Raw genomic sequence first — 55,493 nt, forward strand, 5'->3', positions numbered from 1 at the left:
GTCTAGAGTGCAGTGATTGTCCGCAATGACTTTGGAAGTTATGCTCAAACTTCTCCCGATAGGGCTATACTGTAAATGTAGTCCTGCCCTGGAGCGATGTTAGATTTGACCATTGCAGAGATTTATGAACCGTCCCTGAAAACGTATGACAACGAGATTATACCACTCCGACTTTCTCTACTCCATTTAATTTCCCCCGTATCGCTTAATAATTGCCATTCTCAGAACAGGTCTTCGCAAAAGAAATGGTCCTCACTATCTTTCTTAGGAGTTGGGACTAAACCCAGACTTAGACCCAATGTTGCTTTTACCGGAAAAAGACATGTTTAAGAGAGCCACACTACTGTCAGTGGTTGCACTGAACAGGATGGTCTGGGTAAGCCCCATACACTTCTCGTTCGTGGCTCCTTGGTGTTCTCGCCCCAGGGCATCCTAAAGCCCGAGCTTTAGCGGTTGTCCCCCACCCGTTGCGAAGTCCAAAAAACTTGCACCAATGCCACCCCAGCATTAGGGCACAAAAATACGAAAATGATTCAAAGGGTTGTGTAGCGCAACCCTTTCAAGGGATGCCAGCGCAATTTGTAGCTTCTCCAACCCATTTGTCAACTTCACTTCCCGTGACGAATCCTGTTTCATTAACAGCCGATGCTATGGCGACTCCAAGCTCCTAGTGAAACTAAGGGTTGCGTGGTGGGATAGCCTAGAAGGGTAAATATGTTCATACTAAATCGTCCCCGAGATGGTCGGGCTAGTACCTTTATGGTGCTTGTTAACGCAACTGTACCTAAAATCCAGATCCGTAATAAAATCCGCATACCTCTTGCCCGGCAGCCGTTGGGGTAAACACAAAGAGCCGCTCATTACCACTTACAAAGCAACTGACAGGTCGCTTAGATGCTACGCGTCCCCGCTATGGTCGCCAAGCCTAAAGGATACATACTAAAAGAAACTACAGGCCTGTCAAGGGCCGCTCTCAGAACTGCTACGGGTTGTCTCTTTATGTCCCCAGAGTACCATTTGCACAGTAAAGCGAGACTTCTTCCCAGTAGGAAGAGAAATAACCTGCTCAACAAACAGTTTCTAGTGAATACCCAAAAACCTGGGCATCCCTACAGACATCTGTTTGAAGAGGCCCCACCTCTCAGGGTCCTAAGAAGTCATCTCCTATGAGGAAATACGACAATTAGCCATATTCAGGAGAAAAACACAAACAGGTCCTCAGTGATATCCATATAAAGGCGTCGGACCTCTATATCAGGAATTGCACGGCGAGCCCAGCTGTTGTTGTTGTTGTAGCGATAAGAACTTTCCCGGAAGGCCTTGAGGAGTATCATCGATGTTGATGGTCCTTTTCCGGATACAGATCCGGTACGTTCCGGTAACAAGCACCATTAAGGTACTAGCCCGAACATCTCGGGAATGATTTGGTATGACCACATGAATCCTTCTTTGCCCTCCCACCCCTTAGATCCACGAGGAGTTTGGGGTCGCCAGACCCTCTACTGTTAAAGAAACAGAATTCGCCCTTGAATAAATTTGGTATTTTAGTCGCCTCTTACGACAGGAATACCTACCACGGTTATATTCTAAGCCCCCTAACCTGCTGGGTTGCGAACCCCGCTCTTAAAGATAATACCCTGAACTCGCAGAAGAGGAAAGCATTGTCCCTAGGGAGACGCGCGTCCCTCTAGCTCAACTTTGATCTGGATGCTGTAACAAGTTAAACTCTTACCTATCCAGAATCAACCCCGACATACATAACGTATGTCCTGCTTGCAATGTGTCCCCACATGACACCAACCATCTTGGTAATTACAATGTGGAACTAACGCCTCGTAACACCCCTCTCATTCGGGTCTAACTCTGATTAAACAGCAAGTTTCCTTGGACTCCCGTTAGAGGATATTGACAAGTGGTTGCACCTATTAACAACAACAACAACCGGAACTTGCCGTATAATTATTAACTACATAATTCCTTTATCTGTTGTTCGATGGATATAACCTCGACATATATAAGTTGGCCAGCCGGACGAATCTACCCGATCCGTTAAGTGATGCGAGGTTAACGTGGTGAATTCTGACCACTTGCATCTACTCACAAATGGGACGATTTCACAGCATATACGAAGTGCTAATTTGGTGTTCTCCTTATTCCTACTGATGTCCGCCAGGGATATGGCGAGTTCCGCATGATCAACGGCTCACTTTATACTAGCATAGAATACGTAAAATAATATGGTTGGTAGTGCCACTAGAGTCTGGAAAACCAGCTATCAGAGCGTTGTGTCGACCCTAAAACGGTGTTATTCCACTCTGCTAAGGTTTAGGGCAATGGATTTTGTTGATTGGTTTCTGTGATTTTTCAAATGTCCAATTCTGTTGTTGCTATTTATTAATTATATCTGTACCACTATAAAATATTCCAAAATCTTAATGTATGCTGATGATATAAAACTGTTTAGGTCTTATGAGTCTATCGAAGAATGTCCCTTGCGGTGCAACTATTTGGTACTCTTCACATTTAGGTGAGTTTGGTGAAATGGTTCCCCTTTTTAGCCGTGGTGGGATATGCTTTGTGTTTTAACGAAACTTATTTGGTACTTCAGAATTATCTTTTCTGAAAACGGAAATGAACCTAATTTCCTTTTAGGATCGAAAGTAATTTATAATTTAGATTAATTGCGAGTGGCTAAAAACCTTATTCGCCTCATCACTAATGAAATGTAAGTGTGCTGTAGGTTGTTGTTTTGACTTACCTCATCAAATATGTAGCTACGAGCACTCAGCCAGTCAGGAGGCTTATAATATACCCGCGGCAGGTATGCCTGGCGTCAGAGGCGACTAAATTACCCAAATTTGTAGCGCAAACCTTTCAAGGGGTTGCAAGCGCAATTTATAGCTTCTCCAAGCTAACGTACCCGTGGCGAATCCTGTTTCTTTGGCAGCCCCGGATCTGGCGATCCCAAGTTCCTCATGGAAGTAGGGGTTGGGGTACGGGATGGCCCAGGAGGTTCAGTCATATTAAATCTTTGTCGAGATAGTTGGGTTTGTACCTTAATGTGCTTGTTACCAGAACGTACCGGATCTATGCCCGGAAAGGGCCATCAGCAACGATGTGGCCGGTGTGGCAGTGATATTCATTAAGGTGTTAGATGATAATACATTTATCTGGATAAGGACTAGTTCTATGATAAAAAAGACATACGATGACTGCCCCGCCATGATATCAAAATTGAGATAGACGCCTTTAAAGCCAGTGTGTGCATACATATATCTATCTATCTATCTATAAATCTTATAAAATAAAGTCGCTAAATGACATGTATGCACATAACTTCACACAGAATGCTCCGATTTAAAAAAGGTTTTTTGCATTTGAAAGCTTAGCTACGTGAGATGGTATAGTTAATATAATTTGAAGGTAGATATTATAGGAGCGTGCAAATTGCCAAAATGTAGTAAAAAATCATAAAATTTTTGTTTACATAGCTATAACTCATAAACGAAAGGATGGATTTGAAAAATTCTACTTTTCAGTAAAACTTTGAAATATTTACCTTCGTTATGCATCAAAAAAAAAATACTTGATTCCTTTCTTATATCAGCCAAATTGTTTAAACAAAAGTAACATTTTTACCAAAAAATTTGTGTGTGTGATTGTTCGGTGTCAACTGTGAGAGCAAATTAGTTTTGAGTGAGGCATGATGCGACACATACGTATATACACATATCATTCGCTGCGTTATTTAACTTCGGCCGTAGGTTTATAGGTACGGATGTGTTTTCATATCAGTTTGACATACATATGTATGTACATAAACAAATAATAATAAATGGTTAAGAATGCGTACATCTCTCGAAAAATACTCTTTCGTTAAAAATATTGAACATTTCCTTAAAACTCTTAAACAAAAGTTTTATTTTTTGGTATTTTTGTATGTATCACTATCACTACGTATTATAAAACAGAGTCGCTTTTTCTGTCCCTATGTCCGTTTGAATGCTCAAACCTTTAAAACTACGCAGCGGATTTTGATGCGCTTTTTTTTTAGTAGATAGAGTGATTGAAGAGGAAGGTTTGTATGTATAATAACATCCATTAAATAGTGGAGAAATGCTGTTATTTTTGAAGTTTCTAATGTGATGTATATATATAAAAGAAAGTGGTGTTAGTTACACTATTTATAACTCAAGAACGGATGAACAGATTTGGCTGAAAATTAGTGGAGGGGTAGCTTAGAACCAGGAGACAGACATAGGATACTTTTTATTCCGTTCTGGCTAGGCTCTTGAAATCAAAACGTGGACTTGGGTAATCCTGGGATATGTTTGTTCAATATGGGCATCAAATGGAAGCTGTTTATGATTACTTTGATACGGGGTATTTTTCGTACCCGTGGGTAACTTGAGTCTCGAGATATAGGCCAAAACGTGGACGCGGGTACCCCTAGAATGTGTTTATAGAATATGGATAACAAATTTAAGCTGTTGATGAGTGCTTTAGTACAGGGTAGTTTTCATACCTATTGGTGACTAGGGTCTCGAGATTGAGGCCAAAACGTGGACCCGGGTACCCCTAGAAAGTGGTAATACAACATGGATAACAAATGAAAGTTGTTGATGAGTGCTTTAGTACATTATAATTTTCATAGTTATGTATTTGTGACTAGGGTCTCGAGATATAGGCCAAAACGTGGATCAGGCTAACACTAGGGTATCAAATTGAAGCTGTTGATGTGTGCTTTAGTACAGAGTAATCTTTATACCACTGGGGGACTAGGGTCTCGAGATATAGACCAAAACCTGGACCCGGATACCCCTAGAATGTGTCTGTAATATGGATATCAAATGAGAGCTGTTGCTGAGATCTTTAAAGTAATTTTCATTGTGATATTCGATTTAGTCGCATCAACCTGGCAAAACTGATAAATATGCATGCGAAGCCGAAATAAAGACGTGAATTAATAATACCCACATACCTATTTACATACGTCCTATTCGATTTGCCTGAAATTTGATATATACATTTGCCTATATTAATATTTACGATCCTTTTTTTCCGGGAAGTAGACCAGAGACGGGCTGGGACTGGGATTAGGACTACGACTAGAACTGAGACTGGGACTCGGAATGGGACTGGAACAAAATACATACCGCCCTCTGGGACTGGCAATAAGGGATGAAGAAGAATGGGAAAAACTTCAAAGAAGAGAAAAGAGGAAGGAGACTGACAAAGAGATAGAGTAAGACGAAGATAGAGATAGATGAAGCGAAAAAGACGGAGGGAGGAGAGAATAAAAGGATTAAGAAAAAGTGAAGAGGGCGGGAGGGCAGGGCTAGACGGAAAAAGCTTATTACAATGTATGCAGATAGACCAAATTTAGGGCAGAACAACGTCTGACGGGTCTGCTAGTATATATATAAATACACCCCACAATGTAACTGTTGGCAACTCATGTATTTGATATTGACTTTTGAAGATACATGGCAAGCATACATGTGAAGCTATGTTAGTTAACACAGATAATATTCAAGAATGTTCTACATTGCATGACAAAAGCAAATTGCAATATTCATTATAGCAATGTTAAGTTTATATGCTATGTAAAACTTAACATTGAAAGATTGATTCAGTTTTGTAACGCCGGTGTGACAAGTTTTCTGAAAGAATTAAATAAGAAAAGATAAAAGAAATTTAAGTGGAATAAATAAATTTGGTTAAATAGCTAATGTGTTGTGATTTTTATTGTCTCTGTACGATGGTGAACAAAGTGTTCCTTAAAGTTAGATTATTATAAAGGAAATTTTGGTTGCTGTTGTTGTCTCTGTTGCATAAGAATTGCTGGCTGTGGTGGTCTGGTTGCTGTGGAGGATTGGTCTGTTTGGATTGCGGTGTCCTGGTTTGGTGTTATATAATATAAATTTAATAGGTTATGGGCCCAGTCCATGCCTAGGAACTGCAGATAAGTATCAATACAATTTATAAATAGAAATGGAGAAAGGTAAGCGCAATATTAAACCATTTGATGGGGAAAAATATTCCATATGGAAATTTCGTGTTAGAGCACTTTTAAGTGAAAATGACGCGCTCCAAGTTGTTGATAAAGATGGTGAAAAAAAACGGATGAGTGGGAGAAACTAAATAGATGCGCTAAAAGTTTGATTATAGAGTATCTAAGTGATTCCTTTCTTGGTTTTGCTAAAAGCGAAAGCAGTGCTAGAGAAATTTTCAAAAATCTGGATGCAATATATGAAAGGAAAAGCTTAGCTTCACACCTCTCTATACGCAAACAATTATTATCATTAAAACTAAAGGGTGAAACAACATTGCTAAATCATTTTAATACATTTGATGATTTAGTAACAGAATTGCTGGCATCCGGAGCTCAAGTGGATGAAATGGATAAAATATCCCATTTGCTTTTAACCCTACCATCCCCATATGATGGGATTATTACAGCGATTGAAACTTTGTCTGAAAGCAATTTGACTTTAGCCTTCGTGGAGAACAGATTATTAGATCAGGAAATTAAATTAAAGCAATCTTGTAAGGACACTAGTCTTAAAGTTTTGCAAGCGACTAGAAACGAAAATAAACACGCAATAACAAAACACAGAAATCAAAATTTTCAAAAGAACAAATACAAGTTTAATAAAACTAAATTTAATAGTAAACTAAAATGTTTTCATTGCGGCAAAGCAGGACATTTAAAAAGGAATTGCTTTATATATAAAAAAGAAAAAGGTGGAGAAGATAGTCAGGCAAGCCACAAACAAGTGCAAATGGTGTCTATTCAACCAGAGTCAGGCCAGTCAGGCCAGGCAGGCCAGTTAGGCCAGTCTGGCTTTGCATTTATGCTAAAACGTGTGTGTTATGCAAATGACAATATTTCTTTTCTCTTGGACTCCGGAGCGTCAGATCATATAATTAATGACGAAAATCTTTTTACCATTTTTACGTATTTGGATTCACCTATCAAAATCTCTGTGGCAAAATGTGGTGAATTTATATATGCATCAAAGAAAGGAGAAATTGAGCTATGTAGTAGTACTCAAGCTAAAATTTGTTTAAAGGAGGTATTATTCTGCCCTGAGGTTCCTCACAATCTAATATCTGTTAAAAAGATGCAGGATGCTGGTTTGACAGTTATGTTTCATCCAGGAGGTGTAATGATCAATAAAAGTCATACAACTATTATGGAGGGTAAATATAGTAACAATGTTCCTATTGTTAATTTTAATTTACCAAATAGGGCATACGTATCGACTGCAAATAAAAATAATTATAGTTTATGGCATGAGAGGTTGGGTCATATGAGTAAAGGAAAATTTGTAGAAATGAAATCAAAGAAAATGGTTGATAACATTGAGTTAATTGAAAATATACAACCTAATGATGATTTATGTGAGGTATGTATAAAAGGAAGACAGGCTAGGCTAAGTTTTGAAAAATACAAGAATAAAGACCACATAAATAGACCGTTGTTCGTAGTTCATTCGGATGTATGTGGACCGATATCACCTTCAACTATGAATAAAAGAAATTACTATGTAATTTTTGTTGACGAATATACCCATTACTGTGTTACATATTTACTAACTTATAAGTCTGATGTTTTTGCTATATTTAAAGACTTCCTTGCGAAAAGTGAAGCACATTTTAACCTTAAAGTTGTAAATCTATATATTGATAATGGAGGGGAATATTTGTCGAATGAAATGAGGGAGTTCTGTGTTCAAAAAGGCATTAGTTACCATTTAACAGTTCCGCATACCCCGCAATTGAATGGTGTATCCGAAAGGATGATTCGATCTATAACCGAAAAAGCTTGTTCTTTGGTTATAGGAGCGAAATTACCAAAATATTTCTGGGGCGAAGCTGTATTGACAGCTACATATTTAATTAATAGAAGCCCAAGTAATGCATTGAGAGAATGCAATAAAACACCATATGAAATGTGGCATAATAAAAAGCCAAGTCTCAAATATTTAAAAGTTTTTGGTTCAACAGTATACGTTCATAAAAAAATAAGAAAAGGAAAGTTTGATGAAAAATCATGGAAAGGTATACTGGTAGGATATGAACCAAATGGTTATAAGGTGTGGGATGCGGAAACTGGAAAATTTGAGATTGCTAGAGATGTCATTGTAGATGAAGCAAATATGATTAATTCTAGAGCTGTGTTTGACCATAAGAATGCTGAATTAAATAATGAAGAAAGCATGGTTGATATTGGAAACGAGAATACACTCTCAGATATGGGTACTTCCTCAAGTATCTGTGAGAATAAAACTGTAAATAAGAAAAATAATAAACAGTAAGTTGAACAGCCTAGAAATATGGTAACAGATACTATATGTGAAGATATAGGTGAACCAGGTAATAATAAACTGTTGACAAATATAAGAAAAAGTGATAGGTTAAAAGATAAACCACAAATTTCATATAAAGATCTTTTGGAAAATTGTATTATGAATGCTCAGTCTTCTATAGAGAATACCCCTCTTTCTTTTGATGAGGTAAAATATAGAAGTGATAAGAAAAGTTGGGAAGAAGCAATTAGGGATGAGCTAGACTCCCATTTGATTAACGAAACGTGGTCATTGGTTAAGATACCAGATAACAAAAATATAGTAGATTGCAGATGGGTATTTACAATTAAGCAAAATGAAGTTGGCGAACCAATTAAGTATAAAGCAAGGCTTATTGCGCGTGGATTTACGCAAGAATACTTGATTGATTATGATGAAACATTTGCGCCAGTTGCTCGAATTTCGAGTTTTAGGCTTATGATGTCTTTTTTTCAAATCAATATGGATTGAAAGTACATCATATGGATGTAAAAACTGCATTTTTGAATGGTGTTTTAAAAGAAGAAATATACATGACAGTTCCCCAAGGAGTAGATTGTGAAAAAGATCAAGTATGTAAGTTGAATAAAGCTATTTATGGGCTAAAGCAAGCTGCTAGATGTTGGTTCAAGGTATTTGAATAAGCTTTAAAAGAAATTGGTTTCATAAATTCGCCTGTGGATCGATGTATATATATATTAGTAAAAGGGAATATTAAAAAGAATATATATGTTTTATTGCATGTTGATGATTTAGTTATATCAACAGAAAATATTCATACAATGAACAATTTTAAATATTATTTGAAGAATAAATTTCGGATGACTAATCTTTTAGAAATTAAATATTTTGTCGGAATAAAAATTGATAGAGATGATAATCAAATAAGATTGAGTCAATCAGCTTATATTAATAAGGTTTTAAATAAATTTGGAATGGTTGAATGTAATCCAGTAAATTCTCCACTTCCAAGCAAACTAAATCAGGAAGCATTGAATTCTGATAATAAGTATGATGCACCGTGTCGTAGTTTGATAGGATGCTTAATGTATGTTATGATATGTATAAGACCGGACTTAAGTACATCTGTTAACTTGTTAAGTCGATATTGTCAGAAAAATAACCAAGAACTATGGCAATGTTTGAAAAGAGTTTTAAGATATTTAAAAGGAACAATAGATTCAAAATTAGTATATAGAAAGAATATTAACTATGAAAATCTCTTAATTGGATACGTAGACTCAGATTGGGGTGGTAGTGAGAGTGATAGAAAGAGCACAACAGGGTACTTATTCAAAATGTTTGAATCGAATGTGATCTGTTGGAATACACGAAAACAAAATTCTGTAGCTGCTTCATCTACTGAAGCAGAGTATATGGCTTTATTCGAGGCAGTTAGGGAAGCACTGTGGCTTAAATCATTATTAGAAAGTTTGAAAATAGAATTTACAAAATCAATTAAATTGTTTGAAGATAACCAGGGTTGTATAAGTATTGCAAATAACCCCTCTAGTCACAAACGATCTAAACATATAGATATAAAATATCATTTTACTAGAGAACAAATTGAAAATAAACTAATAAAAGTTGTTTATATTTCCACAGAGAAACAGATTGCAGATATATTAACTAAACCACTTCCAGCTCCACGTTTCAATGAACTAAGATGCCAAATGGGTTTAACTGAATAATGAATACTGAAGAAAACTATGAGACTGAACTTGGCATATACAGTATTCAATTAATATTTTATATAATATATGTAATTTTTTTTATTTTGGTCTGATTAGGTTTTTCTGGGTTTTTCCTAATCCTTGCAACAAATGTTGGACTATTATTATTACTCCCAGATAATATCAGGCTTGTCACATCTATATTTTAATTATAAGATTAAAAACAATGAATTTGGACTGATAGTATATGTAATTTAACTCATAGATATATATATTTATCTAAACTTTAATATATCTAAACTTTAATATGATTATTGCAATTTGAGGAGGTGTGTTGGCAACTCATGTATTTGATATTGACTTTTGAAGATACATGGCAAGCATACATGTGAAGCTATGTTAGTTAACACAGATAATATTCAAGAATGTTCTACATTGCATGACAAAAGCAAATTGCAATATTCATTATAGCAATGTTAAGTTTATATGCTATGTAAAACTTAACATTGAAAGATTGATTCAGTTTTGTAACGCCGGTGTGACAAGTTTTCTGAAAGAATTAAATAAGAAAAGATAAAGGAAATTTAAGTGGAATAAATAAATTTGGTTAAATAGCTAATGTGTTGTGATTTTTATTGTCTCTGTACGATGGTGTACAAAGTGTTCCTTAAAGTTAGATTATTATAAAGGAAATCTTGGTTGCTGTTGTTGTCTCTGTTGCATAAGAATTGCTGGCTGTGGTGGTCTGGTTGCTGTGGAGGATTGGTCTGTTTGGATTGCGGTGTCCTGGTTTGGTGTTATATAATATAAATTTAATAGTACCATCTCCAAACGAATTCGCACATTCTTGCGGAATGATGAACGCGACTTTGGAAACACATATTTCCTTACGAAATTGCGGGTGGGAATGAGTTGCAATTTACGACCTAATCATACCAAATCGTTCTCGATAGAGCTAGTACTTTAATACTGTATTTTCCGGAACTTAGCTGATCTATATATATCCGGCAAGGAACTAGCAACATCCATAACAGTGCTCGAAACCTTTGGATTAATTTTATTTCTACCATAACAACGGCATATGCATTTCGGCGCCCAGCAATATCGCAGGCTTTTCAATTATAATGTACATCCAATGCCTCGAATAACAACCTCCTTATGGCCCAACCCATTCGAAAAGGCGGCTTGCTTGGAGTCCACTTGAGAGGATTTCGGAGACAATTTTGAGTTGTCGTGCCATTGTGAAAGTCAATATCTCGCGGGGAAATGGCAACCTACAAAATATATCGAACATCACGTACCTACAAGTCAGAATTTAGGTGACACTGGTACAAAAAGAATAATTTAGGCGTACTCTACCCATGCCACATAATACCGAACAGCACCATTTACCAAGGAGTTTGACCGAATAAAATCACATTTAACGTCAAGGAAGTGACTGGTCGTTATCAGTACGGCGACAGATCTAGTAAGTGCACCACCGACCAGGTTTTCACAATACGCTAAACCGTGCATAAAACTCTCTATAAGGGTTTGAACAAATATCACATCTTCATCCACCCTTAAGCATCTCTCTACAGAGCTAAGAGTAGAAGAATCGAGAGATTTCTTTGACCTGATGTTGGAGGAGATAATCATAGCAGATCCAACCAGCAGTGGTACAACCACTAACAAGAGCGTACAATTGCTGGCCCAGTCACTGGAAGCTGCGAAGGCTTTTGTACGCCCAGGACTTGCATTAACAACGAGAACATGGACACCTCGAATCGAAGATCTTGGAAAAGGTAGTTAATGTCCTGATAATTTTAGGTCTCTGGATACATATAGCAGTGGTACAACCACTAACAAGAGTGTACAATTGCTGGCCCAGTCACTGGAAGCTGCGAAGGCTTTTGTACGCCCAGGACTTGCATTAACAACGAGAACATGGACACCTCGAATCGAAGATATTTATTATTAGATTTAGTAGTATTTGAGAAAAGTTCTTGGTCTGAATTCTTCTTGTAGGGATGATGACATTAACCAAGGTTTCAGAGATGTTATCGATGTTGTTATTGTTGTAGCAGTGCTTCGCCCCATTCAATAGGTGCGACTGATCACAAATTGTCATCAATATCCTCTAGCTGCAGTCCAAGGAAACTTGCTGTTTCAACGGGGGTGGCCCATAATGTGAGGGGTGTTAGAGGCGTTGGTTTCACATTACAATTAAAGAGATGGTTGGTGTTATGTGGGGACACATTCCAAGCAGGGCATACATTTTGTATGTCGGGGTTGATTCGGGATAGGTAAGAGTTTAGCCTGTTACAGTATCCAGATCGAAGTTGACCTAGAGTAACTCGCGTTTCCCTGGGGAGTGTGCATTCCTCTTCCGCAAGTTTTAGGTACTGTTCTTTGAGTACTGGATTCACCGGGCAATTCCTGGCATAAAGGTCCGACGCCTGTTTGTGGAGTTCACTGAGGACCTGCTTGTGTTTTTTTGCTTCATACGGCTGAGTTCTCAGGTGCCGTATTTCCTCATAATGCTTACGGTGATGACTCCTTAAGCCCCTGGGCGGTGTTGGCTCATCAATCAGATGTCTGTTGGGATGCCCAGGTTTCTGGGTATTCAACAGGAACTGTTTGGTTAGCATCTCATTTCTCTCCCTGATGGGGAGTATTCTCGCCTCATTATGTAGAGGTGTTCTGGGGACATAAGAAGACAGCCCGTGTCGGTTCTGAGAGCAGTATTTTGGCAGGCCTGTAGCTTCTTCCAGTGTGTAGTTTTTAAGCTTGGCGACCATATAGGGGACGCGTAGCATGCAATCGGCTGGCCAGTTGCTTCGTAAGTGGTAATGAGCGTTTCTTTGTCTTTTCCCCAAGTACTGCCAGCAAGAGATTTGAGGATTTTATTACGGCTCTGAATTTTCTTTACAATTGCGGCTGCATGCTCACCAAAATGTAGATCCTGATCAAACGTCACACCCAAGATTTTGGGGTGTGGGACAGTCGACAGCGTAGTGCCATCGACGTGGATGTTGAAAATGGTCGACATTTGGGACGTCCATGTTGTGAATAAGGTCGCGGAGGATTTAGTCGGTGATAATGCCAGGTTTCACGAGGCGAAAAAACTGGAGAGATCAGAAAGGTAGCCGTTTATTCTATTACAAAGCTCATCGATCTGTGGGCCTGGGCCTGTGGCCATTATTGTGCAGTCATCGGCGTAGGAAACGATAGTAATTCCTTCTGGTGGCGAAGGTAGCATAGATATGTAGAAATTAAACAAAGGTGTTTAATTCTTCTTGGTTTTGATGTTTCGTTTCTAAATGCCTGCCGACCACCCAGATAATTTGCGGTCCACCTTTTAAGACATGGGGTAAGGGTAGACCCTTCCAGGTCTTACAGTAACGTGCTATGGTTAACCGTATCAAAAGCTTTTGATAAGTCTAGCGCAACGAGTACTGTTCTATGGTGGAGGTTTTTATTTAAACCGCAATTTATCTGGGTGCTAATGACATTTAGCGCGGTGGTGGTGCTATGGAGTTTTCTAAAGCCATGCTGATGACAGGCTAGCTGCAAATTTGCTTTGAAATAGGGGAGAAAATGGCTTCAAGCGCCTTGGCTACTGGCGATAGGAGAGATATCGGGCGATATTACTCTCCTATGTTAGCTGGTTTCTCAGGCTTTAGTAGCGGGACCACCATGGTCATTTTCGATTTTTCGGGAATGACGAAGGTGTGAAAGAGACAGGTTGAAGACATGTGCGAAATATTCGAAAGCCTCTTTCCCTAGGCTTTTAAGCATCGGCATGGCTATGCCGTCTGGGCCCACTGCTTTGGATGGTTTAGCATGACCGATGGCATCCTCAACCTCTTTGGCGGTGATGTTAATTGGAGACGCGTTGAATTTATGCTTATGTGCGTGTCTGTTGGCCCTCCGCCTATCTTTTCCGACCGTAGAATGCATTATATATTTTCGCCAAAGGCGATGGAAATTTTGTCATTGTGCTTAGACGGATTCGATAGGGACTTTACGGTGTACCAAAGCTTACCTACACCGGCAGAGAGGTTACAAATGCTTAGGTGCTCCTCCTATTTGGTCCGCTTGTGCTCATCCACAAGCAATCTGATGCGTTGGTTTATATCCCTTATTTCGGGGTCGCCGGGATCGAGCTGCCTTATATGGTCACGTTCTGTCGCTGAATTTGCGGCCTCCGCCGCAAAGTGAGGCCGAATTTCGGGAATTCTACCGGCGGGAATGAAGCGAGCCGAGGCGGATTCAATGACCTTGTGGAAAGCACGCTTCCCTTGGCGAGCATCGGTCGGGATAGTGACGGCAGCAAAATGGTTGTCTGTAAAGGATTTGTATTCATCCCATACTCCTTTTTTAAAGTTTATGAAAGTGCGTTTTTCTGTGACGATGAAGTCGGCGGTACGCTCGAGCGAAATAAGTATAGGCAGGTGGTCGGATGCCAATTTTACCATCGCCTGCCAGTTGACGCAGCTGACGAGTCCTGCGCTCACGATTGATATATCCGGCGAACTGTGACAGCTTCCTACCATACGTGTGGCGGCGTCTCCGTTTATTGCGCAGAACGTCGGTTCTTCTATTTGATCCGCCAACATCTCACCACTACTGTCTGCCTGCAAGTTTGAATGCCATAGATCGTGATGGGCATTGAACTCCCCTAAGATAATGCGATTATTGCTAGTGAGTAAGGCGCTGATATTAGGGCGGTATCCACTGGGACAGCAGGTGGCAAGAGGGATGTAGATGTTGATGATTTCTAGGTTTGCATCGCCTGATCGGACAGATAAGACTTGACGTTCTAAGACACTGTCCCTGCGGCCGATGTCGGGATCAAATAAATGATATTGCACAGAGTGGTGGATGATAAACCCGAGGCCACCTCCATTTCCGCTCTCGCGATCTTTTCTGTGGACATTATACCCAGAACAAGTCTGCAGAGCAGATATTGCTGTGAGTTTAGTCTCTTGAATCGCAGCAATGCGGATGTTGTGCCGCTCAATGAAATCGACTATCTCCGTGATCTTCCCAGTTAATCCATTACAGTTTAACTGCAGAATTCTGAAGTGCAATAGGGGAGACGTCGACACTCTGGGAGTAAGTGACGGGTGACTACGCCTGGGTTGTGAAAGGCTAGGACGCAACTGCTGTTGTGGCTCTGGGACTGGACGTCCTTGGGTAAGCATTGGGGTACCCGGTGTCTTTGGGTTTGCGGCCTGGCAACATGGTGCTATGAAAACCGTCGGGGTTGCCGTCGCGGAGGTCAGAATATCTAGGAAAGTGGCACCGTCCAAGGCAGGAGATGCATTGGGCGGAAAACATATAAATTCTGTGCTGGCAAACGATGCAAAAGGAGGTAGGGACTAAGAGTCTGTTTCCCTTACCTACACGATTGCTGCCGGAAAAGAGAGGGGAGGAAAATGGGGGCAGGGGCAGATGCTCGGCATTGCTCCCGACTCTACTACGGAGGTTGTAGGTATGAGTGGGAGCGGCCGTATGAGTTGGTGCCGTGGGGTGCGAGCAGCAGTGGGTACTTGTTGTGGCTTGCTGAGCAGCGGGGCTGCTGGAAGGTAGTGGAGCCGCTAAGGCGTAGACTACGGACGCCCTTGAGCGTGAACAGTAAGGAGCCACAAAATAATTATAAAAGTTACGTGGCGACGAGTTTTGAGATTTAGCCCAGAACAACATGTCCGATGCAACCATCGCTTGCACGATGTTGCTGGCCCTTTTCGTTACGGAAACCGGCACTATTAAGGTAATAACCCGACCATCACGGGAACGATTAGATATGACCATCCTCTTCTTCCCCCCCGCGAATTAGGGGGCTAAGAATATACCCACAGTTATGCCTATCGTTAAAGACGACTAAGGTATCAACTGATTCAAGGGACTGAGTAGCGCAACCTGAACGAATTTCTATTACATCAAATGATATTATTGTTAACTACTTTATTGACTTTCTCTTGCATGTAAAATGGATTAACTAAAAATACATCAAATGATATTATTGTTAACTACTTTATTGACTTTCTCTTGAATGTAAAATGGATTAACTAAAAAATACGTGGCTCACTAAAGCTTTGCGCCGCATCGTCTACATTTCGTTCAATTTCAATTGTGTTTATGCGAATCATTGTATTCGGAGAACGCTGGAAGTTAATACGCATATATTGTTTCCTACGTTTCTTTTTGAAATGTGTTTTTGTATGAGTTAACGTTTTCTCGATAATTGTAGCCTCTACGTTAACCAAACCATTTGGAAGCAGTGGACGACCGATCAAAGTAAAATCCTGTGCACCTGCCAACAGAACTTTATCCAAACGTATTTTATCACCAATTGTCGGTGGCCAATAGCCTTCCACAAGTATTATGTCACCAGTTGTAATTTTAAATTGTTTGCCACACAAATGAACTACAGCGAAGAGGCGTCCCTCCTTTTGGGCTGCCAGTTGTGAGTTTACTTTGTTAAATACATCCTGGCACTCTTTTTGTTGGTTATCTGGAGTTTCTAGGCTTTTGTTTGCTATTTCTGCAGGATTTACCAATGAGGGCTTTTGTTGTTGGAGAAGTTTCGGTGCAGCGCTTAGTGCACGAAAAGTGTCTGCAATAGGAATTTTATTTAAGGTGGTTGATGAGAAAAAAGTAAAATACTTACGTGCTAAATTATTGACTAAGCAAGGCTGACGTGCTAACGAGAGCAAAGTTTTGCAAAGAAACGCCATTGTTTAGTGAAAATTGATACAGATTTACAGATTATTGCACAAACACTTCATTCTAACCAACAACTACATTATATTTTTACAAACAGCTGATTGTGACTAGAGTTGGCAAATATCCGTGTACCTGTGATTTTTTCACAGCTACTGAAATATCACAGTACACTTCAGCGACCAGCTTACAAGGAATATTCGTGACTGATTTACAGCATTTATTTCGCATTACCAATCACAGACTCAAACATAGCTCTCATCACACGAACAAATCGCTTCTATCCCATGAACCAACACAATGAGCAAGTTACTTAAGCTGCGACTGCATAACAGTAGATGTCAAAAAAAATTTAGCAGGGTTTATTATTCGCAGCACAACCCGCAGGGAAAAATATAAAACTAAGGTAATTCTACATGACAGCATGACACTGCTAATACGTTTCCAAATATATAGAGAGAGGTGCTAAAAAACGCCTATTGACCTCAACACTCGACAGCAATAATCCGAAGGCAGAAAATAACCCCGGAGTGCTCCGAAAGCGGTTTGGAGACCAAAACTATATCCGCGCAACACACTTATATTCACAATTTTTTTGTAGGTATCACAAAATCTTCAAAATTACAACAACCGCATGAAAATTTTCAATTTCTTTTGCAAATATCTCTTGATATTTTTCGCCTTCGGATTATTGGTTTCGAGGTCAATACGCGTCCTTTGACACCTCTCTCGATATTTTTGGACGCGTATTAGCAGTGTCATGCTGTCGTATAGAATCACCAAAACTGTTTCCTGTTGCCATGATGTTGGTTTTTTTTTTCAGTCACAGTCACGGTTAAAAGCCGCTGTGACTGAGGGGTCACAATCACAGATAACATTTTTCCTCAAAAATCACGAGATCGGCCAACATTAATTGTGCTTCTTTTTATTCTAAACGCAGTCACAGTAGATAACAAAAATGTTCCCACTGCTGTGGTAGATAAAAGGCGTGAACTTTTGAAAACCTCAATCCACCACATAATTATGAATATTATGTGCCATCTTGTTGTTGTTGTTGTATTAACGATAACTGCTCTCATCCAGTGAGTTTTCTAGCTCCGTATCACGCACAATTCTCATTTGATTGCTCTGGATCTTTGGGTTATAGTCTATAACAGAGGTTAATACGCGTTATTAACTGGTTCAAAAGATATTACCGAAAAACAGAAAAATTTACCACGGATCCCTCCGAAACCGGGGGTGGAACCCATAGTAATTTTCCGCAGAACACCTTTCTGCGTTGGAGGCCTTCATTCACGTTTATAAAAAATTACCCTGGCCGGACACCAGGTGGGATAAATATTAAATCCGTGCAAAATCCCTTTGTACACACAATTTTTTTCGTGCAGAACAACATTACAACAACCGCATGAAAATTGCCAACTTCAAATGCAAATATCTCCGGCCAGAGATGCAATTTTTCTTTTCCGCCATCGGATTATTGTTGTCGAGGTCAATACGCGTCTTTTGACACCTCTACCGATATTTTTGAACGCGGACGATGCCTAAAGAGACTCCTGGAAATGTTTGGGGAGTATTATCGATGTTGATGGTTCTTTGCCGAATATAGATTCGGTATATTCCGTTAACAAGCACCGTTACTAGCCTGACCATCTCGGGAACGATTAATATGACCACATTCAACCTTCTAGTCCATCCATCGAAAAAAGTGGGGAGGAGTTTCAAAACACGCATTTTGAACCCAGAGTCGCAAATCCCAAAACGAAAAAGAAATTTTCATGTTATTTGGATGAATTTGTGGTCCAAAAAAATTGTGAAGAAAGGTGTTGTGCGTGGATATAGTTATGGTCTCCAAACCGGTGCTGGAGATACTTTTATTGCTCATAATTAATTGTATAGTGGTTATGTCAAAATTTGCATATCAAAGTCCAACAATCTTATGCCTTTCGTTTCTTCTGGTCCATTTATATAAAAAAGTACTTACCATTTTTCTATCTTCTTTTATTTTCTCCTTATGTTGTATTGTGTAAGGTTTCATGTTTCTAGCTCAAAAAGTAGTTGGACATTTTAATAACTCTAAAAACTCTATCCTATCTAACTCAATCTAGAAAACTCATTTATCATAAATATTACAACCTAATAGAGCCCAAAGTTTCGTTCACAGTTTCACGTCTCTGGATTATCGGGAAACTCCTTAAAACTCGAAATCTAAATTTCCTATTTCGGATGATTTTTAAAAATTTTACGATCCCTGGACACCTAGCGGACATTCTAAATATCTTTGAATATCTCGATTCCTGTCCCACATAGAAAACTCTTTTATCATAAGTATTACAACCCAATAGGGCTTAAAGCTTCGTTCAAAATTCCAGGTCAATGGGTTATCGGGAAGTTTCTGGAAACTCGAAAGCAAAATTTCCTAATTTGGGCATTTTTTAGAGTTTCCACTATCCTTGGACCACGCTCATGTAAGATTTTAATCAGGCTACGATGCGTGCTCCAAGTTCCAAGACTCTAGCTCTCTGGGAAGTTACACAAAAATGGATTGCAAGATTCTCCAATTATGTACGAAAATCGGCGGAAAAACATCAAAGGAAACTAATATAAAGGAAGTGAAAATAGTTTTTACACAATCTATAAAATTTGGTTTTCCTCATTTAAGCATGGAAAATCACTGTATGTGAAATTAAGAAAATATGTATCTGACACTCTTATTTACGCTTAGCTGACTATCTCTCTTATGAAGATTTCTCACGCGATTAAATAAAAAAAATAAATGTAAGGCGCGATAACCTCCGAAGAGATCTAAGGCCGAGCTTCTCTTCCAATTTGCGTCGTGCTCCTCTTGATGTTCCCTACAAATTGGCCGGACGGGACCTACATGTTTTATGCCGACTCCGAACGGCATCTGCGAGGCAGATGAGTTTTCACTGAAAGCTTTTCATGGCAGAAATACACCCGGAGCGCTTGCCAAACACTGCCGAGGGGCGACCCCGCTTAGAAAAATTTTCTTCTAATTGAAAAACCTTATTTCTAAAATTTTGATGTTGCTTTGCCCGGGGTGCGAACCCGGGGCATACGGTGGGATAGGCGGAGCACGCTACCATCACAGCACGGTGGCCTCACGCGAGTAGCTATTATCAATATATGTAAGAGATATCTCGCAGTTAGGTGATATATACGTTACTCACAAAAATAAGTACACTCTTGGTTTATGCTGAGAAAACTCAAATGCAGTGGCTTACAGCTTAATTGATAATTTTCATCAAAAAACTTTTTATAATTTTGATGGTCAATTTCGATTAATTCTCGTTAACATTTAAAATTTTTTTGAATTTGGTTTCTGTTAGGGAATTTGCGATATTTCAGATGAAAATTATCAATTAAGCTGTGAGCCACTGCATTTGAGTTTTTTCAGCATAAACCAAGAGTGTACTTATTTTTGTGAGTAACCGTATGTATATGGGGTATTCCATCCCATTTCGACCAATTTTGAACCCGACCCCTTTAGAATTGGCTGAAAGTTTTTCTTCTTTTTCTATCTTACGAAAGACGTTTTTCAGAATTTTTTCAAATTTTTTCATCCAACTCAAAAAAAGTTATGAATTTTTAAAAAAACGCCGTTTTTGTTTTCAAAATGCTATAACTTTTTCAAAAATTGACCGTTTAGGATCTTTTTTTTTTTTTTTAAACTAGTTTCTAAATTTTTATTTTTGAAATTTTTTTTTATCAATTTTATTTATATAACACAAAAAATTTAAGAAAATGATCTTTAAGTATTCTTTTCTTTATATATTATGGTAATCTACGATTAAAATAACCAGGATTAATGACTGACAGAGTAAACATGTAAGTTTTCTAAAAATAATGTAACAAATTATGAATTTATTTTCTGGCGTTTAAATATTTTATAAATTCTTTGTTCTTCTGAATTTGAAAAGTTTTTAACATACAAACAACCATTTTTGTCAGGAATTATGCAATGTAAATGTTGAGTTCCTGTAATCGATTTTGTTTTCAAAAATCTTTCATTCAAATCTTTTACTGCTGTATTATAATCATCTTCTGAGGAAAACTTGACTGTAATGTTTGGCAAGTTGTCCGGATCAGAAGTCCATTTAAAAAGTCCTTCAGGTGTAGTTATTTGATTATCAACCGCGAGTTTTGTGTCAATTAAATAAAAAAAAAAAATATAAAAAAAAAATCGGCCCACTCCGGGATTAGTGGGGCTGATTGCAGAATTGATTGAAGTTTTTTATGAGAAAGAAAAAATGGCGAAATTCGAAAAATTTCGAAAAACTGAAAAATTAAAAAAAAACTTTAAAAATTTTTTTGTATTTTTTCCGAAAAGTACATTTAAAAGCAAATTCAAAAAAAAAGATCCCAAACGGTCAATTTTTGAAAAAGTTATAGCGTTTTGAAAACAAAAACGGTGTTTTTTTTAAAAATTCATAACTTTTTTTGAGTTGGATGAAAAAATTTGAAAAAATTCTGAAAAACGTCTTTCGTAAGATAAAAAAAGAAGAAAAACTTTCAGCCAATTGTAAACGGGTCGGGTTCAAAATTGGTCGAAGTGGGATGGAATACCCCATATTTTGTTTTGTTGATATGAATTTTAGAATTGTTGTAAATATATGGATTTTAGTTAACTGCAGTAGTGGGACAACAACGCTAGCAAAGAGTTTGCTGTTTTAATATTGTGCTTATTTGATAAAAAAATATGAATGGTGTAAGTTAACCATTTCCAAACAAAATGCATACAGTTCGTCGCCCTCTTGCCAAAAATATGAGTAAAAGTATTGAAAAATAAATTTTCCAAGTTTACTGTTTTCGAAAAATCCATAAATTGTTTCACATTCAGCCTATTTAGACCGTAATAAAGTGTGGTTCCCTTAGGAGCTTGGTACTTGAAATTTTAAAATTATAAATATAGAACATTCAATGGTTAACCCAGTGAGCCCTATAACACAAAATCGTAAAAATTGCACATACAAGACTGGCAAGACAGTGACGCTGCATAAATGGGTAGATAGAATTTTGGGGAGTGCCACAAAATCCCCAAAGAAAAAAATACCCAAACACATAATCCCCAAATTCAAAATCCCCAAATTCAAAATCCCCAAAATGTGGTTTATTTTTTGTAAGCGCGGTCATGGGCCGCCTACGTAGAACAGAAATACTGGGGATCGCGTAGCCAGTGTCGGATCGGCTAAGAGTTATTTTTATGAAGCCCGTCCGAAGGCCTACGCAGAAGGGTGTACTACGCAGAAGGACGTTACCGTGGCGGTAGCCACGGTTAGTGCACACGTCCGGAATTGGCATGGCGTAGCCCAGGGTTATTTTTTATAAGCGTGGCCGTAGGCCACCTACGCAGAAAGGTTTTTCAATACGGAAATACTGGGGATCGCGTAGCCGGAGTTGGATCGGCTAAGGGTTATTTTTATGAAGCATGGCCGTGGGCCACCTCCTCAAAAGGGGGCTCTGGTGATTGCGAAGCCGGTGTTTCAAAATTGCTTTCTGAACTTGCTGTTTCAGAAATAGAAAGATCATAGTCAATTTTGAACATATGCATGAATGTGTGCATACATATTGTAACGATTTTACTGCAAATTCCTCTTATTTGCCCTTTTGCTAGGTTCGTATCGCTAAACTGTTGAATAAATAACTCCAATATTGAATAATGGAAAAATGGCCTTTATTAAAATACTTCACAATAACACTCAAACTGTGCAACGAATAGCTTAATAACCAAACTGATAGCTCAAATGAAACTCCACTATTCAAAATAATACTGCTATTGCTCGCTAGATATCGTCTTAGTCGTAACTGCTTGACAACTCAAATCAAACTCAAACTCCTCGCCTTTACTGTCGCGCCTTTTATACTTTTTGATTTCTAATTGCATACTTCTAGGCTTTTCCATTCCAGAACTTACTAGTTAGTTTCGGCTACAAAATCGCCAGCCACAACTACGTGCACAAATTATTTCCCTCTCTTGTGACAACTCAGATAAGATATATGCATGTGTTTGTGCATTGCCGCTCCGCTGCTCGTATACGTACATATGTGTAGACTCAATTATTTATTCGTTTATGTAGATACATAATGATTGAATTATTGATGTGAATGTTTGTAGTTTAGAGTCTCTCGAGTACACATAGGCGTATAAGTAAATGCATCTGTGTGTGACATCTCTCTGGGCTGCCTTATATATGTGTATACTTGATTTGATTATTGACGTAAATACTGCTTGGCATGGCCTTAGTGATGGTAAAGCTTAGTGATGCTAATATCCGTGACAATATTTAAAAAAAAAGTTACATTTGAAGTATTATACGAGTATCGTTCGCTTGTACTTGTGTTAGCAATTAGTGCTTGAAAAAACTTTTTAAATAATAAATAAAATGGAAATCAAAATACAAAAGTCCAACAAAGGGAAAGATTTGTTATTTGTTGATGGATATACTTTCCATCTGCATTCCAGAAATTAAGAGCAATATCGTTGGTCGTGTGCGGAAAGGAAGTCTCTATTGTGTAAAAGTGTGGTAATGACAACATCATCGAATAATCAAGAGCATGCAATTAAAAAAAGCCCCACCGAACACTCTCACGATCCCCGAAGCTTTCATTTGGCCACGACAAATGCCAACGCTAAATTAGAAGTTTTGGCCAATTCGTCAGGACTTCAACCTTCCCAAATCATTAGGGAAACTGTAGTAAATTGTGAGCCAGAGTGTAGGGTGTACCTTCCTTCAAAACGAGCACAAAAGCTTAAAGTACGACGTATTCGAAAATTGCATGACGTATGTAGCGAGCCAATTAGTTTGCAAGACATAAACATACCCGAAGAATTAAGAAATTTAGAAGTGAACCATTTTTTTTTAAGTGAATGCTGTTTCGGTGATGAGAAAAACATAATATTGGGTCAACGTACTCATTAAAAGCTTTGGGTAGTTCGCAGTGCTGGGTAATGGATGGTACATTTTATGTGGTGCCAACTATATTCCGACAGCTTTTCACAATTCAAGGCCTAATCGATGGTCAGTTTGTGCCCCTAATTTTTTGCTTAATGAGAAAAAAATCAAAGCAAGCATACGAAGAGTTTTTTCATCGGTTATGTTTCTTGGCTGCTTCAAAAAATATATGCTTAAATCCCACTAGAATTATTTCCGATTTTGAAAAAACTAAAGCATCTGCTGCAAAGGAATATTATCCCGATGCGAAGTACAAAGAACTGTGGTCTGTACGCAATAATACGAGAGCTGGGAAAAGAAATGATTTTAATAAAGACAAATTTGGAAAAGCACCAGTCAGGAATAGAAATACCTGTAAAAAAAAGAAAAATTGGAAAGTCGAAAAAAAAAAAAAATTGTAAAAAATCATACCAAACTAGATAAAATTAATTATTTACGAGCTGTTGCAAATAATATTTTACTTTCTTGTTAAATTTGTTTTAATTAACTTGAATTCTGTATCATTTAATCATAATATTGTCACGGATATTAGCATCACTAAGGCGATGCTAAGGCCATGCCAAGCAGTATTTACGTCAATAATCAAATCATGTATACACATATATAAGGCAGCCGAAAGATATGTCACACACAGATGCATTTACTTATACGCCTATGTGTACTCGAGAGACTGTAAACTACAAACATTCACATCAATAATTCAATCATTATGTATCTACATAAACGAATAAATAATTGCGTCTACACATATGTACGTATACGAGCAGCGGAGCGGCAATGCACAAACACATGCATATATCTTATCTGAGTTGTCACAAGAGAGGGCAATAATTTGTGCACGTAGTTGTGGCTGGCGATTTTGTAGCCGAAACTAACTAGTAAGTTCTGGAAATAGAAGAGCCTAGATGTATGCAGCGTAAACTATAAAAGTGGCACAAGCGAGTAAGAAGTAATTCACTTTGATTTGAGCTGTCAAGCAGTTTCGATTAAGCGATATCTAGCGAGCAATAGCAGAATTATTTTGATAGTAGAGTTTCAATCAGTTTGGTTATTAAGCAAGCTATTCGTTGCAAAGTTTGAGTGTTATTGTGAAGTACTTAAATAAAGGTCATTTTCCATTATTGGAGTTATTTATTCAACAGTTTAGTGATTCGAACTCAACAGAAGATTGCAAATAAGAGGATTTGCAAATAAATTCGTTACAATTGGTGTCAGAAGAGGAATTGTTGAATAAATTCCAAAGGACAACAAGGACATGGCAAAGTTCAGTGAATTGAAGATCCAGCAACTAAAGAAGGAGTTGGAGACCCGTGGATTGAATATAAGCGGCGTTAAACTTGAACTTCTGGCACGGCTACGAGAGGCAATGGAAGCAGAAGGAATTGATGTGGAAGAGTATGTCTTTCATCTTGATGGCGAGGAGACAACAAAAATTGAAGAGAAAAACGAAACATCGCAAACGGTTACCAGCACAGACTTGAAAATGATATTGGCTGCAATATTTGCACAAACATCGACAGTAGCATCAATGTCGTCACAAATGTCATCACAACTGGAAGAGCAGAAGACACATATGGCATCACAACTAGAATCGCAGGAGAACCGTATAACATCCAAGATGGAAGCACAGGAGGCACGAATTCCAGAAATGTCATCACAAATGTCATCTCAACTGGAAGAGCAGAAGACATATATGGCATCACAACTAGAATCGCAGGAGAACCGTATAACATCCAAGATGGAAGCACAGGAGGCACGAATTCCAGAAATGTCATCACAAATGTCATCTCAACTGGAAAGGCAGAAGACATATATGGCATCACAACTAGAATCGCAGGAGAACCGTATAACATCCAAGATGGAAGCACAGGAGGAACGTATTTCAGAAATGTCATCGCAAATGTCATCTCAACTGGCAGAGCAGAAGACATATATGGCATCCCAGCTGGAATCACATGAGACACGTATTTCAGAAATGTCGACACAGATTACATCAAAGATGGAAACACAACTGAAAGAGCAAGAGGCGCGTATATCATCAAAACTCGAAGCGCGTATGGACGAGAAAATAACGCAGTTTGAGGAAAAATTCGAGGCAGAGGTGGATGCTTTGAGAGGTCGTATACAGGAATTGCAACTTAATCGGCCGGCTGCTTCAACGAGTAATACGAAGGTAAAAACTCCATCTTTTGACGGTTCTGTTCCTTTCCAGGTCTTCAAGATACAGTTTTAGAAGACCGCAGCATGAACAACTGGAATGCGGAAGATAAAGTTGCTGCACTGTTCGTGGCATTGAAGGGGCCAGCAGCGGAAATCCTACAGACGATTTCCGAAGGAGAGCGGAACAATTATGAAGCATTGATGGCTGCTGTATAACGACGTTATGGAAGCGAGCATAGAAAACAGATATTCCAAATTGAGTTGCAAAACCGCTACCAAAAAGCAAATGAGACATTGCAGGAGTTTGCTTCAGATATTGAAAGATTGGCTCATCTTGCAAATGCGGACACACCCGTGGAATACACAGAAAGGGTAAAGATTCAGAGCTTTATTAACGGCATACGGGACGTCGAAACGAAGCGAGCCACATACGCGAACCCAAAGTAAACATTTGCTGAAACAGTATCCCATGCACTGACTCAGGAAACAGCGTCACTTTTGAGTAAGCCCGCATACAAAGCTCATCGCGTGGAAGTGGAAAGGCCCGATTGGGTAGACACAATTTTGGAAGCACTGAAGGGATTACAACAAAATAATACCGGAGTTATGAAGTGTTTCAAGTGCGGTAACCCAAGTCACATTGCACGTCATTGCAGAACCGGTCATGGTAGTTCCAACTTGGCTGGTCGTAAACGCAAAGCTGGAGGAGATAAACAAGAGCGAGTCAAATGTAAAAATCGAGGACTTGCCCCAGCTATGGAATGTCGTGTGATACATATCTCGCAAACTGCAAGGAAATCGAGCAGTCAAGGAGCGTGTACTGACTGTAGATACGGGCGCATCTCATTCATTGATCCGATCTGATTTGGTCAACAGGAAAGTAAAGCCATTACCTGGAGCAAGATTGCGTACGATTACTGGCGAGTATAACCAAGTCCAGGGAGAAGTGGTATGTGAGGTCTTAATTTGGGAGGTCATGGTTCTACACAAATTCGTTGTGGCAGAAATCGTTGATGAAGTCATATTGGGAGTGGATTTCCTGGTTGACTATGACATCAGGATCGACATGCAGAAAAGGATTATGCATTATAAGAACCAGGATGTGCCAATTAACTTCAGTTTGGAAAAAGGTTTCAGCAGTAATCGAGTACTGGTGGAGAAAAGTCGACAAAGGCCACGAAAGTCAAAGTAAAGGTTGATGAAACGAATGGGCCAAACAAAGCGAAATCAAAATTACCTGCGAGAAAAACACCGGCATTGACAAACCCTAATGGACGCACTAAAACGACTGCAAGAATTTTGCAGGAAGCATGCAAGGGTGGTTTCAAGCCATCGCGCACTTCTGTTGGGAAACGACGGAACGATGCTGTCAAGCCAATCCGTCAAGCGCAAGCTCTGCGAAGTAGTTCATTGGTCAAACAACAGAGTGCGAGGGAACGACTAAGGATAATGAGTAGTAAGATCAAACGCAGGTACAATGATAAAGAAATTAATTCGGAAGGGTTTCAGGTAGGAGATTTGGTGCTGCTATACAACCCACAACGAAAAAAAGATTTGTCCCCGAAATTGCAGTGTAACTGGGAAGGCCCATACAAAGTTGTAAACCGGATCAACGATGTAGTGTACCGCATACAAACCACTACCAAACCACGAACCAAAATGAAAGTGGTTCATTTGGAGATATTAGCAGCGTTTAGATCGAGAGATTTGTCTGATCGGGACGATCAGATTTAGGTGGAGGGCAGTGTCACGGATATTAGCATCACTAAGCTATACCATCACTAGGGCGATGCTAAGGCCATGCCAAGCAGTATTTACGTCAATAATCAAATCATGTATACACATATATAAGGCATCCGAAAGAGATGTCACACACAGATGCATTTACTTATACGCCTATGTGTACTCGAGAGACTGTAAACTACAAACATTCACATCAATAATTCAATCATTATTTATCTACATAAACGAATAAATAATTGCGTCTACACATATGTACGTATACGAGCAGCGGAGCGGCAATGCACAAACACATGCATATATCTTATCTGAGTTGTCACAAGAGAGGGAAATAATTTGTGCACGTAGTTGTGGCTGGCGATTTTGTAGCCGAAACTAACTAGTAAGTTCTGGAAATAGAAGAGCCTAGATGTATGCAGCGTAAACTATAAAAGTGGCGCAAGCGAGTAAGAAGTAATTCAGTTTGATTCGAGCTGTCAAGCAGTTTCGATTAAGCGATATCTAGCGAGCAATAGCAGTATTATTTTGATAGTAGAGTTTCAATCAGTTTGGTTATTAAGCAAGCTATTCGTTGCAAAGTTTGAGTGTTATTGTGAAGTACTTTAATAAAGGCCATTTTTCCACTATTCAATATTGGAGTTATTTATTCAACAGTTTAGTGATTCGAACTTAACAGAAGATTGCAAATAAGAGGATTTGCAAATAAATTCGTTACAATATGTTATTTTTATGTTAGATATGTGTTGTTAATTAATAAAAACAAAAAACTTTTGTAATTGATATTAGAGAAAAATTGTAAGTTTACAAACGGCGATGGTTACTAGGACATGTTTCTGAATTTCACTTCTTCATCAGCTAGCTTTTCGGGAGCTGAGCGTTGAACTCGAATCTCCAACATTCATATCAGTGCAAGCCTTTAGCTGCTAAGCCATATGAATGCCCCGCCCTACAAGAATCTGACTATCATATGACTATCATCTGATTGTCAGCTATGTGAACCTAACGATCAGCGCCTCATACAAACTTTCTATCACAAACTTAAGGGGACTTGCGCAAATGTGATGTAAACAACTGTGTACGTGTGAGTTTTTGTCTCCTTCTTATACACCAACATGGCCTACTGATTAAGTATATAGCCATACTGCTCACTCTCATTCATTTTCCTGGATCAGTGCTGACACTCTAACTATCAAAAAGTGTCATAAATGATAGTTTACTGTAGATATCAGTTTGACTGTTATACTATCATAAATGACCATTGTTATATTCCGCCAAAAATGAAACAATGCTTTTTGCTTTTTATTTAATTTATTTCATTACGTTTTTAATTTTGTACGTGATAAAAGCATACGTGTTTCTTATTTGTTTAAAATAAATGGTTTTATAACAATTCGAGTTCAGAATGTTCAATTTAAATTCAGAAAAAAACAAAACATCAGAAGGGCGCTTTCCTCATGCGGAAACACATTTAAAAATGAATCACCACTAACCACTATTAATTTTCGCGTATCAATTTTTTGAGTGCGCCTCATACATTCCGACAGCTTTTGGTATTTTTTAATATAATTTTCGATTTTTTTTCTTTTAGCATGGAGCTTTGAAATGCTCTCTTTTTCATTTTTTAAACTTATATTTTATATGGTTTTCGTCGTTTGAAAATGGCGGAATTTAAAAAATAACAAGACAACCGTGATAATCATTTGATTGTCATATGACAGTCAGTAGTGACAACATGATTAAATCGGATAAACTGTTCTCGCATACATAAAATTCCGTTGAGAATTATGTATCTGTCTCACATGCATAATGGTATCTGCTGTATGTTCTTTTGTTGTGTACCAGGTGTCCGAAGCTTTCCCAGTTTGAGTCCTTTTTCATGATTATACGCTGTCGTTGGGAACATGCGGACATGCGTGAGCGATCAAAGGAACATACATAAGTTTGAGTATCAATGTTTACGTCATCGCAGGATCAGCATTGTCAATTACAAGTGTGAGTGTATTAGTAAAACTATCAGCGTTTCTTGTAGGGTGGTAGACCCAGAATTTTGCTCCTCTATCAAATTTTGTTTAGTGCTAGTGGCAGACGCTTTTACTACGTCTTTTTTACAAAATGTAACTTTCCTAATTTTAAGCTTATAACGTAACTCGATGCGAATGGAAATGCGATTCGAAAGCTGTCAAATACATTTTTTTTTCAAATCCGAAAGAAATTTCTTTCAAGTTGATTAACATAATAAGGCCCCTGATCTCGTTCTCGAAACACTTAATACGGATATACATAGAACGCTTTGCCAACAGCTTGGTCTTTGTAGGATAAATGCATAATATATATGTTGAAAGTATGTCAACGTATTGCTTCAGATTTCCTTCTACATTTCCTCTAACTTTTTCTCCCACTTAATCTCTCTTCCGCGTTGGATCTAAACCTTGGGCCAAGGAGCGACCGCCGTGGTATGGTGTTAGCGTGTTCCGCTTACCACATCGAAGATCCGATGTTCACGCCACGGGCAAAGCATCATCAAAATTTCAGAAGCAAGTTTTTTCAATAAAAAAAAAGACGCATTGCAGCTGTCGTTCGAAAACCGCGTAAAGACATGTGGGGATCTAACTCCAATTTGTAGGAAACCTTAAAAAGGAGCACGACGCAAAATGGGAGCGAGGCTCGGCCTTAAATCTCTTCGGAGGTTATCGCACTCTAAATTTTTTGTTTTTTAAAGCCCTCTTCTCAAAATTTATACTTATACCTCTCCTAATTCCTCTAGTTCTTTTACGTCCTACATCTCTCTCGGTCTTTATAATTGTAATCCCTCTCTGCTTTCCCTCCTCTCCACCATCTTCCTCTCTCTCTGGACTACTCTAACTCTCCTTTTACCTCTGCCTTCTCTTCTGCTTCCGGCGGCCTCTGGGGTGCGGTGGTAGCGTGCTCCGCCTCCCACACCGAGGGTCCTGTGTTCAACTCAAAAAATTTCTAATCGGGGTCGCCCTTCGGTATTGATTTGGCAAACACTCTGAGTGTATTTCTGCAATGTAAAGCTTTTCAGTGAAAATTCATCTTCTTTGCAGATGCCGTTCGGAATCGGCATAGAACAGGTAGGTCCCTTGTATCCAATTTGTAGGAATAATTAAAAGGAGCACGGCCCAAATTGAGACAGAAGCTCCGCCTAAAATCTTTTAGGAGGTTATCGCGCTTTGCATTTTTTCTCCTCTCCTTCTCCCTTTCTCTCTTCCTCGCCCTCGTCCTTTCCTTTTATCTCCCCTCTTTCAGCCTTCGTTTAGCCTATCATATTCCAAAAGAGTCCCAAATACTACCCTTTTCAAACAAGTACCCAAGTACCAAATGTTAACTCAGTCAAAAAGCACCAATGAACGAAGCTGCAAGTAAATCAAACCATAAATGATGGGAACAGGTCGGTCCTTGGTCCACTTCCCAGAGAGAACAAGTAAGGAAGGCTAAGTTCGGGTGTAACCGAACATTACATACTCAGTTGAGAGCTATGGAGACAAAATAATGGAAATCACCATGTAGGAAAATGCACCTAGGGTAACCCTGGAATGTGGTTGTATGACATGTGTATCAAGTGGAAGGTATTAAAGAGTATTTTAAGAGAGAGTAGGCCATAGTTCTATTGATGGACGCCATTTAGGGATATCGCCATAAAGGTGGACCAGGGGTGACTCTAGAATATGCTTGTACGATATGGGTATCAAATGAAAGCTGTTAATGAGTATTTTGAAAAGGAGTGATCCTTAGTTCCATAGGTCGACGCCGTTTCGAGATATCGCCATAAAGGTGGACCAGGGGTGTCTCTAGAATGTGTTTGTACGATATGGGGATCAAATGAAAGGTGTTACTGAGCATTTTAAGAGGGAGTGGGAATTAGGTCTATAGGTGGACGCCTTTTCGAGATATCGCCATTAGGGTGGGCCAGGGGTGACTCTAGAATGTTTGTACGATATGGGTATCAAACGAAAAGTGTTACTGAGCATTTTAAGAGGGAGTGGGCATTAGGTCTATAGGTGGACGCCTTTTCGAAATGTCGCCATTAGGGTGGGCCAGGGGTGACTCTAGAATGTGTTTGTATGATATGGGTATCAAATGAAAGATGGTAATGAGTATTTTAAAAGGGAGTAATCCTTAGTTCTATAGGTGGACACCTTTTCGAGATATCGCCATAAAGGTGGACCAAGGGTGACTTTAGAATGTGTGTACGATATGGGTATAAAACGAAAGGTGTTACTGAGCATTTTAAGAGGGAGTGGGCATGATGTCTATAGGTGGACGCCTTTTCGAGATATCGTCATTAGGGTGGGCAGGGGTGACTCTAGAATGTGTTTGTGCGATATGGGTATCAAACGAAAGGTGTTACTGAGCATTTTAAGAGGGAGTGGGCATTAGGTCTATAGGTGGACGCCTTTTCGAGAAATCGCCATTAGGGTGGGCCAGGGGTGACTCTAGAATGTTTGTACGATATGGGTATCAAACGAAAGGTGTTACTGAGCATTTTAAGAGGGAGTGGGTATTAGGTCTATAGGTGGACGCCTTTTCGAGATATCGCCATTAGGGTGGGCCAGAGGTGACTCTAGAATGTGTTTGTACGATATGAGTATCAAATGAAAGGTGGTAATGAGTATTTTAAAAGGGAGTAATCCTTAGTTCAATAGGTGGACGCCTTTTCGAGATATCGCCATAAAGGTGGACCAAGGGTGACTCTAGAATGTTTGTACGATATGGGTATCAAACGAAAGGTGTTACTGAGAATTTCAAGAGAGAGTGGGCATTAGGTCTATAGGTGGACGCCTTTTCGAGATATCGCCATTAGGGTGGGCCAGGGGTGACTCTAGAATGTTTGTACGATATGGGTATGAAACGAAAGGTGTTACTGAGCATTTTAAGAGGGAGTGGACATTAGGTCTATAGGTGGACGCCTTTTGGAGATATCGCCATTAGGGTGGGCCAGGGGTGACTATAGAATGTTTGTACGATATGGGTATCAAACGAAAGGTGTTACTGAGCATTTTAAGAGGGAGTGGACATTAGGTCTATAGGTGGACGCCTTTTCGAGATACCGCCATTAGGGTGGGCCAGGGGTGACTCTAGAATGTTTGTACGATATGGGTATCAAACGAAAGGTGTTACTGAGCATTTTAATAGGGAGTGGGCATTAGGTCTATAGGTGGACGCCTTTTCGAGATATCGCTATTAGGGTGGGCCAGGGGTGACTCTAGAATGTTTGTACGATATGGGTATCAAACGAAAGGTGTTACTGAGCATTTTAATAGGGAGTGGGCATTAGGTCTATAGGTGGACGCCTTTTCGAGATATCGCCATTAGGGTGTGCCAGGGGTGACTCTAGAATGTGTTTGTACGATATGGATATCAAATTAAAGGTATTAATGAGGGTTTTAAAAGCGAGTGGCCCTTAGATGTATATGTGAAGGCGTTCTCGGGAAATCGACCAAAATGTGGACCAGGTGATCCAGAAAATCATCTGTCGGGTACTGCTAATTTATGTATATATGGAATACCACTAACAGTATTCCTGCCAAGATTCCAAGGGCTGTTGATTTCGCCTTGTAGAACTTTTTCATTTTCTTCTACTTAATAAGGTAGGTGTCACACCCATTTTACAAAGTTTTTTCCAAAGTTATATTTTGCGTCAATAAACCAATCCAGTTACAATGTTTCATCCCTTTTTTCGTATTTGGTATAGAATTATGGCATTTTTTTATTTTTCGTAATTTTCGATATCGATAAAGTGGGCGTGGTTATTGTCGGATTTCGGCCATTTTTTATATCGAGATAAAGTGAGTTCAGATAAGTACGTGTGCTAAGTTTAGTAAATATATATCGATTTTTGCTCAAGTTATTGTGTTAACGGCCGAGCGGAAGGACAGACGGTGGACTGTGTATAAAAACTGGGCGTGGCTTCAACCGATTTCGCCCTTTTTCACAGAAAACAGTTATTGTCCTAGGAGCCAAGCCTCTACCAAATTTCACAAGGATTGGTTAATTTTTGTTCGACTTATGGCGTTAAAAGCATCCTAGACAAATTAAATGAAAAAGGGCGGAGCCACGCCCATTTTGAAATTTTCTTTTATTTTTGTAATTTGTTGCACCACATCATTACTGGAGTTGAATGTTGGCATAACTTACTTATATGCTGTAAAGATATTAACTTTTCTTTTAAAATTTGAATTTAAAAAAAAATTTTTTTAAAAAGTGGGCGTGGTCGTTCTCCGATTTTGCTAATTTTTATTAAGCAGACATAAAGTAATAAGGGTAATGTTCCTGCCAAATTTCATCATGATATCTTTAACGACTGCCAAATTACAGCTTGCAAAACTTCTAAATTACCTTCATTTAAAAGTGGGCGGTGCCACGCCCAATGGCCAAAATTTTACTAATTTTCTATTCTGCGTCATAAGCTCAACTCACCTACCAAGCTTCATCGCTTAATGCGTATTTGGTAATGAATTATCGCACTTTTTTGATTTTTCGAAATTTTCGATATCGAAAAATTGGGCGTGGTTATTGTCCGATATCGTTCATTTTAAATAGCGATCTGAGATGAGTGCCCAGGAACATATATACCAAATTTCATGAAGATACCTCAAAATTTACTCAAGTTATCGTGTTAACGGACAGACGGACGGACGGACGGACGACTGTGTATAAAAACTGGGCGTGGCATCAACCGATGTCGCCCATTTTCACAGAAAACAGTTAACGTCGTAAAATCTACTCCCCTACCAAATTTCAAAAGGATTGGTTAATTTTTGTTCGACTTATGGCGTTAAAAGTATCCTAGACAAATTAAATGAAAAAGGGCGGAGCCACGCCCATTTTGAAATTTTCTTTTATTTTTGTATTTTGTTGCACCATATCATTACTGGAGTTGAATGCTGACATAATTTACTTATATACTGTAAAGATATTCAATTTTTTGTAAAAATTTTACTTTAAAAAAAAATTTTTTTTAAAAGTGGGCGTGGTCCTTCCCCGATTTTGCTAATTTTTATTAAGCGTACATATAGTAATAGTAGTAACGTTCCTGACAAATTTCATCATGATATCTTCAACGACTGCCAAATTACATCTTGCAAAAGTTTTAAATTACCTTCTTTTAAAAGTGGGCGATGCCACGCCCATTGTCCAAAATTTTACTAATTTTCTATTCTGCGTCATAAGTTCAACTCATCTACCAAGTTTCGTCGCTTTATCGGTCTTTTGTAATGAATTATCGCACTTTTTCGGTTTTTCGAAATTTTCGATATCGAAAAAGTGGGCGTGGTTATAGTCCGATATCGTTCATTTTAAATAGCGATCTGAGATGAGTGCTCAGGAACCTACATACCAAATTTCATCAAGATACCTCAAAATTTACTCAAGTTATCGTGTTAACGGACGGACGGACGGACGGACGGACGGACGGACATGGCTCAATCAAATTTTTTTTCGATCCTGATTATTTTGATATATGGAAGTCTATATCTATCTCGATTCCTTTATATATGTACAACCAACCGTTATCCAATCAAACTTAATATACTCTGTGAGCTCTGCTCAACTGAGTATAAAAATATAATAAATAAATACGGCGCTTTCGATCCGGCAACCAAGCTAGGGTGATGTTACAGTCAGCCGTCGACCTTATGGTACATGAATGTTTTTCTGCGCACTTGATACTGTTGTAGAGATTTTTGGCAATGGAGTTTTGGCGTTAGCGAAGGTTGGAATTTGGGGGCAGTACCTACAAATTCATCCATTTTTCAGAGTTCTAGGTGATCTAGTTCAAAAGATAGATTTTAAGAGTGCAACATAAGGGTAAAATTTTTTGCAGAAAATAAAACACTGGCCTATCCATGCGAGGCTTCAAAAACAACTGATACTGGATACAATGACTCCTAGATTCTGCAGGGTCACCCGTCTTAGCTTAGTCTAATTAGTAAATGTGCCAGTTGAAAGCTAAGAAAGAAACTGGCGCCAGTTAGCAGAGCGAAGAAGCGACTGGCGACAATAAAGATAATCAGACCAATTCTAAATATTCTCGCGGAATTTTGTTCCCGCGGATTTTTTTATTCCCGCGGAAAAGTTCCTCCAATTCTGTTCTCCTAGGGAGAACAATAATTGGGGAATAGGAATTTCGAATTTTTGAAGTCAGCTGTTTTGTCAATTGAAATTTCGTTGCACATTTCTTATTTTGTTTAAAAAATTGAAAAGTTTAATTATTGTTGCAAATTTGCTGGAAATTAAGAAATAAAATATAAACATTGCACAGTATTTATTGCATTTCATGTGTTATTCACTGAAATGAGTAATGAATTGGTGCCACAGCAACATCAACAGCGGAACATAAGCAGAAGACGGCCGCATAACACAAATCTGCCGGAGTTGCCTGCTTTCATTCAACAAAGCAATTTTCTGGCGGCCAAGTTGAGTTGAATTCGTCCTTCATCATATGCCAAAATCTATTTAAGCCTTATTAAAAAATCCTTGCGCAATTTCTGGATGGCTGCATCAAATTTGTATACCAAGAGCTCTACCGTTGCTTATGATATACTTTTCAACTTAAAATAAAGAATATTGTGGTTGTAGTTGTTGTTGTATTAGAAGTGAGAATATTGTGGTAGAATATAAATACATCTTTTAGCACAAATTTGTACAAATAAGTGTTCTTTTTTAAAATAACCAATTTCCTTTAACTATTTTGATGCATTCCCTTTAATTTAACAAGTGAAAAAACTCCTATGAAATGGCAGAGAAATCTCCCTCACATTCATAATACCTACTTTTCTCCAATAACCGGTTTCCGCTTTTTCGAACATTGTTCAGAATAGGAGGAAAGGGAGAAGTGAAAAAACTCACAAGGAATTTTTATTTAGAATACGAGGAATGGGAGAAGGGAGAAAACTCGCACGGAATTTTCGTTTAGAATTGGGCTGAATAAGTAAGACAGTTGGAAGCACTGCGAGGGGACAGACTTGGGTGTCGTGCCATTTCTTAATTTGATACATCTGCGTTAGCTCGGATCTAGTGCGATTTACTACAGGTGTTCATGTAAATTAGTCAACTAAATAGATAAAATAGAATGAAAGTTCAAAGTTTCTAGATTTAGCTTAGTTTTTCATATTTTTTTAATTTACTACGGCGCAAACACTACGAGTAATATGAATGAGTTCACTTTATGATGCACTATGGGATATTTTGATAAAACACAACTCAAAATAAAATGTCTTCCCTATTGTATGTATATTGTACCAAATCTTAAAATATTATTATTACAATATTTATTTACCCCAATTATTATTAACCGGACCAGTTAAACTTTAGTTAACAGATATTCAAATACCCGTGCCATGGGGCTACATCTCTGGTTGCTGGTATGGTGATCAGATGATCCGTCCACTCGTTGCACTTCATGGCTGGCATGATAACTGTGGCAGCTTCAGCAAATGAGCACCATTACTTGTACAAGCAGCTGGAAGCGTTTTATGCATCGATTTTCCAGGACATGGACACTCTTCTCATCTGCCGCCTGGAATTCAATATAACACATTCGATTATGTACGCTCATTAGCGTGCGTCATGAAAACATACAATTGGAGTACAGTATCGTTATTGGATCATTCCATGGGTGGCGCTGTGGCATTTTACTTTGCAACGTTATATCCACAAAAAGTTGATTTACTCATCGCTCTCGATGTGGTTAAACACCGTTACTTTGAGCCACAAATTTCAATTGAATATTCTCGTTACGTACATCTCAAAATACTTGAGAGTAATGACCGCTTAGTTAAAGTGGGCTCTCTTCAAGAAATAAATATAAAAATATATCCCGATCGATATTATTTTTCACGAGATGCCCGCATTAAATACTTAATGGATTTGAATGTAGAGGAGGAGTTGGGAAAAGTAATGGCAATGCGTATTTGTAATGCTAAAATACCTTATTTGGTTCTAAAATCAGAAAATTCTACATTTATAGGTCCAGATTCTATGGAGTTGATTCAATTACTGAAAGAGCATAATCCAAATTTTGAGATATATTTTGTTGTTGGAGCAACACATCATTTGCATTTGAATGATGAACGTACGGTAGCTAATTTAATTTTGCCATTTTTGGAGCGTTACCGATCGCTGGGTAATATTCAAGCTGAGTTTTCAAAGGGTAAAACTATGATACTGGAATGTAAAGTATTTATATCTGTACTTTTTAAAGTGTTAAAAACTCCACTGCGTGTCATTTTAATAGCTAAATTTTTTTACCTCTGTATCGACAGCATTCGTTCTATTTTTAGTTTTAAACGGTTTTATTTAGCTTGACTTAACAGGATGGTTAGTCGGCACGAATTTTGTAATTGAAATTTGAGTAACTTCCCGATAAGCTACAAGCTTGAAACTTGGAATACAGTTCAGAACCCGATGACAATGCAATAATAAGAAAAAAACCCCGATAGGTGGCGCATGGATCGAAATATTTCAAAAAATCTTATTTGTGGTCCGATTTGCGTCATATTTGGAACACATAATACATACAAGGATAGAAAGAGACCTATGAAAAAGAATCGCCGCTAGATGGCGCAAGGATCGAGATATTAAAGAAAAAAGTATTTGTGGTCCCATTTGGTCCATATTTGGAACACAACACATACAAGGATAGAAAACGGCTTGTGAAAAAAATCGCCGTTAGGTGGCGCAAGGATCGAGATATTCAAAAAATCGTATTTGTGGTCCGATTTGGTCCATATTTGGAACACATAACACATACATGAATAGAAAGCGACCTATGATGTCCGATTTGGCTCATATTTGGAGCATATATTACATACAGTCCGGTAGAAGTGACATCAAAATATTTTGAAGTTCGAGGAGGGACAAGCATACGTGGCGCCGAGTCGAGTAAAGTTTTTGGAAGGATTATGTATTGCGGACTTAGATTGCAACAAATTGTCTGGAAAGAGTCCTTGTAATAATGAGTCACTAAAGGAACTAAATAGAATGAGAAATAATAGGCAATTAAATAAAGACTAGAAACTTGAAAATAAAATAAAAATTTTTTTTTTTAAAGTTAAACGGTTTTATTGAAAACAATACTTACATGAAGTAATAATAATATTAAAAGCTAGAAAATAATTAGGTAGGTCCTAGGCACTAGTCATCACTCTCCTAATCAATCTAGGGCGTTGATCAGACAAATAAAAGCGTTGGACGCATCAAATTTCTATTGATAGTCATATATAAGACCAACTGAACCTTAATAAGGTTATGCTACGCCTCACATTTATAAAGCGTTGGACGCGTCAAATTTCTATTGATAGTCATATATAAGACAAACTGAACCTTAATAAGGTTATGCTACGCCTCACATTTATAGAAATTTCACGCACCCAACGTTTTTATTTAATTGTTTGATCAATGTCCTAGATTGATTAGGAATGTGATGACTTGTGCCTAGGACCTACCTAATTATTTTCTAGCTTTTAGTATTATTATTACTTAATGTAAGTATTGTTTTCAATAAAAACGGTTAACTTAACCATTTTTTTTTAAATTATTTAATTTAATATATTACTAGCAGACCTGACAGACGTCGCTCTGCCCTAGCATGGTCTATCTGCATAGCTTTTAAGCAGTTTTTACCTTTTACTTCCCTTCTTTCCCCTTCCCTCCCCCTTTTCCGTATACTTTCGTTCATTCTTCCCTCTCTTTTTCCCTCTCCCGTCTTTTCCCTCACTTAATTTCCGCTTGTTGTATCCATATCTCTTCTAACTATATATCTATCTCTTTCGCCTTCCCTCTTTTCTTTTCTCTCGAGTATTTCTTCATCTCTCTTTCCTAGTCCCAGTCCTAGTATGATTCCCAGTCTCAGTGCCACTCCCAGTCCCAGTCACAGTCCCAGGCCAAGTCCCAGACCCAGTCGGTCCCTGCTCCATTTCCCGAAAAAGTGTCACAACCACTAATCTACTAATTTGTTCGAAAAGATCGACCCCTGTTCCGCTTCCTGGAAAAAAGTATCGTAAATACTAATCTAGGCAAAGGGCCACCTATATACCAAATTTCAGACAAATCGAACCGTACCGTTCCTATTCAACTGACACGGAGTGTGTGCAATTGTATAGAAAACATTTTTGTTATTTTTAAGTACCTGCATATATTATGTATATAAAAGAAGAGATGTACATATGTACATCTGGCTATGTAATAATGTGTAAACCTAATTTGGATAATAATGAGGTCTAAGTTCATTTAAGTTAATGATTAAAAAAAATGTAAATGCACAAAGTAGCTCTAACTTTGTAATTGCTTTTTTCGCATTATTTTAAGGTAGTAAGTTTTTTTATTGTTATAATAAATAATTGCTGGTGTTATTACTTTTTATTTTTGCCAAAACTTTTGGATTAGTCAATTTAGTCTAGATCACGTAATAAGTGTGTTGCGATTACTTAGTGGCGGAGCGTAAGTAGTAAAAAATGGCACAAAATCAGGTGAGTGATGTAAAATAATTGCTTCTATTACAAAATGTTCTGACTAAGCGATAAAAGCACAGAAAATCGAGTATTCAACCATTTAGTTCATTAAGTTACATCAGAATAGAAGAGAAACCGAATTTGTCTGGCTTCATAGAGGGGCTCCAGTTACACAACAACATAAGTACAAAGCCAACGAGATGATCCCTTGTTGTTGTTGTTCGACTACTCACAAATTGTCGGCAATATCCTCTAACGGGAGTCCTAGGAAACTGACATTTTCAACAGGGCGGGGGGCTGAGAGGGTGTTAGACGCGTTGGTTCGACATTGCAACTGAAAGGATGATTGGTGTCCTTTGGTAAGACGTTACACGCACGACATACATTGGGTAAATGGAGTTTGAATCTGGATATGTAAGAGTTTACCCTGTTAAAGCATCCCAATCGAAGTTGAGCTAGGGGGACCCGCATCTCACTGAGGAGATTGCTTTGCTCTACTGCAAGTTAAGGGGATTTGACTTTAAGAATGGTGTTCACCGGACATTTCCTGGCATAGAGGTGCGACGCGTTTTGGTGGATTTCTCTCAGGACCTTTTTGTGCTCTTTTTCTTCATACGGACTGAGTTCTCAGGTGCCGTATTTCCTCATAATGATTGCGGAGACGACTTCTTAAGTCACTGGGAGGCGGCGCCTCTTCAATCAGATGTTTGTTGGGTTGTCCAACTTGCTGGGTATTTAGCAGAAACTGTTTGCTCAGCATTTCATTTCTCTCCCTTATGGGGAGTACTCTCGCCTCGTTGCGTATAGGGTGATTTGGGGACATAAGAAGACAACTCGTAGCAGTTCTGAAAGTTCTCAGTTATAACCTCATAAGCAATCTTATTCATCATTCAGATATGAATTCTATTCTAACATTCCTGTTTTCTTTCCAACTTCTTTCAGCCAATTGAGTTACGAATACCTATGCCATGGGGATGCCTTGCCGGTTGTTGGTATGGTGATCAACAAATACGCCCACTGCTCGCCTTGCATGGTTGGCAAGATAATGCCGGAAGTTTTGCTCGTTTAGCTCCACTCATCGCTTCACATCGATCAATACTCGCTATTGACCTTCCGGGTCATGGACGTTCCTCACATTTTCCCATCGGTCTTTCGTATCATTTCAACGATTTTATACGTGTGATACATCGCATTGTTCGCCATTATAGATGGGAGAAAATATCCTTTATAGGACATTCAATGGGAGCGGCGCTTAGTTTTTATTATGCTGCATACTTTCCAGCCAAGGTGGATATGATTATTGCGATAGATACTCTGACCACACCTTACTGTACACCAGATATACAAATCGATATATCAACAATTTTAACAGAGCGAATACTGGCCGAGGAAGAGCATCAACAAGAATCTGTGGAGCTGTATTCCTATGAGCTTTTGAAGGATTTACTGTATCGCGGTTCAGAACAATCTGTTGAAAGGGCGCACTGCAAGCATTTGTTGGAGCGGAGTGTTAGACGATCGATTAGTAATCCAGAGATGTATTACTTCTCACGTGATAGCCGTGTCAAGCAATTGGATTTAGTTTGTTCTCAACCAGAATTGGTTCTAGCACTAGCCGAACGTTTAGATGATATTTCCTACCTTATAATTAAAGCTGAGCATTCGGAACACTTGAATGAAGAGCGACTGAAGGATGTCTTCACAATCTTACGGGCAAAGAGCCGCATTTTCGAGTTTCATACATTGAAAGGTGAAAAACATCACGTTCACTTGAATAGTCCGGAGCGCGTCGCGGACTGCGTGATACGTTTCATAAGGATGAATGGTAGCCATGGGGCAACAACAACAAAAGCGAGACTTTAGTGTTATAATTAGATCTTAAGGAAAAAGAGTTGATGCAATTTCCACCGAAACAAAAGTAATCTCTCCAACCTTACCGTTTTTTATATCGCAGTTATGTAGATTTTCGTATGCAATATTGACGCTTTGGATGAAAGAGGTAAAAGTACTATAGTTAAACTACTCATAGTGGCGGAACTACTAGATGTTTTCCTAAAACTTCCGATCGAATTATAAGATTAGACATTTTTGAAAAAATTCTCATATATCTGTTTAGGCCATAAGGTATTACCTTTGGAATCGCTAAACTGTATAACTCTATGAACTCCCGCCGCCCGGCACCCCATACCATTGCTCTGATATACTTATACTGATAACAAGATCTCACAGTTTAAACTTGACAACTTTTGGCGGTGATGACGTCACTTTTGCTCCACTGTTGTTTCTGGTATGCTCTACCGCTCGCCGATGGTGGTGTCAAACTGTGTTCATCTTTCTCTACTGCCGCGGAGCTATTACCCAGCAAATGATCCTCAGCTACAGACCGAACTTTCGCTTAACTACCATCAGCCAGTTACTCTGCTTACGCCGTAATGTACTCTCACTCAACTCAACGTCCGACCGTAGAAATGAGTATACCTTCGGATGTCATCTACTCTGTTCGTCACATAAATGCATCTACATATATAAAATAACCGTATTTTTATCTCACTTCTTAATACTCTTGGTACGGAAATCTCCTAGTCCACTAATATCCCAAACCAGCTAATGATACTACGACACCGACTTCATCCAAAATTGTCGTGTAAAATGGCAAAGGAAATTTCGAAGTCCGTTTAAATCGCCGCATTTCCGTAGTATGTATTCTTTTGGGCCCTTGAGATCTGTATGCGGAAGCCCGACATCTAAGCGACAACAAAAAAGAGGTAGAAAAGATGATTTTCCCGCTTTATCTGGATTAAATAGAGGCAAAGAATTTAGCTTCTGCGGTAAGCGAGGACTGTATGAAGTATTTGCCCTTATCAATGATAGAATCGGCGCATTCGTGCTTTGACTGTCACTTCACTGTTCGGGACTGTGAAGGACTTCCTCTATCCGGGAAACATCATTAATAGCGAAAACAAATGTCCGGTTAGAAATCAAACAAATACAGCAAGTGCTACATAGAACTGAGTAGGTAAAAGTGAAAAGTCCTCGGGAGAGGACTGATCAACCAAAATCGCGCTATTAAAGTTGCTCATCATACCTCTCTTGATGCGTTTCTCGGAATAATGGACTGAAAATAGGATATTAGAGTGAAAACTTCTCAGGAAGATTAAGGATTTTGACCGTGATATCAATGGGACATTTGAACAACCAAAATCGCCCAGGTGTAAGACTCCTGATAATATAGAAACATAAGCTAAGAAAGTTCTCAAGCCGGCCATATAATAAAGTAAGCTGTTGCTTTGCCTACAACCTAGTAGGCGCCCTATTGCATAACTTTCCAGGTATGGTGAGCAAAGTGTGAGTCTTGCGTGGCATGAAGTCTAAGCGAAATTATGAGCAAGTGAAGCTTAAAAAGAAGAATCTGGTGAACTAGTGGCGACGGTCTTCAGCTTATGCAGTTAAGCGCCATTACATGATGATAAAGTATTCAGGGCTGAAGGAGACTTTTAAAAGACCTATGTCCTCTACTTAAATCGCACTTTCGAATGAAGAAACATTTTTTGAATTTCGTGTTGGAACTACAAGTAAATTCAAGACTACATAACACGAAAAACGTTTATATAAATAAAAGTGACATGACACACCGATATAGCATGCGATATTTTTTTACGTTCGCCCCTGTGGTGAATAAATGTATTGCCCCTTTTTGATGACTTCTTCAAGAGAGGAGAAACATGAAAGGGGCAAAGAAAGGGGAAAATTGTTTTTTTTAACAAAGATTCTTAGTAAGCTTTTACATATGTATGTATACACATACGTACATATTCGCTTCTTTCGTATTTAAATATGTACGTGAGTACGACGTGCTACGTATGTGTGTAACCGACTTCCCACTTTAACACTCAGATTTAATTAAAACAATGTAGACTAGTCAGGGACTGGTAAGAATACAATAATTTGATATGTTCAAGGACGAAGCAGTAGAAGGGGCGGAAAGATATGGGGAGTAGATGATTTTTAATTTTATATGGTAATCTATTAAAATTTAATTATTGCAAACTTGTTAACAATACAAAATTAATTTAATAAGTTAAAGGTAACTAGAGGTGGAGGGGAGGAAAACGGTGAATTTCCCATTTTATTGGATAAACTTGATTTCCACATTGTAGACTTTTGAAAAGCGGATGAAAATATCGTAAATTTATGAGTACATAGACGAAGGTATTGGGGTGTGGGGTCGAAGAGGGAGGGTATTTGCAATTTTTCAAGATTTTATTTAGTCATTACAAACATATATAAGAGATCGATAATAAACAGTAATTTCATAAATTCATGGGCAAAACTAGAAGGACTAGGAAAAAGAGGGACATTGTATGATATGTATGATGAAATATGATTCCAATAAAACTTAAATGTTTGCACTCAATATCGACATCGTAGAAAAGTGATAGTAAAGAACTTAATGTGATGGGGTGTTATTTGGAATTTGTGAAGATAATTCATGTGAAGATGCCATTGGTCAGTCATTGCAATCATGTTGTTGTAGTGTTAACAACGCTTCGCACCATTCAACAGACGCTACCCATATTGTTACCAAAGTCCTCTAACGGAAGTCGTATGAAACGGACAGTTCCAACAGGGTTGGATCATAGGGATGTTGCTGTTATAGGCCTAGCTTCTACATTACATTTGAAAATATGGTTAGTGTCATGAAGAACACATCGCAAGCAGGACATTCACGACATACATGATTATTGACAAGTAAGGGTTTATCCTGTTACAATATCCAGAACGAAGTTGAGCCATAGTGACTCGTATTTCCCTTTGTAGTATGCTTTCTTCTTCTGGAAGGATTGAACAATGTATAATGGTAACAGGACTCACCGGGCGCGAACCATTTCATTTGTTGCATTCCAAAAGGTAGTCTTATCGGAATCTGTCTTGATAGCCACTTAATTGGAAGCACCATTAGGATCTTTAATTGACGCCGGGTGGCGTCGGTTGCTCGATTTAAAAAAAAATGGCGTAGAGCACCTACGACTCTTTCTACTAGTATACCTCGCTCATTATTTTTTTAAGTTTATTTTTTTTAACTTATTTTGAACTTTTTTGTGCGGTGTGCTTTAAAGCCTTTTTTTTAGTTTTTTAAACATTAATTATTCTTTAATAACTAGAATATTTTTATTTTAGATTATGATATTTAAGAAGTAAATGAGCGACATATGTTTATTTAAAAAAACCGGGTACTCTTTATAGCCGGTTTTTTTGGAATCGAATACTTGGTCAGAACCGGATATTTTTTTGAAGCGGGTAATTTTGTGAACCAGGTACTTTTTTGAGACGGGTGGTAGTTTTTCGAAAGATGTACGGACTTTTACGCGTTGGCGGCGGCGAATACCGCAGAAAACTTAGTAATGAGCTTTACGCAGACATCAACATAGCCCGGCGAATTAAAATGCAGCGGTTACGCTGGCTAGGGCAATTTATGTGAATGAAAGATGACGTGCCGGGTAAGAAAGTAGAAACCCGCTTATGGAAGCAGAGGAGAAGGGCGGCCCCCACTCAGCTGGAAGGACCAGGTGGAAAATGATTTAAGTTCCCTTTGTGTGATCAATTGGTGCCATTTAACTTAACAAATAAGCAAATGGCGCTCATTGTTGGACCGCCATAATCGTTTAAACGGTTCAGCGCCAATTAAGTAATAAGTAATTTTTTGACCCTGGCACTTTTTGAGCCGGATACTATTTCGAACAGCGTACAATTTTAGAACCGGGTGCCTTTTAGAACCGGCTTTTTTCAACCGGATACTTTTCCAGAACGGAATACTTTTTTAGAGTCAGATAATTATTTAGAGTCGGGTACTACTTTAACCCGGGCACCTTATTAGAAAAGGATACTTTGTTGAAACAGGACACTTTTTGAACCGAAATTTTTTTAGAACCGATTACATTTTTGAAGATAGTACTTTTCCAAAGCCGGTTACCTTTTTAACCGAAAACGTTTTTAAACCGGAAAAATTTCTGAACCGTGTAGTTTTTTTAGAGTCGAGTATTGTTTCAGATTCAGGTGCTTTTTCGAACCAGGTACGTTTTTTAAACCAGGTTCTTTTTTAGAGTTGGTGGCTTTTTGAAACCCCGTTTTTTTATAACAACCCCGTAATTTTTTATAACTGTGTACTTTTTTGAAGCGAATACTTTTTTAGAGCGGCTTACTTCTTTGAAACGGCCGCCTTTTTAAAACCGGGTACATATTTGAAAGGGGAAACTTTTCTAGAATGGGTACTTTTTTGAGCCGAATACTTTCTTAGAGTCGGGTACTTTTTTATAACAGGGTACATTTTTGAACCGGTTACTTTGTTTATAGTCGGGTAAGCCACTTGGTCAACGAACGCACTTAAATTGGTGGGTGGGATATACATGCCACTAGCTCTTGGTACACAGGAGAGCTATATACAAGCATACAAGTGATGCTAATATAAGCGCGTTAATGTTCTGAGGAAACTGTGCTTTTCTAACTGGTTCCTAAGTTATGTAGGTTGGGTCTTCCATATAGCCGTCAATAAACGTCGATACATATAAAAAAATGGGTGCGTGTACTTATGTACGCGCGTGAGAAGTTATACTTCCATGGCGAGTGTCATGAGGCCATGCTGTCAATACTGGATCACGATATTTACGGATTTAAAAATTTCTAGATATCTTGCGATCCGGACCATGATCCGTTAGTATTTCCATCAGTATTTAGCATGAAATACCGATAGATCGTGGTTTGGATCGCAAAATATCTAGAAACCATCAATATGGATTGTGAGCCAGTATTGATAGCATTGACTCATCGTGTGACATTCGCCTTTGGAATCTATGGCTACATACTAATGTACCAAATTTCAGGTAAATCGAGCCGCGAATAGAATTTGTTGAAATAGGTGGGTCCGTAATTCACTTCCAGAAAGGAAAATCACAGTAACACTCTCCCGTTTGCTGTGAAGGTATCCTGTAAATTTGAATAAAATCAACGGAACTCTTTCCGAGTCCGTAATCTGCAGACGAACGTATGTACATTATTTTGTAGCTTAAATCTCCTTAGAACACAAACATAAGCATATATGTGCATTAGACTGAACATATTTTGTATGAACAATTTTAAAGTTTAACAAAAAGCCGCCCTCTCAAATTACTCCTTTGTATGTAAATAATAAAATTGCAAACTCTTGGGCAGATAACTTCAGGTTAAGGCGTAGCACATTTTCGTTGAAAATGCCCAGAATCGGGTTTGTGCAATTTTCGAGAGCCATGCCCGACGAAACCTTATAAAAAGTTGTTAATATGCTTTTTCTCTTCTAAAATGTATTTATAACAATTAAATGAATGACAACAGTTTCTGAAAACGTGCGTGGCAGCGCCTCTTATCTGATCATGCATTGGGTACCGTTCCTGAAGCCATAACTCGAAGACCGTTTGATGTAACTTAAATATTTTAAAAGGTTGTGGCAACCTCTTTCGACAAATGAAGAAAAATTAACCTACCTACTGTGGAGAAACACTTTACATTTATTTCCTGTACAAAGAGGAATACTTCGTATAAAAGACACCCAAAATAATTAAATAAACACCCCTCCATGGTTCAAGGCAGTGATCGTCAGCTAGTGAAATAATGATTCGCGCTCACTTCACACATATTAGACATTATCCAGTGAGTTTTCTAGCTCCGCATCCCTCTCAATTCTCACGGGAATGCTCTGAATCATTGGGAGACTGGAGAAACAGAGGTCGTGATATTTGTTACGCCACCAAGCTAAATTCTTTTATCATGTCTTCGAGGATGACCCACCCTAATCCTACACTCTTTTGGGCATATCGCCAGTCAGCCAACTCTAGCCCCATGGCACCCACAAAGAAATCAGTCCCGCAAGAAAAGCACAGCTAATGTGCATTATTCTGGTAAAGCTAATGCCTTAACTTATAAAACATACCCAACGTCTAAGTTCGATGTAAGACTCACATAAACCGTTCAGGCAAAAATACTAAGGCCTCACTAAGGCGTTCGCTTTTCGCATCGGCAAAGCACAAGCAGGTTGGTAGTCAGCAGAACAATTAATATACCATTGTTTTGTTATGTTTTCAAATGCCTACCAATAACATGCACGAACATAACCATGCCTGCTTAGAGTAATGAACGGACGATACAGTTCTTAGGTTTAGCATAATAACACATGCTCAAACCTATTGCCACATATGTAAGTGTATGGACATATCGGTAACTATTTATATTTTTTTTGTGCCAGCATTACTCTTACTAAGGAATCTGCCTGAATGCATGCGAAGTATGTACATTAGGGCGGGTCGATTTAAAAATCGCTCATTGCTCTGTGAAAATTGTATTCTAGGGATCAAAATAAGAAACTTTGCCGAAGGAACTATACCTCTAAAACGAATTCTCATATCCCCCCACCTTTGGGTCGAACTTTTGCGTAGGAGCAATTTCAATTCTACCTGCTGTGTCTTGTGGTGGCTTAAAAAAAACAACACAAGCAATTTTACGATCTGCAATTGTGTCACAGTGATATCTTCATTTTTTAAAACGGTTGAATAAAAAACCCACACAACTATGTTTACGCATTCAAATGCATCACAGTGATGCCTTGGTTTTAAAAGGGGTTGTAAAAACGCTAATTTCTAATAATTTTTTTTAATTTCTTTTCTATCACTAATTAAATTCATTTTTTCATTTACATATGTTCTGACTAAATAAATTTCTAAAGAGAAAAATAAACTCCCAAAAGAAAAAACATAGGCATTTCAAAGTGGGATTTTTCAAAATTTGCCCGTACGACCCAAAGGGGGGACATCAGAATTTGTTCTAGAGGTATGGTTCCTTCGGCAAAGTTTCTTATTTTGATCCCTAGAATATGAATTTCACAGAGCAATGGGCGATTTTTTTGCCTCCCCACATATCGACCCGGCCTAATGTACATCCATATACGGATTTCCTCCTATTGTATGCGCTTTTGAGCAAAGGTAATTTCCCCTCCAAACGGTTATCTATGTCGACTGCGACTCGAGGGTTTTATGTCTTTTGAAAAGAACTTAACTTTTACTTTTCTGTCAACCTTCAGCCGATCAGCAGCAGCCACACCACCGGGTAAGCCTATATATATACATATATACTTAGCTATAACTTACAATAAAATTTCATTTGTCTATAACGCTATTAATATCACTTACATGAATTGAACTTTAATAAATTTTATAACGATTATATGATTAAAACTCTCTCTCTCTTTATTTCTTTATATCGACACAGTCCACGGGGAATCTGAGCTATCCAATCCCTCTGTATTGTGTTCATATTTCCGTTCAAATAAGTTGGGCAGTGATCGCCGTTGTACTTCATTTAAAACATGCGGCTAAAGGCCAAGCAGCGACATCTATTTTTGAAAGGTAGAAAAGGTAGGTTTAGTAAAGGCAGCGTCGCCAAACTAAAGACAAGAAATTAACAAATTGATGGGTTTGATGGCGAACAAGGACAAAACGAAGTACAGGCTGCCATCGAGCGAAAGTCAGCCATAATTTCGAAATACTAAACGGCTTCGTTTATTTGGGAACCAGCATTAACACAAGCAACAACATCAGTTCTGAAATCTAGCGATAGAACCGCTCTTGCCAATAAACGCTACTCTGGACTAGGTAGGCAATTGAAAAAGAAAGTCCTCTCTCGGTAAACGAAAATAATGTTCAACAAGTGACATACAAGGCAGCGAGAGATGAGATGTCACACACAGATGAATTTACTTATACGCTTATGTGTGTGCGGGAGACTGTAAACTACAAACTCACATATGTACATCTGAGAAGCGCTAAAAAGTAGACAATTGTAAACAAGTAGAAACTATATGAGAACTATATACTGAGTTTTCACAAGAGAGAGCAATAATTTGTGCACTTAGTTGTGGCTGGCGATTTCGTAGCCGAAACAACTAGTAAGTTCTGGAATTCGAAGAGCCTAGAAGTATGCAGCGTAAACTATAAAAGCGGAGAAAGCGAGTAAGAAGGAATTCAGTTTCATTTGAGTTATCAATCAGTTTGGTTATTAAGCCAGCGAGTAGCAAAGTATAAGTGTTATTGTGAAGTACTTAATAAAGGCCATTTTTCCATCATTCAATATTGGAGTTATTTATTCAACGGTTTAGTGATTCGAACTTAGCAGAGGATTGCAAATAAGAGGATTTGCAGCAATTTCGTTACAATTGGTGATGAGCATGATCATGAAAAATCAGATGAAGCGGTTTTAGGAGTGTTCGAGAGAAGTTCTTCGAAAGATTTAGGGACCTCTACGCGTTGACGATGGCGAGTACCGAAGAAGATTTAATTATGAGCTGTACGAGCTTTATGCAAACATCAACTTATAAATAATATGAGGCTCGATAATCTCCGAAGAGATTTTTGGCCGAGCTTCTCTTCCAATATGCGTCGTGCTCCTTTTAATTTTTCCTACAAATTGGCGGGACAAGACCTACTTGTTTTATGCCAACTCCGAACGGCACCTGCAAGGCAGATGATTTTTCACTGAGAGCTTTTCATGGCAGAAATACACTCGGAGTGCTTGCCAAATCAACATAGCCCAGCGAATTAAAACGTAGCGGCTACGTTGGCTAGGCCATGTTATGCGAATAAAATATGACGCTCCGGCCAAGAAACCGTTTATATCGGAACCCGCCGATGGAAGAAGAGGAAGAGGGTGGCCCTCACTACGAGGGAAAGACCAGGAGGAAAAAACGATTTAAACTCCATTGGTGTGACCAATTGGCGTCAGCGAAGAAGCGATTAGGGCGCCTTATTGGACGGCCATAACCGTTTAAACGGTTAAGCGCTGTCGTACAGTTGTCAAAAGATATATTCATATATATAAAAAATAAGGTTATATACTTTCTTCACAATAGTTCAATTCCTCTTCCAGTAATGACTATCGAAACGCAGAGTATTGAATAATCGAAGAAGGAGTGGTGAAACACCTATTTCAAATATTTTAGTTTCTTAAATTTCTTGTTATAATGGCATTTTGAAAGTAAAATGCGATTGATATGAAGATTTTTTTCGCAACGATAATACCTTTTACATTGGTCTATGATTCTTTATTTAAAAAAAATGTGTATAAAATAGGCGTGACCCTTAATCAATGCGGGAGAAATATGTGTAAGTTATTTTGGCTTGATATGTCAATTGGTCTTCCGAAACGTTGGGAAATGCTTGATTGAAAAATGGAAAGTGCCACGTCCATTTGCAAAAATTGTTTTCCTTTTTAATTTTCTTGTTGTAAATACACTATAAGTAAAACAGCTCATTTAAAATTTTTTATAAGATTTTGCCGGGCATTATTCTCGAAAATTAAAAGAAAAGTGGGTTTGGGCATTTTCAATGGGAAAGTGCCACGCCTAAAGTTGGTGTAATCTGCCTAGGAGTTGTGATAAATATTACTTACATACAAAGGAATAAATTGTGGTGGCGGTACAGTATTTTTGCGGAAAACAAAATTTTAAGACCACTCTAATGTACATACATACAAATATACCAAAAAGAAAGCTTTTGTTTAAGAGTTTTAACGTTATGTTTAAAAATTTTAAGTAAAGAGTATTTGCATAAATTTATACGTCAAGCTGATATGAAATGAAAGTACGTACATACATAGCTATAAATGCACTCCCGAAGTTAAATAACGTTAGCGAATGCAGGCTATTCTCACCATTCGACCTGACTCAACATGTATATATGAGACGCATAATGTGATGTGGTCCCACTCAAAGCATGTTTGCTCGTACAGTGCACAGCGAACAACCAAACGAACAACATTTTTAACCTGTTAATTTTGTTTTACATCTTAAAATTTCACTCTCATAATTCTTTCATAACTCGCGTAAGAAAACATAACTTCAAAAGTCTTTTCTATTTATTATATATATTTGATATTTGGGCAAGCTGCTTCAAATTACTATATTGTGCAAAGGACATAGCTCGTCGTTTATTTGACTCAATAATATACTAACACAGAGCACAATCCATTACTTACTTACTTAATTGGCGCTTAACCGTCTAAACGGTTATGGCCGTCCAACAAGGCGCGCCAGTCGCTCCTTCGCTCCGCCAACCGGTGCCAATTGGTCACACCAAGGGAGTTTAAATCGTTTTCCACCTGGTCCTTTCAACGGAGTGGGGGCCGCCCTCTACCTCTGCTTCCATAGGCGGGTTCCGATAGAAACACTTTCTTGACCGGAGCATCATCTTTCATTCGCATAACATAGCCTAGCCAGCGCAGCCGCTGCGTTTTAATTCGCTGGACTATGTTGATGTCTGCGTATAGCTCGTACAGCTCATCATTAAATCTTCTTCGGTACTCGCCATCGCCAACGCGTAGAGGTCCATAAGTCTTTCGAAGAACTTTTCTCTCGAACACTCCCAAAGCCGCTTCATCTGCTGTTGTCATGGCCCATGCTTCTGCCCCATATAGCAGGACGGGTACGATAAGTGACTTGTAGAGTATGATTTTCGTTCGCCGAGAGAGGACTTTACTTTTCAATTGCCTACCTAATCCAAAGTAGCGTTTATTGGCAAGATTGATTCTTCGCTGGATTTCAGTGCTGATGTTGTTGCTAGTGTTGATGCTGGTTCGAAAATAAACGAAGTCTTTTACTATTTCGAAATTATGGCTGGCAACAGTAGCGTGGTTGCCAAGGCGCATATGCGCTGACTCTTTGCTCGATGACAGCAGGTACTTCGTTTTGTCCTCATTCACCATCAAACTCATCTTTACCGCTTCTTTTTCCAGTTTGGAGTAAGCAGAACTAACAGCGCGGGTGTTTAGGCCGATGATATCAATGTCATCAGCATATGCCAGTAATTGCACGCTTTTATAGTATATTGTTCCAGTGCGGTTAAGTTCTGCAGCTAGTATAATTTTCTCCAGCATCGAATTAAAGAAATCGCACGATAGGGGATCACCCTGTCTGAAACCTCGTTTAGTTTCGAACGGCTCGGAGAGGTCCTTCCCAATTCTGACTGAGCTGATGGTGTTGCTCAACGTCATTTTGCACAGCCGTATAAGTTTTGCGGGGAAACCAAATTCAGACATAGCGGCATATAGGCAGCCCCTTTTCGTGCTGTCGAAGGCGGATTTAAAGTCGACGAAGAGATGATGTGTGTAGATTCTCTTTTCACGGGTTTTTTCCAAGATTTGGCGCATTGTGAAAATCTGGTCGATGGTAGATTTACCAGGTCTGAAGCCGCAATGATAAGGTCCAATCAGCCGGTTCACGGTGGGCTTCAATCTTTCGCACAATACACTTGAAAGGACCTTATATGCGATATTAAGAAGGCTGATTCCACGATGCTTTCGTCCGCCCATATTTTGCTAAGAAGCTGCTGCATGCGCCTTGCCAACTCCTCGCCGTCGAACTTGAATATCTCCGCAGGCAATCCATCAGCGCCCACGGCCTTGTTGTTTTTCAATCTGGTTATTGCTATTCTAACTTCGTCATAATCGGGCGGGGGGACATATATTCCATCATCATCGATTGCGGGATCGGGTTCTTCATCTCTGCGCGGTGAATTGCTGCCTCCATTTAGGAGAGCAGAGAAGTGTTCCCTCCATAATCTAAGCACTCTCTGGACATCAGTTACAAGGTCGCCGTTTTCATCCCTACAGGAGTTCGCCCCGGTCTTAAAACCTTCCGTCTGTCGCCGTATTTTTTGGTAGAATTTTCGGGCGTTATTCCTGGTGGCTAGCATCTCAAGCTCCTCGCACTCACGTCTTTCTGCTTCTGCTTTTTTCTTCCTGAAAAGGCGTCTCGCTTCCCATTTCAACTCACGATAGCGTTCACACACTCCTCTTGTCGCGCTCGCTTTTAACGTAGCCCTGTAGGCAGCGTCTTTTCTTTCGGTTGCAACACGGCATTCTTCATCATACCAGTTGCTTTTTCGTGGCCGCCGGTAACCAATTTTTTCCTCGGCGGCAGTACGAAGTGCTTTGGAGATATGCTCCCACTGCTCCTGTATTCCTTCAGGATGAGTTGGGCTCTCAGAGAGCAGGTGTGAGAGTCGAGTTACGAAATCATTGGCAGTCTGTTGTGATTGAAGCTTTTCGACGTCCAGCTTTCCTTGTGTTTTTTGTTCTTTGGTTTTAGCCGCGTTCAGGCGGGTGCGTATTTTGGCTGCAACAAGATAATGGTCCGAGTCGATGTTAGGTCCTCGGATCGTGCGCACATCTAAAACACTGGAGGCATGCCGTCCGTCTATCACAACGTGATCGATCTGATTGCGAGTATTTCGATCAGGAGACAGCCATGTAGCTTGATGTATCTTTTTATGCATGAATCTCGTGCTGGATATGACCATGTTTCGAGCACCGGCAAAGTCAATCAGCCTCAGCCCGTTAGGAGAAGTTTCATTGTGTAGGCTGAACTTTCCGACTGTAGGGCCAAAAACACCTTCTTTGCCCACCGTGGCGTTAAAGTTGCCAAGCACTACGGGGGCAGCGCTCGTATGTTTCTTTCTAATTGTTCAAAAAAAGTGTCTTTCACCTCATCGTCTTTCTCCTCTGTCGGCGCATGGGCGCTGATGAATGATATATTAAAAAATTTTGCTTTTATTCGGATAGCGGCGAGACGCTCGTCCACAGGCGTGAACGCCAGCACTTGGCGACAAAGTCTCTCTCCCACCACGAATCCGACGCCGAAACTGCGCTTATTCGCATGGCCACTCCAAAATATTTCACAATTTTTGATCTTCTTTCGCGGTGATGTCAGATTTTGCTTTGACGAGGACATCAACCAGCCGGGCATCTGCACCAATCCCATTCAGGGAGCGGACGTTCCAGGTGCATGCCCTCAATTCATTGTCCTTCAAACGTTTGCCATCGTCGTCATCAATAGAGGGTGTATTTATCCGAGGCTTGTTGTTATATTTCATTGGAGTATGATTTTACGTGGCGGGTCCCAAGCCCAGCGCACAACCCGCTCAGCGGGGGTGAAAATATTACTTGGCACGTTTATATAGCGAGCCGCTTGCTCCAAGACAGACGCCCGCTTGCAGCCGCACCTAGAGGTGTACCGACGCTGCCGATGAGATCTCCCCAGGCTAGCCCTTAAACCGATTATGTCAGAGTGGCCTAGCCAGGTTGTCGCCTTCTCACATTAGATCAACGCTAAACGGGTGTTTAGCGGCTACCCAGAGGATACTTGGCCGCAAGCGACCGGCAGTAGTGAGCTGCTTGAACCGCATGCAAAAGAATCGCTCTGGCCATTCCCAGGTGAATGGCGGTCAGAAGCTTTCCCCACTTTCGTGGACTTCTACACACGGCCCCACAATCCATTGCTAAGGAAAAATAAGCAAAATCATTTTTTCAATGCTTGAATAAAATTCCGAAAGCGAACAA

At 39.0% G+C, this 55,493-nt stretch overlaps 2 protein-coding genes and 1 pseudogene across 3 annotated transcripts; 2 read left to right on the forward strand and 1 right to left on the reverse strand.

Moving 5' to 3' along the window:
• Positions 1-15,962: 15,962 nt before the first annotated feature.
• mRpL21 (mitochondrial ribosomal protein L21) lies at positions 15,963-16,849 on the reverse strand. Its single transcript, XM_067757138.1, has 2 exons — positions 16,686-16,849; positions 15,963-16,631 (listed from the first exon to the last, which is right to left on the reverse strand). The coding sequence occupies exons 1-2, from the start codon at positions 16,750-16,752 to the stop codon at positions 16,084-16,086; spliced, it is 615 nt and encodes a 204-aa protein (XP_067613239.1). The 5' UTR covers positions 16,753-16,849; the 3' UTR covers positions 15,963-16,083.
• Positions 16,850-21,410: 4,561 nt separating this feature from the next.
• Positions 21,411-42,250, forward strand: LOC137233777 (probable serine hydrolase). 2 transcript variants are annotated; one of them, XM_067757140.1, is made up of 2 exons: positions 21,411-21,467; positions 41,025-42,250. In XM_067757140.1, exons 1-2 carry the CDS (start codon positions 21,459-21,461, stop codon positions 41,943-41,945), a joined length of 930 nt encoding a protein of 309 aa, XP_067613241.1. In that variant the 5' UTR covers positions 21,411-21,458; the 3' UTR covers positions 41,946-42,250. The 2 variants fall into 2 exon arrangements, with proteins under 2 accessions (XP_067613241.1, XP_067613240.1); XM_067757139.1 differs by lacking the exon at positions 21,411-21,467 and adding an exon at positions 39,978-40,100.
• Positions 21,680-38,180, forward strand: LOC137253001 (probable serine hydrolase; annotated as a pseudogene).
• Positions 42,251-55,493: the final 13,243 nt, after the last annotated feature.

Source organism: Eurosta solidaginis, chromosome 5, assembly GCF_040869045.1.
Source record: "Eurosta solidaginis isolate ZX-2024a chromosome 5, ASM4086904v1, whole genome shotgun sequence".
Classification (NCBI taxonomy): Eukaryota; Metazoa; Arthropoda; class Insecta; order Diptera; family Tephritidae; genus Eurosta; species Eurosta solidaginis.

What these genes read in the sequence shown, in the direction of transcription:
- mRpL21 (XM_067757138.1), bottom strand. Translation starts at nt 16,752, where the DNA reads ATGGCGTTTCTTTGCAAAACTTTGCTCTCGTTAGCACGTCAGCCTTGC. An exon ending in CTTAGTCAATAATTTAGCAC is followed by an intron (nt 16,632 to 16,685) that starts GTAAGTATTTTA and finishes TTCCTATTGCAG; the next exon opens with ACACTTTTCGTGCACTAAGC.